This window comes from Aegilops tauschii, chromosome 7 (assembly GCF_002575655.3).
Source record: "Aegilops tauschii subsp. strangulata cultivar AL8/78 chromosome 7, Aet v6.0, whole genome shotgun sequence".
Lineage (NCBI taxonomy): Eukaryota > Viridiplantae > Streptophyta > Magnoliopsida > Poales > Poaceae > Aegilops > Aegilops tauschii.
Genome location: NC_053041.3, coordinates 191,365,212 through 191,437,300, shown reverse-complemented (window position 1 = coordinate 191,437,300; position 72,089 = coordinate 191,365,212).

The following is a 72,089-nucleotide window of genomic DNA, read 5'->3' as shown; positions in this document are numbered from 1 at the left end:
AGGAAGTTCGCATAACCACAGTGGCCCCAAGAATGGAAATGGGAATGGAGCAGGCAGCAACTAGAACCGCTCTAACCCAGCCACACCCGCCAAGAAGGACCAAAGTCACATTACTTGTTTCAAGTGCGGGAAGACTGGACACTATGCCAATGAGTGTCCTGAAGCAAAGAATGGAAATGGCAATGGAAGCTCTGGGAAGAAGCCCAACCCTTTCAATAGGGGACAAGTGAACCACGTTAACGTGGAGGAGGTTGAAGAGCGGCCAGATGCAGTTATAGGTAAGTTTTTGGTTAAGTCATTTACTGCAATCGTTCTTTTTGATACTGGTGCATCGCATTCATACATTTCAAGGGGATTTATGGATAAGTGTAAGTTGCCCACCAAAGTTCTTAGGACACCCATGTTAGTAAGCTCGCCAGGAGCGGAGTATATGGCAAGCCAAGGATGTTTTCAGATGCTAGTGACCATAGGTAGGCATGTTTTCCCCTCAGAATTAATACTTCTTGTAACGCCCACGATGCGGCTATATCTCCCACGTGTCGAGGAACGACTTAGAGGCATAACCGCATTGTGGTTTTGTCGCAAGAAGGGTCATCTTCACACAATCCCATGTAATGAACAAGAATGGGATAAAGAGTTGGCTTACAATCGCCACTTCACACAATACATGAATAAAAAACATACATCATTCAAGATACACACATAGGTCCGACTACGGAACCAAAAGAAAAGAAGACAACCCAACTGCTAGATCCCTGAATACTTATAAACTCCCGAAACTTTCTGGTTATGAAATCTGGTGTTGGGGATACAGGGGATACAAAATATATCACCCAAACTAACAATACCTAGATCCAGCTGTATCCATCCGTCAACACATAACCAAGAAAACTCCGGAAATCGTTTACCTCAACCTTCGAAAAACATCCGTTATACAAGTTATGGCAATACTCCCGAACTCCCGCTCCAGTACTGGGTGGCGTCGAGGTGATCTCACCAACAACTGCATAAAAGAGATTTCGATGTCGGCGAAACTCAGGTATTCCAGAACTGCAACGATAAAATTGTGACGACAACACCTCAGAGCTCAACTCCCCGGGACACTGCCACAACCCCTAAATGACAGGAGGCACCAAGAACAATGTTCTCGTCACAAAACCATCGGAACGATTCCAAGATACCCGCGTGATCCTAATTTTTTTTAGTGAAATTTGAGGAGAGAATAGTCAAAACTTCTACGTCAGGAGACCTCACCAGAGCGACGAAGGGACTGAGGAGTAAAAAGAATCCTACTCTCCGATATATATAATCCTAAGACTCAAAACATTTTTGTTCTAGACTCAACAACGCCAGCGATTCGATCAAGCAGGGGGGCTCCTAAGTCGGGGATGGCTCTGATACCAACTTGTAACGCCCACGATGCGGATATGCCTCTAAGTCGTGCCTCGACACATGGGAGATATAGCCGCATCGTGGGCGTTACACTTCTGGAGTCACAAGGATTGAATGTGATACTAGGAATGGATTGGCTATCGATGTATGGAGGAAACATCGATTGCGCCAGTAAGTCAATTTTGCTCACCACCCCGGAGGGAAAAAGGATCAAGTATGTATCCAGGCATGCGCCGAGGAGGACCCAAGTAAATTATCTCACGGGAGTTGTTCAGGAGGAAGTGCCTGTAGTGAAGGATTACCCGGATGTATTTCCAGAGGAATTACCAGGCATGCCGCCGGACCGAGACATTGAGTTTTTGATAGAGCTGTTGCCAGGCATCGGACCGATATCGAAGAGACCATACCGGATGCCCGCAAATGATCTGGAGGAGATAAAGAAGCAGATTAAAGAGTTATTGGAGAAAGGTTACATTCGACGAAGCTCGTCACCGTGGGGAGCCCCAGTGCTCTTAGTAGAGAAGAAGGATGGATCTTTGAGAATGGTTGTTGATTATCGTGCATTGAATGAAGTGACGATCAAGAACAAGTACCCACTGCCGATGATCAATGATTTGTTTGACCACTGCAAGGAGCTAAAGTATTCTCCAAGATCAATCTGCGATCAGGATACCACCAGCTAAAGATCCGAGAACAGGATATACCTAAGACAACATTCACCACGAGGTATGGGCTATATGAGTATACGGTTATGTCATTTGGATTGACTAACGCCCCTGCCTATTTCATGAGTATGATGAATAAGGTGTTCATGGAGTTCTTGGATATGTTTGTTGTGGTGTTCATTGATGATATCTTGGTGTACTCGAAGAATGAAGAGGAGCACAAGGAGCATTTGCGTTTAGTTCTTGAGAAGCTCAGGGAACACCAGTTGTATGCCAAGTTTAGCAAGTGTGGGTTTTGGTTGAAGGAAGTTGGATTTCTTGGCCATGTTATATCAGGAGAAGGTATAGCAGTGGATCCTACCAAGGTTCAGTCTGCCACTGAGTGGTTGGCACCCACCTCAGTTGGAGAGATCCGCAGTTTTCTTGGACTCGCGGGATATTATCGGAGATTCATTTAGAATTTTTCTAAGATTGCGAAGCCCATGACGGAGTTGTTGAAGAAAGACACTAAGTTTAAGTGGACAGATGAATGTGAGGCAAGTTTTCAGGAGCCGAAGAAACGTTTGGTTACAGCCCCAGTGCTGATTCTGCCGGATATACGCAAGGATTTCCAAGTGTATTGTGATGCTTCTCGCTTAGGACTTGGAGGTGTACTTATGCAAGATGGAAGAGTGGTTTCATATGCCTCACGTCAACTTCGACCGCATGAGTTGAATTATGCCACACATGATTTGGAGTTAGCAGTCGTAGTTCATGCGCTCAAGACCTGGAGACATTTTCTTATTGGAAACCGTTGTGATTTGTACACGGATCACAAGAGTTTGAAGTACATTTTCACTCAGAAGGAGCTGAATCTCAGGCAAAGGAGATGGTTGGAGCTTATAAAGGATTATGACATGAAGTTGCATTATCATCCAGGCAAGGCCAATGTCGTAGCAGACGCTTTGAGCCGGAAGAGTTATGCCAATACCCTCGTAAGCGGGGGATTACCAAAGGAGTTAGCCGAAGATCTCAGGGAGCTACGTTTGGAGATAGTTCCTAGAGGTTTTGTTGCAGCGATGGAGGTTCAGTCAACATTATTGGGAAAGATTCGAGAAGCTCAGAAGGATGATAAGGAGATTGCTGAGATAAAGGAGAAGATGAGCAAAGGAAAAGCCAAAGGTATTCGTGAGAATGAGCACGACACCTTGTGGTTTGAGGACCGTGTTTATGTGCCCAATAATGCAGAGATCAGGAAGTTAATACTTCAGGAAGCTCATGACTCGCCATACTCGATACACCCCGGAAACACCAAGATGTATTTGGATTTGAAGGAGCGTTTCTGGTGGACAGGAAAGAAGAAGGATATTGCCGAGTATGTAGCCGTATGTGATGTATGTCAGAGAGTGAAGGCAGAACATCAGAAGCCAGCAGGATTACTGCAGCCTATGCTGATACCCGAATGGAAGTGGGATAAGCTTGGCATGGATTTTATCACCGGATTACCCAGGACCCGATCGAGATACAATTCTATCTGGGTAGTAGTGGATCATTTGACCAAAGTAGCTCACTTTATCCCAGTGAAAACCACCTATACGAGTGCGAAGTTGGCCAAGATATATATGACCAGGATCGTGTGTCTGCATGGAGTTCCAAGGACCATCATATCAGATAGAGGGACCAAGTTTACTTCGAAGTTTTGGAATCAGCTGCATTAGACTTTGGGTACCAGGCTAGAGTTCAGTACAGCCTTTCATCCGCAGACAGATGGACAGACCGAGAGAGTCAATCAGATTCTGGAGGACATGTTGAGAGCTTGTGCGCTAGATTATGGAGCTAGTAGGCCAGTTTGAAGATGGCACCTTTCGAAGCTTTGTATGGAAGGAGGTGCAAGACACCGTTAATGTGGGATGAAGTTGGAGACCGACAGTTGTTCAGACCAGATTTGATCAAGGAGTCCGAAGAGAAGGTCAAGTTGATTCATGATAGACTGACGGTAGCTCAGTCCAGGCAGAAGAGTTATGCAGACTCAAAATGCAAGGAGGTAGTTTATGAAATCGGAGACAGAGCATATCTTCGAGTGTCACCTCTGCGAGGAGTTAAACACTTTGGAGTTAAGAGAAAGTTAGCCCCGAGATTTGTAGGGCCATACCAAGTTTCAGAACGTATGGGAGAAGTGGCCTACAAGTTGGAGTTACTCGAAGGATTGACAGGAGTTCATGATGTGTTTCACGTTTCCCAGTTGAAGAAGTGCCATGCTGAGATGGCCGATATTCCTCCGAGAGATACAGTGCCCCTAGAAGCAATTCAGTTGGATAGTGATCTAACCTACGAGGAGAAACCTGTCAGGATTCTCGAGTTTGCCAGCCGAGTCACACGCAGCAAGGTTATCAAGTTTTGCAAAGTTCAGTGGAGCCACCATACCGAGGATGAAGCCACCTGGGAACGAGAGGAAGGCCTACGGAAAGACCAACCACACCTATTTTCTCGCCAACCCGAATCTCGAGGGCGAGATTCATCTTAAGGGGGGGGGTAGGTTTTTAACATCCCAAATTTTCAAGTTGGAATGTTATACATAGGTCATCATATGCATATCATATTTTATTTGCATTTTGGTTTTGATCCTAGAAATTCTAAGCAACTCAAGGACCCCCAGAGAGAGTTGGGGATTTCATTCATTTTCATATTTGAATTCTTCTCAAATATTGAAAAGAGGATCATTTTGGTTTTAATAAATTTTCTCTCTGAAATATTTCAATATAAAAATAAAAGAGCGCTGATAAAATGACTTCTCCAAAATAAAAGAAATATTGGAGGAAAAATACTAAAATCAAATAAATAATTTATTTGGATTTTTATTGCTATTTTATTCAAATTAGAAAAATATGCATTTTTCAAAAATTGCATTTTTAGCCCAGAAAAATGTTCACTATGTTCTAAATTTTTTATTTAGACGGTGAAAATTGTTTTTGGCATTTTTAGAATTTTTTATATTTATTTAGGATTTTTCCTTTTGGCCAAATTTATTTAAAAAAAGTTCCTGGACCGAACTGGGCCGAAGGCCCAGCCGGCCCGCTGCGCCGCCGCCTTCCTGAATCGTGGCCGAGGCGGACTCGCCGGAGTCCGGCCGCGCCACGCCGTCCGCGTCGCCCCTCCCACAAGCCGGCCTCGCCCCCTCCTCCTTAAATACCGCTGCCCCCGCCGCCTCCTCCCCCGTCCCACACCGCACCACCACCACCACCACCACCCAGCGCCGCCGTAGCCCGCGTCGTGCCGCTCGCCGCCGCCTGCCCGCGCCGCCCGCCGCTCGCGCTGCACCACCACCACCGCTACCGCGCCGCCGCAGCCGCGGAGCCCCGCCGGAGCCGCCCCGCCGTCCGCCGCCGTTGACCCCGCCGACCCGCCGGTTTTTCCGGTGAACCGGTATAAAACCGCCCTGTTTTTATTAACCCTAGATTGGTTTTTTTAATTTAGATCGGTTCGGTTTTCTCGGTTTTCTTAAGTTAGGTTAATTAACGAACGTTTGTTCGTTAGTTCATTTTAACGACCAAATTCGCCCGTTTGCCTCTGTTAGCGAACGTTCGCGCCGTAGTTTTTTATTTTTTATTTTTTCAGCCAGGGACCTATCAGCGATTATTTTTAAGGCAGATCAGACCTAATCTTCAAACCCTCGCAAATTTTTAACCGTTCGTCCAAATCCAGTGAAACCAACGCCAAAATCTTCATCTCGAGCCCCTCTTTATGGTTAATCAACTTGAACATGGTTTTGACATTTTAAAATTTGGTTTCAAGTAGATTTGAATTCGAAGTTGTTTTGACCGTAGTTTCAGTTCCGTAGCACCGATTTGATTGATTCTTTTTGAAAATCGAAGTTCTTCAGTTAGACTTTCAGATTTGGATCTTCTTATTTGAGTTTTACCTTTGCATCTATGCTTGAGTGCTTATGTATGATATTGATTGTTGCGATAGAATTCCTGGAGTGCGAAGCGTGCTACTACGAGTCTCTAGGTTTTGCGGATCGTCAGCAAGGCAAGTAACACATTGATCATACTCTTTTCATACCCAGTTTTTATGCATTAGTTACAATCCTCAAACACTGCATGATTAGGATGTGATTAACATGTGGGAATTGGGAAGTAGATGATGAGGTGGAACCTATTGCCTTTTTATTATCAAACCCTTGGGAGTTACTTCTACGTTATGCTTATATTGCTTTGCCATGCTCGTAGACGTGGTTTGGTTTGAGTGATCCATGACAGATGTGAGATTGTTAATTAATGGTTAACTTAAGGTGGCTACTTAAATACACATCTGGGTGGATTGGTTGCGGGCACCTGGGGATATACCAGTGTTGTCCTTTGGTTCGCCACCCAGGCTCAAAGGGATCATAAGATTATTCATGCTAGAAACTTCCGTGTGCAGCCACAAGCTATTATGGGCTCTAGCATAGTTGAGTATGTTGCATGACCTCTTTCAGTGGTAGGCTAGCAGATGTAGGGGAAAGTAGGTGTAACTGTCTACCCAGAGTAAAGAGTTAATGCTTCTGAAAGACTGTGTCTCGGTCATCCGTTTCTCAAACACCAAGTAGTGCGAGAAATCCAACGGAGGAGATCGGGTCTTGTGGGGAAAAGTGCGCAAACCTCTGCAGAGTGTACAAACTAATCATGGTTAGCCGTGTCCCCGGTTATGGACATCTTGAGTATCTGGTTCTTGGATTATCATGTTGATCTCATCACTCTAAACTAATTTTTTGGGTTATTAATTATAGTTTAATTGGGATTGAGATGGGGGTACCATTCCCAATGTTTATCAACCACCATCTTAGTTAAATAAAATATATTCCTTTGATGTAGGAAAAAATTGGCTTTTCGCAAAAACATTATAACCATAGAGCCTCCACCAGCCATATATGCATGTAGTGATGGCATTTATTCTGTTCATTGGTCTACTGTGTTATATTGTGAGCATATTCCATGTGCTGACCCGTTTCGGGTTGCAACATATCATGTTGCAGACTTTTCAGACGAAGAGTAAGGTGCGCTAGGTCGTTGTCGTGCACTCAGCTATGCCGTTGGAGTTGATGGACTCAGTTTATCTTCCAAGCCTTCCGCTGTTATCGTATTTAGATGGCCTTAAGCCATATTATTGTAACTAATTTTCTTTTGAGACATTCGATGTAATAAGTGTGTGATTGCACTCTGTTATAAATCCTTCAAGTACTGTGTGTGTCAGCATTACCGATCCAAGGATGACACTTATGCACAGAGATTTGACCGTTTGAGGTTGGATCGCTACACCTATACTTGTGGTTCATCAAGACTCTTTTCTGGCGCCGTTGCCGGGGAGTGAAGCGCCTTTGGTAGGTGGAATTTGGTAAGGAAAAATTTATATAGTGTGCTGAAATTTACTGTCACTTGTTACTATGGAACATAATCCTTTGAGGGGCTTGTTCGGGGTATCTTCACCCCGACCAGTAGAGCGAAGAGTTGCTCCTCAACCTACTGAAAATTTTTACCTTGAAATTCCTTCGGGTATGATAGAGAAACTGCTAGCTAATCCTTTTACAGGAGATGGAACATTGCATCACGATTTGCACCTAATCTATGTGGATGAAGTTTGTGGATTATTTAAGCTTGCTGGTATGCCCAAGGATGTTATCAAGAAGAAGGTCTTCCCTTTATCTTTGAAGGGAAAGGCATTGACATGGTTTATTCTATGTGATGATATGGGATCATGGAACTACAACTGATTGAAACTGGAATTTCATCAGAAGTTTTATCCTATGCATCTTGTTCATCGTGATCGTAATTACATATATAATTTTTTGCCTCGCGAAGGAGAAAGCATCGCTCAAGCTTGGGGGAGGCTTAAGTCAATGTTATATTCATGCCCCAATCATGAGCTCTCAAGAGAAATTATTATTCAAAAATTTTATGCTCGGCTTTCTCTCAATAATCGCTCCATGCTCGATACTCTTGTACTGGTTCTTTTATGATGAAGACTATTGAATTCAAATGGGATTTATTGGAAATAATTAAACGCACCTCTGAAGATTTGGATCTCGACGAAGGTAAGGAGTCAGGTATAACGCCTAAGTTTGATTGTGTTAAATCTTTTATGGATACCGATGTTTTCCGTGAATTTAGCACTAAATATGGACTTGACTCTGAGATAGTAGCTTCTTTCTGTGAATCCTTTGCTACTCATGTTGATCTCCCTAAGGAGAAGTGGTTTAAATATCAACCTCCCATTGAAGTAAAAGTAGTTGAACCTATTAAAGTTGAAGAAAAGACTATCACTTATAATGTTGATCCTATTGTTCCTACCGCTTATATTGAGAAACCACCTTTCCCTGTTAGAATAAAGGATCATGCTAAAGCTTCAACTGTGGTTCGTAAGAGTAATACTAGAAAACCTACACCCCCTGAGCAGATTAAAGTTGAACCTAGTATTGCTATGGTTAAAGATCTCTTAGCCAATAGTATTGATGGGCATGTTATTTATTTCTGTAATGAAGCTGCTAGAATTGCTAGACCCGATACTAACGGTAAACATAGACCTGTTGTTGGCATGCGTGTTATTTCTGTTCAAATAGGAGATCATTGCTATCATGGCTTATGTGATATGGGTGCTAGTGCAAGTGCAATACCTCAATCCTTATACAAAGAAATTATGCATGATATTGCACCTGCTGTGATAGAAGAGATTGATGTTACAATTAAGCTTGCCAATAGAGATACTATTTCACCAGTTGGGATTGTTAGAGATGTTGAAGTCTTGTGTGGGAAGGTTAAATATCCTACTGATTTTCTTGTTCTTTGTTCCCCACAAGATGATTTTTGTCCCATTATATTTGGTAGACCCTTCTTGAATATTGTTAATGCTAAGATAGATTGCAAAAAGTATATTGTTACTGTTGGTTTAGGGGATATGTCTCATGAGTTTAATTTTGCTAAATTTCGTAGACAACCCCATGATAAAGAATTGCCTAGTAAAGATGAAATTATCTGTCTTGCTTCTATTGTCGTGCCTCCTAATGATCCTTTAGAGCAATATTTGCTAGACCATGAAAATGATATGTTTATGAATGAAAGAAGGGAAATAGATGAAGTATTCTTTAAACAAGGACCTATCTTGAAACACAACTTGCCTGTTGAAATTCTAGGGAATCCTCCTCCACCCAAGGGTGATCCTGTGTTTGAACTTAAACCATTACCTGATACTCTTAAATATGCTTATCTTGATGAAAAGAAGATATATCCTGTTATTATTAGTGCTAACCTTTCAGAGCAGGAAGAAGAGAAATTATTGAAAACTCTGAAGAAGCACCGTGCTGCTATTGGATATACTCTTGATGATCTTAAGGGCATTAGTCCCACTCTATGCCAACACAAAATAAAATTGGAGAAAGACGCTAAACCGGTTGTTGATCACCAATGACAGTTAAATCCTAAGATGAAAGAAGTGGTAAGAAAAGAAATACTAAAGCTTCTGGAGGCAGGTATAATTTATCCCGTTGCTAATACTCAGTGGGTAAGTCCTGTCCATTGTGTCCCTAAGAAGGGAGGCATTACTGTTGTTCCTAATGATAAAGATGAATTGATCCCACAAAGAATTGTTACAGGTTATAGAATGGTAATTGATTTTCACAAATTAAATAAAGCTACTAAAAAGGATCATTACCCTTTACCTTTTATTGATCAAATGCTAGAAAGATTATCTAAACATACACATTTTTGCTTTCTAGATGGTTATTCTGGTTTCTCTCAAATACCTGTGTCAAAAGAGGATCAAGAAAAGGCCACTTTTACTTGCCCTTTTGGTACCTTTGCTTATAGACGTATGCCTTTTGGTTTATGCAATGCACCTGCTGCCTTTCAAAGATGTATGACTGCTATATTCTCTGACTTTTGTGAAAAGATTGTGGAGGTTTTCATGGATGATTTCTCCGTTTATGGAACTTCCTTTGATGATTGCTTAAGCAACCTTTACCGAGTTTTGCAGAGATGTGAAGATACTAATCTTGTCTTGAATTGGGAGAAGTGCCACTTGAAGGTTAATGAAGGTATTGTCCTGGGGCATAAAATTTCTGAAAGAGGTATTGAAGTTGATAAAGCTAAAGTTGATGCTATTGAAAAGATGTCGTGTCCTAAGGACATTAAAGGTATAAGAAGTTTCCTTGGTCATGCCGGTTTTTATAGGAGGTTCATTAAAGACTTCTCTAAAATTTCTAGGCCTCTGACTAATCTCTTACAAAAAGATGTTCCTTTTGTCTTTGATGATGATTGTGTAGAAGCATTTGAAATACTTAAGAAAGCCTTGATTTCTGCACCTATTATTCAGCCTCCTGATTGGAATTTACCCTTTGAAATTATGTGTGATGCTAGTGATTATGCTGTAGGTGCTGTTCTAGGACAAAGAGTTGATAAGAAATTAAATGTTATCCAATATGCTAGTAAAACTCTAGACAGTGCCCAGAGAAATTATGCTACTACTAAAAAAAGATTTTTTTAGCAGTTGTATTTGCTTGTGATAAGTTCAGACCTTATATTGTTGATTCTAAAGTAACAGTTCACACTGATCATGCTTCTATTAAATATCTTATGGAAAAGAAAGATGCTAAACCTAGATTTATTAGATGGGTTCTCCTACTACAAGAATTTGATTTGCATATTATTGGTAGAAAGGGACCTGAGAACCCCGTTGCAGACAACTTGTCTAGGTTAGAGAATGTTCTTGATGACCCACTACCTATTGATGATAGCTTTCCTGATGAACAATTAGCTGTCATAAATACTTCTCGTACTGCTCCATGGTATGCTGATTGTGCCAATTACATTGTTGCTAAATTTATACCACCGAGTTTCACATACCAGCAAAAGAAAAAGTTCTTCTATGCTTTAAGACATTACTTCTGGGATGACCCACACCTTTATAAACAAGGAGTAGATGGTGTTATTAGACTTTGTGTACCTGAGCATGACAGGAACAGGCGCAAGTGTCACTCCGAGGCTTATGGAGGACACCACGCTGGAGATAGAACTGCACATAAGGTATTGCAATCCGGTTTTTATTGGCCTACTCTCTTCAAAGATGCCCGTAAGTTTGTCTTGTCTTGTGATGAATGTCAAAGAATTGGTAATATTAGTAGACGTCAAGAAATTCCTATGAACCATTCACTTGTTATTGAACCATTTGATGTTTGGGGCTTTGATTATATGGGACCGTTTCCTTCCTCTAATGGGTATACACATATTTTAGTTGTTGTTGATTATGTTACCAAGTGGGTAGAAGCTATTCCAACTAGTAGTGCTGATCATAACACCTCTATTAAGATGCTTAAGGAAGTTATTTTTCCGAGGTTTGGAGTCCCTAGATATTTAATGACTGATGGTGGTTAACACTTTATTCATGGTGCTTTTCATAAAATGCTTGCTAAGGATGATGTCAACCATAGAATTGCATCTCCATATCACCCGCAGTCTAGTGGTCAAGCAGAACTTAGTAATAGAGAGCTCAAATTAATTTTGCAAAAGACTGTTAATAGATCTAGAAAGAATTGGTCCAAGAAACTTGATGATGCATTATGCTCCTATAGAACTGCATATAAAAACCGTAAGTGTCGGGGATATATCCCGCGGTGTAAACCGGCCGGAGGTATAACCCGGCCGGACTTAACGGTTTGCTTGAGACCCGGCTGAGACTTGACGGTTCACTGGCGACCCGTTTGGAACTGGCGGTTTACGATTCATTGGTAATCCGGCAGGCTGGTCAGAGGAGCGACAAGACCCGGTGGCCCAACGGGCGGTTCATGAAGGCCGGTTCATACTATGGTGGTCCGGTTTACAAGGAAAGGCATAAGGAATATTTACCTTACAAGGAGTTAAGACCTGGACTTGTATCCAGTTTGTATTAGAGATAGACTAGTCCTAATCCTAATAGGAGTCCACATGTAACCCGCCCCTTCAACATATATAAGGAGGGGCAGGGCTCCCCAAAGAGGGATGGGAAACAATCAATAATCTCTAGGGCTAGACACAATTAGAGGAGAGCCGGTTTACAGCGACTCCCTCATGAGCGTAATGAGATCTAGCCTCAAACAGCATGTAGGGTTATTACCGGATGATGTTTACTGGGGCCCGAAGCTGTCTAAATCCTCATCTTGTGTTGCATCTCTCGATTCCGCTCAACCCCTCTCAAGCTACTACATAGATGCGCTGGCCTCGCGACTAAGTCCTGACACTAAGGACATCTGCCGTGACAAATCCACGACAGTTGGCGCCCACCGTGGGGCTCGCGCACGGTGGTGTTGAGTTCTTGAAGGGATCTCATCTAGGGATCGACGAGCTCACGATTTTGTCAGATGAGAAAGAACCGGCAAGCTTGTTATTTTGTGACCAGGAACATGATTAAACTTTGGAGCCGGTAGTACATGGTTTGAGATCGAAAGAAGCTAGGGTTCCGCGTGCGCCATCGCACGTGACCTACTTATCCGCCGGTCCAAGTGAAGTTGATTTCCACCAGAACGGCTGTACAATTCGGCGAAACCGAGACCGGTTCAAAGTGCTTCGTTGTTCGATTGCCGTTTTATACGGGGGAGCCAGTGCACGTACGTGCAATCATCTACTCACGGTCCAATCAAGACCAAATCAAAGGTACCAGACTAGTACTACTTAAACTAGTACTATGCCACGTGAAATCTATCATCAACTGTTCTTTTCGGGAAAAGGGCCAGTACTACTTGAATACTACTACCAGATCAGATGTCTTTTTTCCCTTGATTACTGCATCCATCCGAGTCGGAAGAGATCAAGTGCTGCTACCAGATCATCATCAGGGGAAGGAACACAGTAGCGACCTGATGTGGATCAGTCAAATCCACTACGACTTGGACTCTGCTATCGCTGCTTGCGCAGCGCCTGGCCTCCTGCACCACCCCGTGCCGGCTCCGCATCAACTCGCCAAGCTGCACGTGGTCTGCTGTTGAACCGCCATCTCCATGACCTTGCCTACAAGCTGCCGCCGTCGGCCGACCTCGATCACTGCATCGGGCCGTGCCCGGATTCAAGCTGCCGTTCGCCTGCCGGCGGCGCGTGACACGCCTGCGTTGGTTCTGCCGCACCCCGCATCCTCCTCCGCGGCCTCGTGCCACCACTTCTATTGCGGTCCCCTCCGGCTTACACCGCGTGTGACCCGGCCGCCCGGCGTTTCGTCTGCCTCAGCCGCTGCCTTGAGCTGGCCCTCCCGCCTGAGAAAGATGGGGTAGAAGAAGAGCTGCAGGTTATTTCAGAGAAAAGGGAAGTAGCATATAGGAACTTTTTCCATCCACGTCAATTATGTGTGGACCAAAGGGGATCAGCACAAACGTATGCACTTTTGGGACAAATAATGAATGGAGAATCACCCATCTGCTAAAGGCATCAGTTCCTGGGTCAAAAGTCACAGTCAGGCGTTCCGACAGACACTGCTCAAAGATCATCTGTCGTCTAAATGCATCAGATACGGAGCGCGCCAGCATGATCCTGCACTAGCGTTCGTCCGTGCCACGCTGCCCAGACGGCACGCACAGACCGCTATCCCCATAATCCGGTCTACATCAACTCACCCATCCGCGCAGCTTGCTGCGCCTGCAATTGACTCGCCCGTCCGCACCGGCTTACAACACCGCGACCGGTTCATTCGTCTGCTCCCGCGGCCGACTCGCCCGTGGAGATCATCAACTCCGTGGTGGATAATTTCTGGCCTAACATATCAAGGTGAAATCTGTCCAATCAATTTTTATTGATATATTTTATTCTTTAAAGGAACGAATTACTCCGACTCACGATATTATTTATGCAGGAGCAATTATTCATCACAAAGGCTATGGCCGTGTCATGGATGTATAGCTCGCGCCGCCATCATAATACGCTAGCATCTGACCACACCATCGAGCTCGGTGAATATATCTGCAAGCCGCCATTCTGCAGACCAATTTACATCAACATGATGTGGTTAACTCGCCCGTCCGCACCGGTTTCCAACTCCACGGCCGACTCATCTGTCTGTGCCGCCTCTGATGCTGCGGTCGTATTTTCCGTCCGTCTCTCGTGGCCTGGTCTACATCAACACTCTAGGCCGCACCTGTCTGCATGAGCTGTTTATTGAGTATGAGCAAGTCACAGCTTGGGTAGGCCGGTTTTTCTTTCAACAAAATGGAGGCAAATTATCATATACTATCAACCGTCGTCTGCACTAGGTGGCTCAATGGGCAGGCGCACAAGTCGCCGCCACTACAGTTTGGTTAACTTCAAATCGCCAGTTGGAAGGAACCATTGGCCGAGTTGCTGACACGGCTCATACGAGATCATTTATAACCCGCCGCAGTCACCTCAACCTTCTATGGATTCACATCGTGCTATCAACACCAATGATATACAAGTTATGCCGGTTTATATCACGGTCAAAATATGGAGAATCTCAACAAGTCCTCGAGTCACCTTTGAGACTCGGGGGCTACAATGATATGACTCAGCAAATGTTGCCGGTTTTCAGTGAAGTCAAGAACCCCAGGACGTTGGAGGGAAAGATAACCCGGTCCCGGAGGCTACTACCATATGGATGAAAATTTAAAGGCCGTCAGAAAATTTCCGGTTTAGAAAATATATGACAGTTACAAAAACCCAGCTTAATGAAGAAGGTCCGGGTCATCAGAAAGGATTCCGGTTTAAAATCCGGCTCAAGGGAAGTCAGTCTCACTGAAGCTCTCGAATATCCGGTTTACAATCCGGTGCAAGGAAAATCTGTTCTCCCACAAGGCTCTGAAGCTCTCAAATCCGGTTTAAGAATTTCTGGTTCAGAAAGAATTAATCTCTCGCAAGTTCGAGTTTAAATGCCGTCAGAAAATTTCCGGCTGAAAATAAAGATTCCGGTTTAAAATTCGGTTCAAGTGAAAGATGTCTCCCACAAAGCTTTGAAGCTCTCAATATCCGGTTTAAAAATCCCGGTTCAAGAAGAATTTATCTCTTGCAAAAAGTTCAAGGTTGCGGAAGAGGGCATGTTGCCATGATACGCGGTTCAAACATGGGTATTCCGCCTTATTGGCTTATCATATTATTGATCACTTGGGGGCTTGGTCATGTTTGAACCATAGCTACACCTCTTGGCTGGCTCAAGGCCCCGAAAGAAAGTCACTTGGGGGCTTGGTCATGTTTGAACCATAGCTACACCTCTTGGCTGGCTCAAGGCCACGAAAGAAAGTCACTTGGGGGCTTGGTCATGTTTGAACCATAGCTACACCTCTTGGCTGGCTCAAGGCCACAAAAGAAAGTCACTTGGGGGCTTGGTCATGTTTGAACCATCGCTACACCTCTTGGCTGGCTCAAGGCCATGAAAGAAAAGTCACTTGGGGGCTTGGTTGTATTCAAACCATAGCTACACCACTTGGCTGGCTCAAAAGCCACGACAGTAAGTCACTGGGGGGCTTGGTTGTGTACAAACCATAGCTACACCTTTTGGCTGGCGCAATGCCATTACATGGGGGCCAAAGAGTGTTGTCAAGAACAACTCAAACATAGGCACCCCGGGTTAACCTGCCTTCATTAAGTAAGTCACTCCGCCCAGGTAAGCCTGGTATGACCCGCCAACTTGACAAGTCAATCGCATATGACCCTGAACTTGTCAATGATAGACCGGCGATTGGTTAAAGACGGAGGACCATCTTAAAAGGCTTTGTAAAACGGTTTAACTCAGCGGCTTGGCAGCCCGTGAAAAGCCTCGACTACAAGTTTTTCATATGCTTTTGTTTGCCAAGTTTTTTCTCTTTTGGTGACATTTATAATGTTTTGATAAATCGGTGTTCATTAAACCGGCTTGACTTTCAACTACAAGTTGTCAGTACATGATCAGTTATAATCCGGTGTTTATTAACCCGGCCTGGCTTTCGACTATAAGTCGCTAGTATATATTTGGATTGCGCCATTGGAACCATGCGCTTATAAATCATTGGATTATATTATTCAAATCTTTAATAGCCAACATGGCTGGATTTTTATTATGGTTATCAATAGCCAATATCATGATGGAGGTCTTCAAAGTCGCTTCAGCGCAATGGTTATTATTTTATTAATGGACATGATTTATTTTTACAATGGAGGGAATAGTCCCGAGTCGCTGTAGGTTCACGACCCGGCGCTTGGGGGCTACATTATTCAAATTGAGATTCATCAAATATGCAAGTCCCATGTCACTGCTAGCATGCACCATGGCACTTGGGGGCTAATGCAAAGTCATTTTTACTAGTCTTATTGAAGACCCGACTCATCATATCATAATGAGCCGGCCCTTGGGGGCTACCAATTGCTCCTGTCAACAATTCAAGGTACACAAGTCTTAATCCATTATATTGAAGGGGCCACTACTCAGTTGGTAAAGCACAAAGCTCTTAACCTTGTGGACGTGGGTTCAAGCCCCATGATAGGGGTTACATCATATGATGTTATTTTCAATGAAGTATATATAAAGTCCCAGCTCAATATTATCTTACTGAGCCGGCCCTTGGGGGCTACACGTTGCTGTTCAAATCTACATGATCATATTTATAAAGTCCCTGCTCATTATTGCATAATGACCCGGCCCTTGGGGGCTACGCTGGTTGAAGTTTTTTGAGTATCAAGCAATTTCAAGTCCCATGTTGCTGCAAGCAGGACAACCCGGCACTTGGGGGCTACATATGTGGAATACTCAGTTCTGACTAGTGATTCAGATGAACAACATGGATTTCTTCAAAGTGGTAATATTTATATTGAAGCAAGTCTTAAGTCATCACTTTGTTCTGCTCAAGACTTGGGGGCTACAGGTATTATATTATTATCAGAGAAATATTTTCAAATTATCTATTTTGAGAAAACCAGATTGACCCGGCGTCACCAATCATTATGACCCTGTGTCTGCAACCCGGCATCGTCAATAATCATGAACCGGCGTTGGCAACAATCATGACCCGGAATTATCAGTTTTTATAACCCGGCAATACCGGTAATCATAAACCGGCAAGTTCTACATTTTCAAACCGGCGGATATCAGTTGAATATTTTAAGACCAATATTTTTGTCAAGTCGGCGTATTGAAGGCGGAGTCAAATGGATTCTTAAGGATGATCGGATGCCGGTTTACAAGAATATTTAACCCGGAGTGCAACCTGTCAAATTCGTTCTTGTGTTTATGTTGCAAGATCAGTTTAACATGGATAAATCCAAATTAAACTGGGGCTAATGTCGGGGATATATCCCGCGGTGTAAACCGGCCGGAGGTATAACCCGGCCGGACTTAGCGGTTTGCTTGAGACCCGGCTGAGACTTGACGGTTCACTGGCGACCCGTTTGGAACTAGCGGTTTACGATTCATTGGTAATCCGGCAGGCTGGTCAGAGGAGCGACAAGACCCGGTGGCCCAACGGGCGGTTCATGAAGGCCGGTTCATACTATGGTGGTCCGGTTTACAAGGAAAGGCATAAGGAATATTTACCTTACAAGGAGTTAAGACCTGGACTTGTATCCGGTTTGTATTAGAGATAGACTAGTCCTAATCCTAATAGGAGTCCACATGTAACCCGCCCCTTCAACATATATAAGGAGGGGCAGGGCTCCCCAAAGAGGGACGGGCAACAATCAATAATCTCTAGGGCTAGACACAATTAGAGGAGAGCCGGTTTACGGCGACTCCCTCATGAGCGTAATGAGATCTAGCCTCAAACAGCATGTAGGGTTATTACCGGATGATGTTTCCCGGGGCCCGAAGCTGTCTAAATCCTCGTCTTGTGTTGCATCTCTCGATTCCGCTCAACCCGTCTCAAGCTACTACATAGATGCGCTGGCCTCGCGACTAAGTCCTGACACTAAGGACATCTGCTGTGACAAATCCACGACACTAAGGGTATGTCTCCGTATAAAATGGTTCATGGAAAAGCATGTCACTTACCTCTCGAACTAGAACATAAGGCATATTGGGCCATTAAAGAGCTCAATTATGATTTCAAACTTGCCGGTGAGAAGAGGGTATTTGACATTAGCTCATTTGACGAATGGAGAGCCCAGGCCTATGAGAATGCCAAACTATTCACAGAAAAAGTTAAAAGATGGCATGACAAAAGGATACAAAAGCGTGAGTTTAATGTGGGTGACTATGTTTTGCTATACAACTCTCGTTTAAGGTTTTTTGCAGGAAAACTTCTCTCTAAATGGGAAGGTCCTTACGTTATTGAGGAGGTCTATCGTTCCGGTGCCATAAAAATCAACAACTTTGAAGGCACAAATCCAAAGGTGGTGAACGGTCAAAGAATCAAGCATTATATCTCAGGTAACCCAATAAATGTTGAAACTAATGTTATTGAAACCGTAACCTCGGAGGAGTACATAAGGGACACTTTCCAGAATGTTTCAGACTCCGAAAAGGAATATGTATCTGGTACGGTAAGTAAACCGACTCCAAAACAGTTCTAATAGCAATTTTTCTCCGTTTTGGAATGTTTAATAAAATAGGAAAATAAGTAGTCCGAAGAGGACACGAGGCATCCACGAGCGTGGAGGGCGCGCCCTACCCCCTGGGCGCATCCCCTGCCTCGTGGGCACCTCGTGTTCCCTCCGGACTCCGTTTTCTTGCACGATACTTCTTTTGGTCGGTAAAAATTCATTATATAATCTCCCGAAGGTTTTGACCACCGTACCACGCAAATATCCTCTATGTTTGTTTTGAGTTGTTTCTGTAGCAGGTTTGGAGCAAGATGCCATCTCAGGATTCCGACGGAGAGAGCTATGTCTCACATCTCATTGTTGACCTAAAGACCTATGGGGATCTATCTCCTTGTGGTCGAACTACGGATGATGAGGAGGATGCTCATTTGATGAGGATCAATGATTCAAGTTCAGAGGAGGAAGATGTCCCTCTACCTCAACCTGGGGATATGCACGTGAAGTTCAAGAAGTCTAGTCTTCCTAAGAGGGCTAAATTGTCTAATAACCGATCTATTCCTTCTCGTTTTCGGCAGAAAAGCAAAGGAGATTTATGTGACAAGATCTTGAAGCTGGAATCGGAGGTCGATGATTTAAATGAGGAAATTGCTCTTCTCAATTACAATATGAAGAAGCTGAAGGCACAATTGTCATCGTCAACAACTCCATCATCACCACCTCCGAAGAAGGAGACATAATTACATGGGTATGGGCACTCCCCTTGGCAATTGCCAAGCTTGGGGGAGGTGCCCCGGTATCGTATCACCATCACACTCCTATCTTTACCGTTTTTCTTAGTTCGATCCTTTTGGTAATATCTTTATCTAATAGAATAAAGTTTTAGTATGATCTAGTTTTGAGTTTTGCTTTATGATCCTTCTATGTAATTGAGTCCGTGAGCTATATATATAATAAAGATTAGTTTTGAGTCGAGGGTTTGGTTATCTTGCTATGATATTGAGGGAATAAAAGAAAGAATAAAAGAATTAAAGAGATCATATTGGTCTTATGGAGAGTAATGACTTCACATATAAAAGAGTACGATGAATAAAAGTTGTTGAGAGTTGGCAAACATAGTTTTGGTCATCGTTGCAATTAATAGGAAGTAATAAAGAAAGAGAGGTTTTCACATATAAATATACTATCTTGGACATCTTTTATGATTGTGGGCACTCATTAAAATATGATATGCTAAAAAGTTGATGTTGGACAAGGAACACAACGATGGGTTATGTTTTCTTATATCCGAAATAAAGTATATTGTCATGGATCATCCAACATGTTGAGCTTGCCTTTCCCCCTCATGCTAGCCAAATCCTTTGCACCAAGTAGAGATACTACTTGTGCTTCCATATATCCTTAAACCCAGTTTTTCCATGAGATTCCACCATACCTACCTACTGATTGAGTAAGATCCTTCAAGTAATTTGTCATTGTTGCATGCAATAAAAATTGCTCTCTAAATATGTATGATTTATTAGTGTGGAGAAAATAAGCTTTATACGATCTTGTGATATGGAAGCAATAAAAGCGACGGACTGCATAATAAAGGTCCATATCACAAGTAGCAATATAAAGTGGCGTTCTTTTGCATTAAGATTTTGTGCATCCAACCATAAAAACACATGACAACCTCTGCTTCCCTCTACGAAGGGCCTATCTTTTATTCTTGTCTTCTACCTTATACAAGAGTCATGGTGATCTTCACCTTTCCTTTTTACATTTTATCCTTTGGCAAGCACATTGTGTTGGAAAGATCCTGATATATATATCCAATTGGATGTAAGTTATCATGAACAATTATTGTTGACATTACCCTTGAGGTAAAAAGGTTGGGAGGCAAAACTATAAGCCCCTATCTTTCTATGTGTCCGATTAAAACTCCATAACCATAAGTATTGCGTGAGTGTTAGCAATTGTGAAAGACTAAATGATAGCTGGGTATGTGGACTAGCTGAAAAGCTCTTATATTGACTCTTTTCTATGTTATGATAAATTGCAATTGCTTCAATGACCGAGATCATAGTTTGTTAGCTTTCAATGAACTTTCTGATTCATACTTGACATTGTGAATAGATTGTTACTTTAGCATAAGAAATCATATGACAATATATGTTGCTGTTATAAGAATGATCATGATGCCCTCATGTCCGTATTTAATTTTATTGACACCTCTATCTCTAAACATGTGCATATATTTTTCGTTATCGGCTTCCGCTTAAGGACAAGCGAGGTCTAAGCTTGGGGGAGTTGATACGTCCATTTTGCATCATGCTTTTATATCGATATTTATTACATTATGGGCTGTTATTACACATTATGTCACAATACTTATGCCTATTCTCTCTTATTTTACAAGGTTTACATGAAGAGGGAGAATGCAGGCAGTAGGAATTCTGGGCTAGAAAAGAAGCAAATATTAGAGACCTATTCTGCACAAATCCAAAAGTCCTGAAACTTCACGGAGGCACGTTTTGGAATATATAAAAAATACTGGCGAAAGAATCAACCAGAGGGGGCCCGCACCCTGGCCACGAGGGTGGGGGCGCGCCCTACCCCCCTAGGCGCGCCCCCTATCTCGTGGGCCCCCTGGCAGGCCTCCGGTGCCCATCTTCTGCTATATGAAGTCTTTCGCCCTGGAAAAAATGATAAGGAAGCTTTCAGGACAAAACACCGCCGCCACGAGGCGGAACCTGGCGAAACCAATCTAGGACTCCGGCGGAGCTGTTCTGCCGGGGAAATATCCCTCTGGGAGGGGGAAATCATCACCATCGTCATCACCATCGATCCTCTCATCGGGAGGGGTCAATCTCCATCAACATCTTCACTAGCACCATCTCCTCTCAAACCCCAGTTCATCTCTTGTATCCAATCTTTGTCTCAAAACCTCAGATTGGTACCTGTGGGTTGCTAGTAGTGTTGATTACTCCTTGTAGTTGATGCTAGTTGGTTTATTTGGTGGAAGATCATATGTTCGGATCCTTTATGCATATTAATACCCCTCTGATTATGAACATGAATATGATTTGTGAGTAGTTACATTTGTTCCTGGGGACATGGGAGAAGTCTTGCTATAAGTAGTCATGTGAATTTGGTATTCGTTCAATATTTTGATGAGATGTATGTTGCCTCTCCTCTAGTGGTGTTATGTGAACGTCGACTACACGAAACTTCACCATTGTTTGGGCCTAGAGGAAGGCATTGGGAAGTAATAAGTAGATGATGGGTTGCTAGAGTGACAGAAGCTTAAACCCTAGTTTATGCGTTGCTTCGTAAGGGGCTGATTTGGATCCATATGTTTCATGCTATGGTTAGGTTTACCTTAATACTTCTTTTGTAGTTGCGGATGCTTGCAATAGGGGTTAATCATAAGTAGGATGCTTGTCCAAGGAAGGGCAGTACCCAAGCACCGGTCCACCCACATATCAAATTATCAAAGTAACGAACGCGAATCATATGAGCGTGATGAAAACTAGCTTGACGATAATTCCCATGTGTCCTCGGGAGCGCTTTCCTTCATATAAGAGTTTGTCCAGGCTTGTCCTTTGCTACAAAAAGGATTGAGCCACCTTGCTGCACCTTATTTACTTTTATTACTTGTTACCCGTTACAAATTACCTTATCACAAAACTATCTGTTACCGATAATTTCACTGCTTGCAGAGAGTACCTTACTGAAAACCGCTTGTCCTTTCCTTCTGCTCCTTGTTGGGTTCGACACTCTTATTTATCGAAAGGACTACGATAGATCCCCTATACTTGTGGGTCATCAGTGTCTAGCTTGTATTGCTTCCAATTTGGTTAAATTGCATTAGCTTACTTTACACATTATACGTTTGATAATGACATGTCTTCCTTTTTTTGATACAGACTACATATGTCTATTAACCATGTTCGTACATCAAACTAATGCTCTTTTGTATCCCTCATCAATAAGTTATGATCAGACAGTCACCCTAGTGAGTTACTATGAGACGCGCTACTCGTTTAAAGAGTGCAGTGTCATCCTCCCCACATGATTCTCAAGAAACAACAAGGCTAAATGAACATAGTCAATGTAGCTCTCTAGTTGATGACCGCAATTCCCCCACACCACCATCGCAGGTGCTTGCTCTTACTTGGCAGTGTCATATGTGGTTGCATGTTGCATATGGTGTCTACCCTGTAATGCTTCTAATTAGGGTAAACTGCATCTGCTTAGTTAACACATTATACCTGTGAATATGACATGCCTCCTATTTTTGGTACATATTGCGTCTTTCTATTAACCATGTTCTTACATCAAACTACTTTTCTTGTGTATCCCTCATCAATCACTTCTGACGAGACACCTTCAAGTTGACAGTGTAATATTGGTCGCATCTTGCATATCATTTCAAACATGTATTGCCTCTAATTTGTTGAAGTGCCACTTATAATGAGACACATCTAACTTGGTAGAGTGATTTTGGTTGGATCTTTCATATGGTTCTAGATTGCATTGCTTCCAATTTGTTGAAATGCCTTCTGCTTAGCGTTTTTTGTCATATTCCATCCTCCTACAATGTGGTTGCCATACATACAAGTTGTGTTCGTCAGTATCATGCATCAACGAATTTGGAAGTGTGAATTTCATTCCTTTTTCTTGTGTGTTTACTTGTCAAGGAAAAATCTAAAAGGACGAAGGCACGGAATGATGGTGGTCCTCTCGAGCAACCAAAACAGATGATCTCCGCAGATTCTCCTACTACTCCTACTGCAGTGCAAGTTCCAAATCTCATCTCCCCTACTCCACAACCCCAGGTGCTTGCTCTAACATGGCAGTGTGATATCTGGTTGCATGTTGCATATGGTGCCTAGCTTGTATTGCTCCTAATTTGTTTTATTGCATCTCCTTAGCTTACACATTATACATGTGAATATGACACGCCTTCCTGTTTTTGGTACATACTACATCTGCCTATCACACCATGTTCTTACATCAAACTATTGTTCTTGTGTATCCTGCATCTCTCGCTTATGATGAGACAGTCACGCTTGTGGGTTAGTATGAGACGCGCTACTCTTATAAAGAGTGCAGTTTCATCTTCTCCACATGATTCTCAAGAAACAGCAAGCCTAAATGAAGATATTGAACGTAGCTTTGTACTTGAAGACCGCACTTCCCCTACACCACCATCGCATGTGCTTGCTCTAACTTCGCAGTGTGATATGTGGTTGCATGTTGCATATGATGTCTAGCTTGCAATGCTTCTAATTAGGGTAAATTGCATCCGCTTAGTTTACACATTATACCTGTGAATATGACACGCCTTCCTATTTTTGGTACACACTACATCTATGTGTTAAGCATGTTCTTACATGAAACTACCTCTCTTCTGTATCCTGCGTCAATCACTTACGATGAGACACCTTTATTCGTTGCATATTGCATATTATTTATAGCCTGTTGCTATGTATTGCTTCTAATTTGGTCAAATACATTTGTTAGGCCACCCTTTTAATTTGGCAGAGTGATATTGGTTTCATCTTTCATATGGTTTCTAGCTTGCATTGCTTCTAACTAGTTCAAACACCTTGTGCTTAGTTTACACTTTATACATCATACATGTCAATATGTCATGTCGTCCTGTTTTTCATACATATTCCATCAATGAGTTCTGAAGAGCAAATTTTATTCCTTTTTCTTGTGGGTTTGACTTGACAAGGCAAAATTGAAAAAGAGGAAGGAAAAGAGTAAGGAAGGCGATGATAGTGGTCCTCTGCCGCAACGTAAATGGAGCATCCGTATGGATTCTCCTTGTACTGCTAGTGCATTACAAGTTCCAAGTCTTCGCTCCCCTACTCCACCATCCAAGGTGCTTGATCTAACTTGGCAGCGTGATATCTGGTTGCATGTTGCATATGGTGTCTAGCTTGTATTGCTCCTAATTAGTGTAAACTGCATCTGCTTAGCTTACACATGATACGTGTGAATATGACACGCTTTCCTATTTTTGGTACATACTATATCTGTCTATCACACCATGTTCTTACATGAAACTACTCTTCTTGTGTATCCTGCATCAGTCACATATGATGGGACACCATTAAGTTGGCAGTGTGATATTGGTTTGCGTCTTGAATATGATTTCTAGCATGTAGTGCTTCTAGTTTGATGAACGCCGCCTATGACGAGACAGTTTTAACTTGGCAGAGTGATATTGATTGCACCTTCCATATGGTGTCTAGCTTGCAGTGCTTCTAATTTGTTGAAGTGCCTTCTGCTTAGTTACCACATCATAGGTGTGAATATGTCAAGCCGTCCAATTTTTCGTACATATTACATCCTCGTATCATGACTTTGCCTTTCATCAGAGTAGTGTTCGTCAGTATCATGCATGAATGAGTTCTGAAGAGCGAATTTTATTCCTTTTTCTTGTCGGTTTGACCTCACAATGCAAAATCAATAAAGCGGAAGGAAATTGGTAAGGCATTTGATGATGGTGGTCCTTCCGAGCAACTAAAACGGAGGGTCTCTACAGATTCTACTCCGCCATCCTCCCAACAAGATTCGCAAGACAACGCAAGGCTAGAAAGTCAACGTAGCTGTGTAGATGATGAGCACATCTCCCCTACTCCACCATCATAGGTGCTTGCCCTAACTTGGCACTATTATATGTGGTTGCATGTTGCGTATGATGTCTAGCTTGTATTGTTTCTAACTTTGTTTAATTGCATCTGCTTACTTTACATATAATGCTTGTGAATATGACACATGTTCCTATTTCTAGAACATACTATATCTGATCACACCATGTTCTTACATCAGACTACTGTTCTTGCATATCCCGCATCAGTCACTTATGATAAGGCACCTTTAAGTCTCCACTGTGGTATTGGTTGTGTCTTGCATATGATTTGTAGCATGTATTGCTTCTAATTTGTCGAAACGCCAGACAGTTTGAACTTGGCAGAGTGATATTGGTTGCACCTTTCATATGGTGTCTAGCTTGCAGTGCTTCTAATTTTTTGAAATTCCTTCTGCTTAGTTACCACATCATAGGTGTGAATATGTCACGTCGTCCTGTTTTTCATACATATTCCATCCTCGTATCAAGTGTTTGCCTTTCATCCGAGTAGTGTTCGTCAGTATCATGCATGAATGAGTTCTGAAGAGCGAATTTTATTCCTTTTTCTTATCTGTTTGACTTCACAATGCAAAATCAATACAGCTGAAGGAAACTAGTCTGGCAGTGGATGATGGTGGTCCTTCGGAGCAACTCAAACAGAGGGTCTCTACAGATTCTACTCTGCCATCCTACCAACAAGATTCGCAAGACAACACAAGGCTGGACAGTCAACGTAGTTGTGTAGATGATGAGCACATCTCCCCTATTCCACCATCACAGGTGCTTTCTCTAACTTGACACTATTATATGTGGTTGCATGTTGCGTATGATGTCTAGCTTGTATTGCTTCTAACTTTGTTAAATTGCATATGCTTACTTTACACATAATGCCTGTGAATATGACACCTGTTCCTGTTTCTAGAACATATGTGTAGATGACGAGCACATCTCCCCTACTCCACCATGACAGGTGCTTGCTCTAACTCAGAACTGTTATATGTGGTTGTGTGTTTCGTATGATGTCTAGTTTGTATTGCTTCTGATTTTGTTGAATTGCATCTGCGTAGCTTACAACTTATACCTGCAATGATCACTTACCCATAAGACACATTTAACTTGGGAGTGTGATGTAGGTTGCATCTTGCATTGTCTTCTAGCTTGTACTGCTTCTAATTTCTTGAAATGGCACTTACGATGAGACACTTTTTACCTGATAGAGTGATATTGGTTGCATGTTCATATGGTGCCTAGCTTTCATTTCTTCTAATTTGGCTGAAATGCCTTCTGCTTACTATTTTTCATACATACTACATCCTCCTATCGTACGTCTAAATATGCAATGATGTCTTTTTTTTGTATATATTTCATCCTCCTATCCTGTGCTTGCCTTACATCAAAGTAGTGTTCGTCTGTATCACGCATCAACCAGTTATGCAGAGATAATTTGATTCATCTTCTTTTGGTTTTGACTTCATAAGGCAATATCAGAAAATAGGAAGGAAAAGAGTAAGTTAGGGGATGTTGGTGGTCCTTCGGACTGACGCAAACAGAGACTCTCCAGATTTGCCACTCCTACTGCTAATGAAGTTGAAGTCCCAAGTCTACATGATGAGTTCATCTCCCGTACTCCACCATCGCAGGTGCTTGCTCTAAGTTGACAGTGTGATAATTAGTTTCATGTTGCATATGTTGTCTAGCTTGTATTTCTTCTATTTTGATTAATTGCACCTGCTGAGTTTATACGTTATACATGTGTTGGAAATATGCCCTAGAGGCAATAATAAATGGTTATTATTATATTTCTTTGTTCATGATAATCGTCTATTGTTCATGCTATAATTGTATTGTCCGGAAATCGTAATACATGTGTGAATACATAGACTACAACGTGTCCCTAGTAAGCCTCTAGTTGACTAGCTCGTTGATCAACAGATAGTCATGGTTTCATGACTATGGACATTGGATGTCATTGATAACGGGATCACATCATTAGGAGAATGATGTGATGGACGAGACCCAATCCTAAGCATAGCATAAAAGATCGTGTAGTTTCGTTTGCTAGAGCTTTTCCAATGTCAAGTATCTTTTCCTTAGACCATGAGATCGTGCAACTCCCGGATACCGTAGGAGTGCTTTGGGTGTGCCAAACGTCACAACGTAACTGGGTGACTATAAAGGTGCACTACGGGTATCTCCGAAAGTGTCTGTTGGGTTGGCACGGATCAAGACTGGGATTTGTCACTCCGTGTGACGGAGAGGTATCTCTGGGCCCACTCGGTAATGCATCATCATAATGAGCTCTATGTGACTAAGGCGTTAGTCACGGGATCATGCATTACGGTACGAGTAACGAGACTTGCCGGTAATGAGATTGAACAAGGTATTGGGATACCGACGATCGAATCTCGGGCAAGTAACATACCGATTGACAAAGGGAATTGTATACGGGATTGATTGAATCCTCGACACCGTGGTTCATCCGATGAGATCATCGTGGAACATGTGGGAGCCAACATGGGTATCCAGATCCCGCTGTTGGTTATTGACCGGAGAGGCGTCTCGGTCATGTCTGCATGTCTCCCGAACCCGTAGGGTCTACACACTTAAGGTTCAGTGATGCTAGGGTTGTAGAGATATGTGTATGCGGAAACCCGAAAGTTGTTCGGAGTCCCGGATGAGATCCCGGACATCACGAGAGGTTCCGGAATGGTCCGTAGGTGAAGAATTATATATAGGAAGTCAAGTTTCGGCCACCGGGAAAGTTTCGGGGGTTACTGGTATTGTACCGGGACCACCGGAAGGGTCCCGGGGGTCCACCGGGTGGGGCCACCTATCCCGGAGGGCCCCATGGGCTGAAAGTGGAAGGGAACCAGCCCCTAGTGGGCTGGGCACCCCCCCATGGGCCTCCCCCCATGCGCCTAGGGTTGGGAACCCTAGGGTGGGGGGACTTCCCCCTTGCCTTTGGGGGCAAGGCAACCCCTTCCCCCCCTTTGGCCGCCGCCCCCCCCTTGAGATCCCATCTCTAGGGCCGGCGCCCCCCAGGGGGCCTATATAAAGGGGGGAGGGAGGGCAGCAACCTACAGCCTTGGGCGCCTCCCTCCTCCCCTGCAACACCTCTCTCTCTCTCGCAGAAGCTCGGCGAAGCCCTGCCGGAGACCCGCTACATCCACCACCACGCCGTCGTGCTGCTGGATCTCCATCAACCTCTCCTTCCCCCTTGCTGGATCAAGAAGGAGGAGACGTCGCTGCACCGTACGTGTGTTGAACGCGGAGGTGCCGTCCGTTCGGCACTCGGTCATCGGTGATTTGGATCACGGCGAGTACGACTCCGTCATCCACATTCATTGGAACGCTTCCGCTCGCGATCTACAAGGGTATGTAGATGCACTCCTTTCCCCTTGTTGCTAGTAGACTCCATAGATGCATCTTGGTGAGCGTAGGAAAATTTTAAATTATGCTACGATTCCCAACAGTGGCATCATGAGCCAGGCCTATGCGTAGTTACTATGCATGAGTAGAACACAAAGAAGTTGTGGGCGTTGAGTTTGCCAATTCTTCTTGCCGCTACTAGTCTTTTCTTGTTTCGGCGGCATTGTAGGATGAAGCGGCCCGGACCGACCTTACACGTACGCTTAGGTGAGACAGGTTCCACCGACTGACATGCACTAGTTGCATAAGGTGGCTAGCGGGTGTCTGTCTCTCCTACTTTAGTCGGAACGGATTCGATGAAAAGGGTCCTTATGAAGGGTAAATAGAAATTGGCAAATCACGTTGTGGTCATACGTAGGTAAGAAACATTCTTGCTAGAAACCTACAAACCACGTAAAAAAACTTGCAACAACAATTAGAGGACGTCTAACTTGTTTTTGCAGCAAGTGATATATGTGATATGATATGGCCAGAAGATGTGATGAATGATATATGGGATGTATGAGATTGATCATATTCTTGTAATAGGAATCACGACTTGCATGTCGATGAGTATGACAACCGGCAGGAGCCATAGGAGTTGTCTTTATTATTTTGCATGACCTGCGTGTCATTGAATAACGCCATGTAAATTACTTTACTTTGTTGCTAAACGCGTTAGCCATAGAAGTAGAAGTAATCGTTGGCGTGACGACTTCATGAAGACACAATGATGGAGATCATGGTGTCATGCCGGTGACGAAGATGATCATGGTGCCCCGAAGATGGAGATCAAAGGAGCATAATGATATTGGCCATATCATGTCACTATTTGATTGCATGTGATGTTTATCATGTTTTTGCATCTTATTTGCTTAGAACGACGGTAGTAAGTAAGATGATCCCTTATAATAATTTCAAGAAAGTGTTCACCCTAACTGTGCACCGTTGCGAAGGTTCGTTGTTTCGAAGCACCACGTGATGATCGGGTGTGATAGATTCTAACGTTCGAATACAACGGGTGTTGACGAGCCTAGGATGTACAGACATGGCCTCGGAACACACGCAATACACTTAGGTTGACTTGACGAGCCTAGCATGTACAGACATGGCCTCGGAACACGGAGGACCGAAAGGTCAAGCATGAGTCGTATAGAAGATACGATCAACATGGAGATGTTCACCGATCTTGACTAGTCCGTCTCACGTGATGATCGGACACGGCCTAGTTAACTCGGATCATGTTTCACTTAGATGACGAGAGGGATGTCTATCTGATTGGGAGTTCATTAAATAATTTGATTATATGAACTTAATTATCATGAACTTAGTCTAAAATCTTTACACTATGTCTTGTAGATCAAATGGCCCACGTTGTCCTCAACTTCAACGCGTTCCTAGAGAAAACCAAGCTGAAAGATGATGGCAGCAACTATACGGACTGGGTCCGGAACCTGAGGATCATCCTCATAGTAGCCAAGAAAGATTATGTCCTAGAAGCACCGCTAGGTGAAGCACCAATCCCAGAAAACCAAGACGTTATGAACGCTTGGCAGCAGCGTGCTGATGATTACTCCCTCGTTCAGTGCGGCATGCTTTACAGCTTAGAACCGGGTCTCCAAAAGCGTTTTGAGAAACATGGAGCATATGAGATGTTCGAGGAGCTGAAATTGGTTTTCCAAGCTCATGCCCGGGTCGAGAGATATGATGTCTCCGACAAGTTCTTCAGCTGTAAAATGGAGGAGAACAGTTCTGTTAGTGAGCACATACTTAGAATGTCTGGGTTGCACAACCGCTTGACTCAGCTGGGAGTTAATCTCCCGGATGACGCGGTCATTGACAGAATCCTCCAGTCGCTTCCACCAAGCTACAAGAGCTTTGTGATGAACTACAATATGCAGGGGATGGAAAAGACCATTCCTGAGGTATATTCAATGCTGAAATCAGCGGAAGGGGAGATCAGAAAAGAACATCAAGTGTTGATGGTGAATAAAACCACTAAGTTCAAGAAGGGCAAGGGTAAGAAGAACTTCAAGAAGGACGGCAAGGGAGTTGCCGCCCGGTAAACCAGTTACCGGGAAGAAGCCAAGAAATGGACCCAAGCCCGAGACTGAGTGCTTTTATTGCAAGGGAAGTGGTCACTGGAAGCGGAACTGCCCCAAATACTTAGCGGACAAGAAGAAGGCCGGCAACACCAAAGGTATATGTGATATACATGTAATTGATGTGTACCTTACCAGTACTCGTAGTAGCTCCTGGGTATTTGATACCGGTGCGGTTGCTCATATTTGTAACTCAAAACAGGAACTACGGAATAAACGGAGACTGGCGAAGGACGAGGTGACGATGCGCGTCGGGAATGGTTCCAAGGTCGATGTGATCGCCGTCGGCATGCTACCTCTGCATCTACCCACGGGATTAGTTTTAAACCTCAATAATTGTTATTTAGTGCCAGCTTTGAGCATGAACATTGTATCTGGATCTCGTTTAATTCGAGATGGCTACTCATTTAAATCCGAGAATAATGGTTGTTCTATTTATTTGAGAGATATGTTTTATGGTCATGCCCCGCTGGTCAATGGTTTATTTTTGATGAAACTCGAACGTGATGTTACACATGTTCATAGTGTGAATACCAAAAGATGTAAAGTTGATAACGATAGTCCCACATACTTGTGGCACTGCCGCCTTGGTCACATCGGTTTCAAGCGCATGAAGAAGCTCCATACAGATGGACTTTTGGAGTCTCTTGATTACGAATCATTTGACACGTGCGAACCATGCCTCATGGGTAAGATGACCAAGACTCCGTTCTCCGGAACAATGGAGCGAGCAACCAACTTATTGGAAATCATACATACCAATGTGTGTGGTCCAATGAGTGTTGAGGCTCGCGGAGGATATCGTTATGTTCTCACTCTCACTGATGATTTAAGTAGATATGGGTATGTCTACCTAATGAAACACAAGTCTGAAACCTTTGAAAAGTTCAAGGAATTTCAGAGTGAAGTTGAGAATCAACGTGACAGGAAAATAAAATTCTTACGATCAGATCGTGGTGGAGAATATTTGAGTCACGAATTTGGTACACACTTAAGGAAATGTGGAATAGTTTCACAACTCACGCCGCCTGGAACACCTCAGAGAAATGGTGTGTCCGAACGTCGTAATCGCACTCTATTGGATATGGTGCGATCTATGATGTCTCTTACCGATTTACCGCTCTCATTTTGGGGCTATGCTTTAGAGACTGCCGCATTCACTTTAAATAGGGCTCCGTCTAAATCCGTTGAGACGACACCGTATGAATTATGGTTTGGGAAGAAACCTAAGCTGTCGTTTCTAAAAGTTTGGGGATGCGATGCTTATGTCAAGAAACTTCAACCTGAAAAGCTCGAACCCAAATCGGAAAATGCGTCTTCATAGGATACCCTAAGGAAACTATTGGGTATACCTTCTACCTCAGATCCGAAGGCAAGATCTTCGTTGCCAAGAACGGGTCCTTTCTGGAGAAGGAGTTTCTCTCGAAAGAATTGAGTGGGAGGAAAGTGGAACTTGATGAGGTGATAGTCACCCCTTCCGAACCGGAAAGTAGCGCAGCGCGGGAAAATGTTCCTGTGGTGCCTACACCGACTGGGGAGGAAGTTAATGATGATGATCATGAAGCTTCGGATCAAGTTACTGAACTTCGTAGGTCCACAAGGACACGTTCCGCACCAGAGTGGTACGGCAACCCTGTCCTGGAAATCATGTTGATAGACAACGGTGAACCTTCGAACTATGAAGAAGCGATGGCGGGCCCGGATTCCGACAAATGGCTAGAAGCCATGAAATCCGAGATAGAATCCATGTATGAAAACAAAGTATGGACTTTGACTGACTTGCCCGATGAGCGGCGAGCCATAGAAAACAAATGGATCTTTAAGAAGAAGACGGACGCAGATGGTAATGTAACCATCTACAAAGCTCAACTTGTCGCTAAGGGTTATCGACAAGTTCAAGGGGTTGACTACGATGAGACTTTCTCACCCGTAGAGAAGCTGAAGTCCGTCCGAATCATGTTAGCAATTGCCGCATACTATGATTATGAGATATGGCAGATGGACGTCAAAACGGCATTCCTTAATGGCTTCCTTAAGGAAGAGTTGTATATGATGCAGCCGGAAGGTTTTGTCGATCCTAAGAATGCTAACAAAGTATGCAAGCTCCAGCGCTCAATCTATGGGCTGGTGCAAGCATCTCGGAGTTGGAACATTCGCTTTGATGAGATGATCAAAGCGTTTGGGTTTACACAGACTTATGGAGAAGCCTGTGTTTAGAAGAAAGTGAGTGGGAGCTCTGTAGCATTTCTCATATTATATGTGGATGACATACTATTGATGGGAAATGATATAGAATTCTTGGAAAGTATAAAGGCCTATTTGAATAAGTGTTTTTCAATGAAGGACCTTGGAGAAGCTGCTTATATATTAGGCATCAAGATCTATAGAGATAGATCAAGATGCCTCATTGGTCTTTCACAGAGTACATACCTTGACAAGATATTGAAGAAGTTCAATATGGATCAGTCCAAGAAGGGGTTCTTGCCTGTATTGCAAGGTGTGCAATTGAGCACGGCTCAATGCCCGACCACGGCAGAAGATATAGAAAAGATGAGTGTCATCCCCTATGCCTCGGCCATAGGGTCTATTATGTATGCCATGCTGTGTACCAGACCTGATGTAAACCTTGCCGTAAGTTTGGTAGGAAGATACCAAAGTAATCCCGGCATGGAACACTGGACAGCGGTCAAGAATATCCTGAAGTACCTGAAAAGGACTAAGGATATGTTTCTCGTTTATGGAGGTGACGAAGAGCTCGTCGTAAAGGGTTACGTCGACGCTAGCTTCGACACAGATCTGGATGACTCGAAGTCACAAAACGGATACATGTATATTTTGAATGGAGAAGCAGTAAGCTGGTGCAGTTGCAAGCAAAGCGTCGTGGCAGGATCTACATGTGAAGCGGAGTACATGGCAGCCTCGGAGGCAGCACAGGAAGCAGTCTGGATGAAGGAGTTCATTACCGACCTAGGGGTGATTCCCAATGCGTCGGGCCCGATGACTCTCTTCTGTGACAACACTGGAGCCATTGCCCTTGCGAAGGAGCCCAGGTTTCACAGGAAGACCAGGCATATCAAGCGTCGCTTCAACTCCATTCGTGAAAGTGTTCAAAATGGAGACATAGATATTTGTAAAGTACATACGGACCTGAATGTAGCAGATCCGTTGACTAAACCTCTCCCTAGGGCAAAACATGATCAACACCAGGACGCAATGGGTGTTCGATTCATCACAATGTAACTAGATTATTGACTCCAGTGCAAGTGGGAGACTGTTGGAAATATGCCCTAGAGGCAATAATAAATGGTTATTATTATATTTCTTTGTTCATGATAATCGTCTATTGTTCATGCTATAATTGTATTGTCCGGAAATCACATGTGTGAATACATAGACTACAACGTGTCCCTAGTAAGCCTCTAGTTGACTAGCTCGTTGATCAACAGATAGTCATGGTTTCCTGACTATGGACATTGGATGTCATTGATAACGGGATCACATCATTAGGAGAATGATGTGATGGACGAGACCCAATCCTAAGCATAGCATAAAAGATCGTGTAGTTTCGTTTGCTAGAGCTTTTCCAATGTCAAGTATCTTTTCCTTAGACCATGAGATCGTGCAACTCCCGGATACCGTAGGAGTGCTTTGGGTGTGCCAAACGTCACAATGTAACTGGGTGACTATAAAGGTGCACTACGGGTATCTCCGAAAGTGTCTGTTGGGTTGGCACGGATCGAGACTGGGATTTGTCACTCCGTGTGACGGAGAGGTATCTCTAGGCCCACTCGGTAATGCATCATCATAATGAGCTCTATGTGACTAAGGCGTTAGTCACGGGATCATGCATTACGGTACGAGTAAAGAGACTTGCCGGTAATGAGATTGAACAAGGTATTGGGATACCGACGATCCAATCTCGGGCAAGTAACATACCAATTGACAAAGGGAATTGTATAAGGGATTGATTGAATCCTCGACACCGTGGTTCATCCGATGAGATCATCATGGAACATGTGGGAGCCAACATGGGTATCCAGATCCCGCTGTTGGTTATTGACCGGAGAGGCGTCTCGGTCATGTCTGCATGTCTCCCGAACCCGTAGGGTCTACACACTTAAGGTTCGGTGACGCTAGGGTTGTAGAGATATGTGTATGCGGAAACCCAAAAGTTGTTCGGAGTCCCGAATGAGATCCCGGACGTCATGAGAGGTTCCGGAATGGTCCGGAGGTGAAGAATTATATATAGGAAGTCAAGTTTCGGCCACCGGGAAAGTTTCGGGGGTTACCGGTATTGTACCGGGACCACCAGAAGGGTCCCGGGGGTCCACCGGGTGGGGCCACCTATCCCGGAGGGCCCCATGGGCTGAAAGTGGAAGGGAACCAGCCCCTAGTGGGCTGGGCGCCCCCCATGGGCCTCCCCCCATGCGCCTAGTGTTGGGAACCCTAGGGTGGGGGGACTTCCCCCTTGCCTTGGGGGGCAAGGCAACCCCTTCCCCCCCTTTGGCCGCCGCCCCCCCAGGGGGCCTATATAAAGGGGGGAGGGAGGGAAGAAACCTACAGCCTTGGGCGCCTCCCTCCTCCCCTGCAACACCTCCGCCGGAGACCCGCTACATCCACCACCACGCCGTCGTGCTGCTGGATCTCCATCAACCTCTCCTTCCCCCTTGCTGGATGAAGAAGGAGGAGACGTCGCTGCACCGTATGTGTGTTGAACGCGGAGGTGCCGTCCGTTCGGCACTCGGTCATCGGTGATTTGGATCACGGCGAGTACGACTCCGTCATCCACGTTCATTGGAACGCTTCCGCTCGCGATCTACAAGGGTATGTAGATGCACTCCTTTCCCCTCGTTGCTAGTAGACTCCATAGATGCATCTTGGTGAGCGTAGGAAAATTTTAAATTATGCTATGATTCCCAACAACATGTGCATATTACATGCCTTTCTGTATCTAGAATACACTGCATCTATCAATCATACCATGTTCTTACATCAAAGTACTGTTGTTGTGTATCCCGCATCAGTCACTCATGATAGGACGCTTTTAACATGGCAGTTTGATAGTGGTTGCATCTTGCATTGTTTTCTATGTTGTACTGTTTCTAATTTTTTGAAATGCCACTTATGACAAGACACTTTTAACTAGGCAGAGTGATATTGGTTGCATCTTTCATATGGTGTCTAGCTTGCATTACTTCTATTTTCTTGAAAATCCTTCTGCTTAGTTTACACATCGTAGCTATGAATATGTCACGCCGTCCTATTTTTCTTACATATTCCATCCTCATACGGTTGTCTTACATCAAAGTATTGCTTGTCTGTATCATGCATTGATGAGTTCTGAAGAGCGATTTTATTCTTTTCTGTTGTGGGTACGGCTTGACATGGCAAAGTCAAAAAAGAGCAAGGAAAAGAATATAGTAGGGAATGGTGTTACTCGTCAGGTGAAATGGAAAAGGATTTACCCTCGAGATTCTGCTGGTACTTATAGTATAGTAGAAGGTCCAAGTCCACCGGCTAAATCTACAAACACAGTATCACCTGATCCACCAGTTGCATCATCCGCTTCAACTGTACCAGCATCTCAACGAGTTACTCGTTCGTTTGCTCCGAAACTGGCCAGTTCCCAAGCTTCCTTCACACCTAACACTACTTCTGAAGCACTGCTGGCATAACCTGACTTGGCAAGATCAGATGAACCTCATGAGCATCAAGACCAAGATGGTACCTGACCGAGTCAAGTTGAAGTTGCATGCTCCTTTATATGTACTCTCACAGTTTGATGTGCACTAACACTTTCCATATTCGTTGTTGAACTAGCACCATGGCGCAAGCGGAAACAGACATCAGGGATAACGCTTGATAGATTAACAAAATCTAAAGGAGGAAGAATGGAGATCCATTTTGAGGCAGGTTTAAAAAGGCCACGTGATGCTACAGAGTCAGCCAAGTTAGTATCAGAGGCAGCCATTGCCGTTAGGTGTCATGCATGTATCCTCCCAACATGGATCCAATACAGGAATGAGAAAGACAATACCCAGTTTAACACCTTCCTTGACCATTCATCCGTAAGTAATGTTATTCATCGCAATTTGTAATATTGTCTTGCTCTTTGCCTGATACGTCTCCAACGTATCTACTTTTTGTCACACTTTTCCTCTGTTTTGGAGTCTAATTTAAATGATTTGAATGAAACTAACCCCGGACTTACGCTGTTTTCAGCAGAACTACCATGGTGTTGTTTTTGTGCAGAAATAAAAGTTCTTGGAATGGAACGAAACGTCACTAGGAATTTTTATATAATAAATGAGATTTTTGGAGCCAAGACCTATCGGAGAGGGGCCCCTAGGTGGGCACAACCTACCAGGGCGCGCCCCCCTCTCCTGGCGCGCCCAGGTGGGTACCACCTGGTGGCCCCACAGACCTCAACCCTGACACTATAAATTCCTATTTTCAGAGAGAAAAATCTGGGAGAAAGAATTATCGCGATCCATGAGACAGAGCCGCCGCCAAGCCCTGTTCTTCCTCGGGAGGGCAGATCTGGAGTCCGTTTGGGGCTCCGGAGAGGGGGATCTTCGTTCTTCGTCATCACCAACCCTTCTCCATCACCAATTCCATGATGCTCCCCACCGGGAGTGAGTAATTCCTTCATAGGCTCGCTGGTCGGTGAGGAGTTGGATGAGATTCCTCATGTAATCAAGTTAGTTTTGTTAGGGCCTGATCCCTAGTATCCACTATGTTCTTAGATTGATGTTGCTATGACTTTGCTATGCTTAATGCTTGTCACTTTGGGCCCGAGTGCCATGAACTTAGATCTGAACCGTTTATGAATTCATCATTATATCCATGTTATAGATCTGATATTGCAAGTTATAGTCACCTACTACGTGTTATGATCTGACAACCCCGGAGTGACAACAACCGGGCCCACTCTCGGTGATGACTGTAGTTTGAGGAGTTCATGTATTCACTATGTGTTAACGCTTTTCTCCGGTTCTCTATTAAAAGGAGGCCTTAATATCCTTAGTTTCCAATATGGACCCCGCTGCCACAGGAGGGTAGGACAAAAGATGTCATGCAAGTTCTTTTAATAAAGCATGTATGACTATTTACGGAATACATGCCTACATTTTATCGATGAACTGGAGCTAGTGCCGTATCGCCCTAGGTTATATCTGTCACATGGTGAATATCATCCAACAAGTCACCGATCCAATGCCTATGAACATTTCCATATTGTTTCTGCTAAGTTACTACTGCTATCATCACTGTTACACTTGCTACAAAATTACTGCTATCACTGTTACTGTTACTATTGCTGCCATCACTATTATATAAACTATCAAACTACTTTGCTACTGATCACTTTGCTGCAGATAATTAATCTCCAGGTGTCATTGAATTGACAACTCAACTGCTAATACCTTCAAATATTCTTTGGCTCCCCTTGTGTCGAATCTATAAATTTGGGTTGAAGACTTTACCCTCGAAAATGGTTGCGATCCCCTATACTTGTGGGTCATCAAGACCTTTTTCTGGCGCCGTTGCCGGGGAGCATAGCTATATTTGTTTAGTCACTTGGGATTATTGTCATATTATCACTATGAAGAATCTAAAGGATCCTAAGACTAAGATATTTCCCTCAAGTACGAGGGGAGGTAAGAAACCGCCATCCAGTTCTACTTTAGATTCACCTTCTGTTATGAGTAAACTTGCAACACCACCACATGCTATCAATTGTGATATGTCGCAAGTTATTGATGATGCTACTTCTACTATGAATGATCCTTATGATGATGCTAGTGCCTTGCTTGATAATGATGATGTGCCACTTGGTGAATTTCTTGATGAACAAATTGCTAGAGTAATACAACATGATGTTGTTGAATCTGATGATGAGCTTGAAACTAAAACTCCTGAAACACCTGCTAGAACTAGCCTTCCTAGATATGAATTTCCTAAGGTACCGGAACGTTATGTTATGAGTGAAGAAACAACTAGAGATATTCTTGCTTGCAATGATAGAGATGATCTAGAGAAATTACTACACAAGTATAAAGAAAAATCTCTGAATGCTAGAATAAAATGTGATCCTAAGTTTGCTACTTCACCTATCTTTATTGATGATAAGAATTATGAATTCTCTGTCGGCGCAGAGTTGATAACTTTGGTTGAATCTGATCATTTCCATGGTTATGAAACTGAAACTGTTGTGGCACATCTTACTAAGTTGAATGATATAGCCACCCTTTTTACTCATGACGAGAAAACTCGCTACTACTTTATTCTCAAATTATTTCCTTTCTCATTAAAGGGTGATGCTAAAGCTTGATACAATACTCTTGCTCCTGGTTGTGTGCGTAGTCCCCAGGATATGATTTATTACTTCTCTAAAAAATATTTTCCTGCTCATAAGAAACAAGCTGCCTTACAGGAAATATTTAACTTTGTTCAAACTAAAGAAGAGAGTCTCCCACAAGCATGGGGGAGGCTTTGCCAGTTACTTAATGCTTTGCCTGATCATCCTCTTAAGAAAAATGAAATACTTGATATCTTCTATAATGGACTAACCGATGCTTCTAGGGACTTCCTAGATAGTTGTGCTGGTTGTGTTTTCAGGGAACGGACTGTTGGACAAGCTGAAGAATTATTGAATAACATATTGAAAAATTATGATGATTGGACTATTATTGAACCACCACCTAAACCCACTCCGAAGAAGAGGGGTATGTTATATCTCAGTCCTGAGGATATGCAAGAGGCAAAGAAATCTATTAAGAAAAAAGGTATTGAAGCTGAGGATATTAAAAATTTACCTCCTATAGAAGAAATACAAGGGCTTAATACACCACCATTGCCTAAGGTGGTAGAGGTAAATTCTCTTATGAAGTTCAATGATAATGATAATCCTCACAATATGCATCCTAGTCAATGCCTTTATGAGTTTGAAAACTACATTAGAAAACAAGATCGCTTCAATGCAAATGTTATGAAACAATTGAAATATAATTCTGATATGATTGCTCGCTTGAGTGACTTGTTATTTAGAATTTCAAATGATGTTAGAGGTGTTGGAGAACATGCTTATATGGATCAAACTCAGTTAGAACAAGTTGCTAAATCACAAAGAGAATTTCTTGATGAAATGAATCATAATATGCATGACTTTGCTGTTAGAGTAGCAACTAGAGGAGGTAAAATGACTCAGGAACCACTTTATCCTGAGGGACACCCTAAAATAATTGAACAAGATTCACAAAGAATAACACTGATGCACCTAGTCCTTCTAAAAATAATAATAAGAAGAAAAATGATAGGACTTTGCATACTTCTAGTGAACCTGAAATAGAAAAACCTCCTGATAATGATAATGAAACTTCTATCTCAGATGCTGAAACTCAGTCTGGTAATGAACACTCACCTACTGATAATGAAAAAGATAATGATGAGGTTCATGAAGACTCTCAACCAAACAATGAAAAAGAACCAGACAATGATGTTGAGATAGAACCACCTGTTGATCTTGATAACCCACAACCTAAAAATAAAAGATATGACAAAAGAGACTTTGTTTCTAGAAAACACGGTAAAGAAAGAGAACCGTGGGTTCAAAAACCTAGGCCTTTCCACCCAAGTCAACTAAAAAGAAAGATGATGAAGAATTTGAACGCTTTGCTGAAATGCTGAGGCGAGTCTTTTTGCGTACTCACTTGACTGATATCCTTAAAATGCCTCCTTATGCAAAGTATATGAAAGACATCATCACAAATAAGAGAAAAATACCGGAAGCTGAAATCTCCACTATGCTTGCTAATTACACTTTTAAAGATGGAGTACCTAAAAAACTTGGAGATCCGGGAATACCAACTATACCTTGCTCTATCAAAAAGAATTATGTGAAAACTGCTTTGTGTGATTTAGGAGCTGGTGTTAGTGTTATGCCTTTCTCTTTATATAAAAGACTTGACTTGAATAAACTCACACCTACTGAGATATCTTTCCAAATGGCTGACAAATCAACTGCCATACCTATCGGTATCTGTGAGGATGTGCCCGTTGTTGTTGCTAATGTTACTATTTTGACTGACTTTGTTATACTTGAGATGCCCGAGGATGACAACATGTTGATTATCCTTCGTAGACCCTTCTTGAATACTGCACGGGCTGTTATTGATTGCAGTAAAAGCAAGGTCACTTTTCATATTAATGGCAATGAGCATACGGTGCACTTTTCGAAGAAACAATTCCAAGTGAATGGTATTAATGTTATTGAGAAATCTCCGACAATCACTATTGGAAGTTTTCAAATACCTCTACCTACTGTCAAAAAGAAATATGAAATACTTATAGCTGGGGAAATGCATATCCCCATTGAGGTAACTTAGTGATTTACGAAACTTCTTCGGTTTCATGCTAATGAAAAGTGGTTATTAATAAGACATGATCAACCTTATTAATGGATCATTTTTGAACGGTATGAAGTTGATGAATTTAGTAAGCACTACCTTCTGTCCCTACCTTTTGTTATCTATTTTTATTAGTTAAATAAAATAAAATGCCATGTTTTGTCTGTTTTCTGAATTTCCAGTGCAATAAAAAAATGACCCAAAAATAAAAGTTCTTAGAATGTCCTGAAAATTTTACACGATTTTTTCTGAATATTTCCGAATTTCAAATGCAAATAATACCAGAGGGAGGTGCACCAGGTGGGCACAACCCACCTGGGCGCGCCAGGACCCCCAGGCACGCCGTGGTGGGTTGTGGTCCCCACGTGGGCCCCCTCACTTACCTCTTCATCCCACATCATCACTTACCTCCAGAAAAAAATCCCCATTGCTCTCTCTCCCGTGTTCTTGATCTCAAACCCACGGATTTTGATCTCTTTGCTCGATGCTCCATTTCCGAAACTGTTTCGGGCGATTGTTGCTTGGTATGTGACTCCACCATTTGTCCAATTGGTTTTTGTTTTAGTGATTTATATTTTGAATACTTAGTTACTCTTGGTGCTGCTGTAGATGTGCTTGCATGTTGGATTCTTAGTGTTCTAAGTAGTTTGAATGCTTGCTATGGCTTCTATGCATCCCTATGAGTAGTTGCTATCAATTTTATAAAGTTTTGTTGAAAAAAATTTGTCACCCCAAAATTTTTATTTTCAGAAAATTGTACGTGGACATGATGAACCTATTTGGAAGGAGTTCTTCGAGGAGACGATCCTTTGGGGCCTCTTCTAGTGACACTTCTGCTCATCGTTCTTATGTTGAACCAAGTGAAAGTTCCACATGAGATGCCGCCACCAAAACATGCTTATGGCCTTGCGATGAGTATATGGTGCATGTGGGCATTAAGGAGGAATTTGAGCAATATGTTCACAATGCCGGTCTCGGTCCCTACCTTTCAGATAAGTGTGAACAACGCCAACTTCTCACTGAATCATTTGTTGAAGGATTTAAATATTTTCCACGTGAGTCTAGGGTGTCGTTTATGCTTTATGATAATCCATTTACTATTCCACTAGAGAATTTTTCTTACCATTGCAAAGTTCCATTTTGGGGTTCGCTTGATGAGCCATCAACCGTTGAGTTTGAGTCTTTCTTGACTAGCCTTTGTTACGGTGAAAATAGGGGAGTGAGACAAGGAAGAATAAAGAGCATTCACTTTCCCACAATTCAGTACTTTGCATTATTTAACGGGAAATGCATAGTAGGCAAGCAAGACTGTAGCATACTTTGTGCGACAGACTTGAGCCTCATTCACACAGCTCTCACTGGTGAAAGGAATTATAACCTTGGAGCGATTGTTGCATGTAGACTTCGGCATAATGGTAACAGTGGCTGGTTCTATGGTGGAATTTACGCCACGCGTTTAGCACGAGGGCTCGGCGTTTCACCTTTGCCCTTTGATCCTATTCTACCCACGCAGTATTTAGATTTTGACACCTTAAAAGAGCATAAGAATCTCAAGGGAAAGGTTGATAACTTCACTTATAATCTTTTGTTTAACCAAACATCTGTTGTGGACACATATTTGCATGCGTCTGCTCTTTTTGACTATAACAGCAAGGGAAGATATTTTGTTCTTGAGAGCGAGGCCCAAGCTCATAACGCGGCAGTGGTGGCGGCACGGTGTGCTGAGGCATCCGCACCGACAGCCTCTGTGAGCTACCATGCCGACTACTACCCTCCAGGTTACTGACCGATCACCAACTTAGGCAAAAAGCCTAAGCTTGGGGGAGTACGTGTTTCTCACCGACTTTACATCCATGTACACTTATTCCATTTGTCGGTGTCCACACTTTTTCATTGTATCATCCATGCTTAGATTTATTTTCTTGCTTTCTTCGTGTGTGTGTTTTGAAAAACTTTAGAAAAACAAAAAAAATTAGTTGTAGTTAATTTACTTTCTATGCATGCTTAGTAATAGTACTAAAAAGAAAATCCAAAAAGATTTCCTTGTTCTTCTTTGCTTGTTGGGAGCTTTCCCATGTAAATAGTTTTTCTCATTTTTGCTGTTCTCTTTTAATTGCTTGTTCAAGAAAACCAAAAACTCCAAAAATATTTCAATGTGTTTCTCTGAATTTCTTTCCTTTTTATTCGAGTTGTACCAAGGAGAAGACCACGATGAAAATGTTAAGTAGCTCTCATATGAATAACTGTTGAACTAATAAAGAGCCCATTTTACCTTGTCTTCTCCTGTTGAATAAAATGTCTTGCAGATTCCAGCTTAGTCCACGGCACTCTTCCACTATTATTATTTTTATATCGTTCGGTCGTGCAAGTGAAAGGCAATAATGACGATATTCGATGAACTGGTCGTGGCAGAGAGAAACTGGTATGAACTCGACTTATTCTGTCTGTGTAAATATGTTTAACCTAGTATCCATGCTTCAGCCCATTATGATTAAACATGTTTGCAATGACAGTTAGAGATTATAATTTCTCATGCCATGCATAACTAGCTGGGAGTTAATAATGATTTATCTTGAATATGAACATTGAGTTAAGATGATTGTGATGTAGTATGATGATATGGTATCCTCCTCTGAATGTTCGAGTGGCTTGACTTGGCACATGTTCATACATGTAGTTGAATCAAAACCAACATAGCCTCTATGATATTTATGTTCATGGTGTTCATATCCTACTCATTCTAGTGTCCAATTTTACTTATGCATAATGCATGGTTATGATCGTTGTTGCTCTCTAGTTGTCCGCTTCTCAATCTAAATTGCTAGCCTTCGCCTGTACTAAGTGGGAATTCTGCTTGTACATCAAAAACCTTGAACCCAAGTTATTCCAAATGAGTCCACCATACCTACCTATATGCGGTATTACCCTGCCGTCCTAAGTAAATTTGCATGTGCCACCTCTAAAAACTTCTAAAAATATTATCCGTTTTGTGTGCATGGATTGTTCATGGAACGACAGGAGGTGGTCGGTATCTTCCATGCTAAGTGGGTTATTCTCATGTTGAGTGTTTATTCACTCGCCATCGCACGAGAAAATGGCGGTAATAGGGATGCCCAGTCCCAAACTGCAAACATGAAAAAGAGTTCATCTCTGTATTAATAAAACAAAAACTCCCAATGGAGTCAAAACCTTTACTTTTATTGCTTGGGAACCGCCACTAGCGTGCTTAGCATGGAAGATGTTGATAACTCATGGTCGTGAAGTGAATAAGAAGGGTGCATGTCCCAAAATAATCATTTATCTCTGTTTTAAAAATCGAGCTCTAGCACCTCTCCAAATCAGTGCTTCCCTCTGCGAAGGGACTATCTATTTACTTTTATGTTGTGTCGCCACCTTCTAAAAACAAGCGCCAGAAACTGAGCAGAGCACAGCTGTCATGATTTATGCATTGTGTGTAGCTAATGTTGGGTGCATCATGACTGGTTCTTTTCTACCATGAATTACAATGTTTAGTCGCTGCTTGAACTTTGGAGGTGCTCTGCATTTATGTTTTGCGGTCTCAGAAAGGGCTAGCGAGATACCACTATTGTCATATTATATCATGATTGTTTTGACAACGTGTTGTCGTTTTAGATATCTTATTATTGCTTGCTAACTGATTATGTCATTGATATGAGTCATTAAAATCTTTAAGAGTTATTGTCGACATGGTTAGTTATAATGCTGGCTGATAACCTGGGTGTTGTTTAAGCTTATTTATGCAAACGAGAGCAAAAGTGTTCGTAAAAGTTTTTCTTTCTCACTTTCAGTTTATCAACTAAATTGCTTGAGGACAAGCAAAGGTTTAGGCTTGGGGAAGTTGATACGTCTCCAACGTATCTACTTTTTCTCATGCTTTTCCTCTTGTTTTGGACTCTAATTTGCATGATTTGAATGAAACTAACCCCGGACTAACGCTGTTTTCAGCAGAACTACCATGGTGTTATTTTTGTGCAGAAATAAAAGTTCTCGGAATGGAACGAAACTTCACGAGGAATTTTTATATAATAAATGAGAATTTCCGGAGCCAAGACCTACTGGAGAGGGGCCCCTGGGTGGGTACAACCCACCAGGGCGCGCCCAGGTGGGTTGTACCCACCTGGTGGCCCCACAGACCTCAACCCTGACACTATATTTAATTCCTAGTTTCAAAGAAAAAATTCAGGGAGAAAGAATTATCGCGATCCACGAGACGGAGCCGCCGCCAAGCCCTGTTCTTCCTCGGGAGGGCAGATCTGGAGTCCGTTTGGGGCTCCAGAGAGGGAGATCTTCGTTCTTCGTCATCACCAACCCTTCTCCAACGCCAATTCCATGATGCTCCCCACCGGGAGTGAGTAATTCCTTCGTAGGCTCGCTGGTCGGTGAGGAGTTGGATGAGATTCATCATGTAATCGAGTTAGTTTTGTTAGGGCCAGATCCATAGTATCCACTATGTTCTTAGATTGATGTTGCTATGACTTTGCTATGCTTAATGCTTGTCACTTTGGGCCTGGGTGCCATGAACTTAGATCTGAATCGTTTATGAATTCATCATTATATCCATGTTATAGATCTGATCTTGCAAGTTATAGTCACCTACTACATGTTATGATCCGACAACCCCGGAGTGACAACAATCGGGCCCACTCCCGGTGATGACCGTAGTTTGAGGAGTTCATGTATTCACTATGTGTTAATGCTTTGTTCCGGTTCTCTATTTAAAGTAGGCCTTAAAATCCTTAGTTTCCAATATGGACCCCGCTACAACGGGAGGGTAGGACAAAAGATGTCATGCAAGTTCTTTTAATAAAGCACGTATGACTATTTACGAAATACATGCCTACATTTTATCGATGAACTGGAGCAGTGCCGTATCGCCCAAGGTTATAACTGTCACATGATAAATATCATCCAACAAGTCACTGATCCAATGCCTACGAACTTTTCCATATTGTTTCTGCTAAGTTACTACTGCTATCATCACTGTTACACTTGCTACAAAATTACTGCTATCACTATTACTGTTACTATTGTTGTTGTCACTACTATCAAAACTATCAAACTACTTTGCTACTGTTCACTTTGCTGCAGATAATTAATCTCCAGGTGTGGTTGACTTGACAACTCAGCTGCGAATACCTTCAAATATACTTTGGCTCCCCTTGTGTCAAATCTATAAATTTGGGTTGAATACTCTACTCTCGAAAACGGTTGCGATCCCCTATACTTGTGGGTTATCAGTGCCATACTTTCTAGCTTCCTCCTAATAAGACTCACATTCTTTTTTCAACAGATAAGGTTCAAGTTGGATCTGAAAGATGATGCAACTAAACAAGCATGCACTCATGTTTTTTAGTCTGCTCTGCGACAGTATCGGTACCACCTTAGAAAATCTCACTTTGAAGGCAAGGCTAACAATGAAATCGCCCAAACATCTCAAGTGGAATATATTACAGATGAAGACTGGACAGCCCTTGTTAAACACTGGTCTGATCCAAAGTATCAGGTAGGGTATATGTATTTGATCAGACCACATATTGAACTTGTATTTATGTATGTGCCTTACAAGTGTATCTTCTTCTAGGCTAACTGTTTGAAGAACAAGACCAACCGTTCTAAAATGAAATTCCAATAGACAACAGGATCTCGTAGCTATATTGCACACGGCGAGGCTCTTGTAAATAGCTGCTAGTTCCTTCTTTTTCTGTGCCATATTATCGTATCTATATTGACTTGTTCCAAATACAGAGGAAAACCCATGCGGACCAAAAAGAACCTGAACCGAATGCAGTGCAAATCTTCAAGGATTGCCACACCAGCAAGATGAAGGGCATGAGCACACTAGTTCAGGCCGCTGTTGTAAGTCCTTACTCCTCCTGCCTTTGAACTGATTGGTACTGTTATGTGTTCATTTAACTACTTCGTTTGCAGCCAATGTCAATTACTCTGTTCACTTTTATACACAGTTGTCTTAACGTATCATTTCACCTTACATGGTTTAAAAGAGATGAAGGATTTTGGTCTTGATCTGTAATCTAGTTGTGATGTTCACGTGCGCACACAATGATACAATATATAGCCTATTTGTTTTATATCTGTTTGCCCATAATATGAATGATGTCATACTAAGTTCATCCTACTTTAAACCATGTCTCTTTATCCTTAGATGTCAACGAATGTGAGGAAATAGACAATACAGTAGGCATGCTACATGGACATATGTTTCGAAAGTGATTTTATTATGTAGTTGGCACTACAATACATGCTAATGTATTACAGTAGTTCACCAAAATAAGTTATGTATAAACGTGAAACCTACTTTGTTTGTTTTTGTCTCATTAGTAACTTATCTGGTACACTAATCTACAAGTTCAAACTTTCAGCAAGCTATGGAACAAATGATTGAACAGCCACAACCACCTGAAGGTGACGAGGCTACCACAGGCACAATGTCACCTCTTGCTGCAGTGCGTCAGTATCTCTCCACTAACAGTGCAAAAAGCACCTTCCTGCGTAATTCTGGGTTGGTTGTCAAGGTAACCTCGTCCAAATCGCCTACTGAACAAAATCTTCCGGCTAGACAGAGTGATATATCTGTGCTCCAGACAACAGTCCAATCCCTAATGGAAGTTGTGTCGAAAACAAGAATAGTGGTTGACAAATGTTGTGAAGATATGAATGGTTTTGAAACCAGACTATCAGACATTTGCTTCGTTGTTCAAGAGAAATGGCGGAAAAAAGGGGAAGACCCTGCTGCTTCATCAGATTCTACAGCCTGAAACATTAGCACTCAGGTCAAATGATCTGTGCTTCTATACATCTGATGGTGCTCTTATCTGCAAGGACTGTAAACTTTATGCCAATAGGCCTTTTGTTGTATGGTTGGAATTTATTTTGTTGTGATACAACATTTATGATGCTGCCAAAGGCTGCAGTAATTACGATGCTATTTTTGTGTAGTGTAGGTTTATCTTAGTAATGTATTCGGCCGAAAGCCTCGTAGGAGCCCAACGTGCCAACATTCATCGGGCCCATTCCAATTGGGCTAAAAACGATTCTGGGGCAAAATTTGCATGTAGCCCACTAAAAATATCCGGGCCTAAACCAGCATAAGCTTTCATATTTTTCTGTTAGGCCTGTGCCCATAGTGGTCCTTTAACAGGCCTAAACACAATTTGGGCCCTCAGTAATAATAGGCCATTTACAGGTGCAAATATCTCGAGCCCATAAAAAACATGGGCCTTTAATAGGCCGAAAGTAAGATTGGGCCCTGATTGTGCCAAATAACCCACTGGTCATAGCAGGCCAAAATGGTGGCCCATTTACAATGCAGATCGTCCACAAGCCGAAATTCAGACGGGCCGTAAATGTGCCGACCTACTACACGGGCCTTTAATAGGCTAGAAGTTCGGTCGGGCTTGATTAGTGTCATTTTTATATGGGCTGTTAGTAGGCCCGATGTGGCGTTGGGCCACATATGGCCCATGGATTTCATCGGACGTTAACAGGCCGAAAGTCACGACAGGCTGAAAGTGGCCCAAATCTATAGTGGGCCTCTAACAGGCCGAATGTCAGACATGGCCGAAAATGACCCATATCCTTCATGGTCGTTTATGGGCCGAAATTTTCAATTGCCTATAAATGGGCCCAAATGAAGCAGGACCTTTAACAGGCCGGAAACACACCAGGCCATAATTCGGCCCAAATGCTTAGCGGACTATTAACGGGCCAGAAGTGACTATGGGCTGCGTTGATGACAAGTTTACGACGGGCCGATTTGACATTAGCCATACGGGCCTTAACTGAGAATGTTGGGCCTTTAGGTGGGACGACCCATTATTGTCTGCAAAATCTTGTGGGCCTTTAGCTGGGCCGGCCCATTATGGTCCGCTAAATCTTGCGAGCCTTTAGTTGGGCCAGCCCATTTAATCTTTATGGGCCACTTTTGGGCCGGTCCACGTGTCAACATATCATAGGCGCATCTCGCCCATTGGATGAGTGACACCTGTGCCAACGCGGAGCTGACACGTGGTTCCATCAGCCAATGAGAATTTTACACGTGGAAAATTGGCATTGGTCGTGGCTGTTAGCGGGTTATCAGATCCAAAACCGGACCCGATAGCTTAACGGCGACCTATTATGGTGGATGCCACGTGTCGGTCACCCTTGACGAAAGCACTTCTATGACGCGCGATTTATCGTCATGGAAGTGGACACTTCCGTGATGATAATTTTGGTAATGTCATGGAACACTTCTATGACAGGACATGTATGACTATCTTGATTCGGTCATAAAATCGTCATGGATGTACATGCATGATAGAAAACATGACCTACTGTGACAAACACGTATCATCACAGATGTGTATTTTTTATAGTGATGAGGAGGAATGGTTGAACAAGGAGGAGGACGACAACGACAGCAATGACGATGACGACAGCGACAGCGATGAAAAGCCAACCGATAGCGGCAAGAAGCGTCCTCGCCAAGACAATGTCGCAGGGCCATCCAATAACAACAACAAGAAGAAGAAGGACTAAATTAAGTAGACTGTACATATCTCTGTTTCCGTTCGCTCATATTAATTTGTTATCTCTATTTATCCTGTCAATCTCATTGCAAACGGTTAGTAATTAGTATTCGATAGAGATCTTCTACATTATCGCCCACAGGTTGGTTTGTTGAACTGTGTGCCTTGATGAGCACACAATTCACAAAAAAAGTCCGTATGGGCTGTCTATAATGATCGCACACAATTCTGATTACCGACCTGTGTGCCGAGTATCACACACATCTTGTTACGCCGAATCGTTTGTGTTCACCTCGATCATCGCAAACAGTTCATCGAGCGAACTATATGATGTATATCGCACACACATTGATATGGCTGCCCGTTTCTGTTGTTCTGTCTAATCGCAAATAGTTTATGGATCAACCGTATACCCTGCATCGCACACGTAACTAAAATCTGAACTGTGTTTGATGCATCCTCCATCGCAAAAGGTTTGCACCTTTTTTACGGTTATTTTACACCACCATTTGCGATTATTGCATCACACACAGTTTCGTCGAAGGGTCTCTGATCGTAGTGTCGCGTTAGCAGCATCCTGCAGTAGTGGTGACTCGAAATTTCAGAATTAAAAACAGTTCGGACTGCACCAAAATATGCAAAATTTCGTTGTATTTTTTAACCATGGCCAGAATATGGGCTGTAATGCTACAAAAAGAATATGGGCTCAAAAAAATCCTTAAGAACTAGCAAATGGGCTGTAAAGTATTATAAAGTATGGGAACAGAGGTGTAAGTGGAGAGGCTGACTGTAGGGGCCCACATGGTCCATGGTCGCACGCAAACATGTGCCTCCTTATTACGCGAACAAAAATGATTGCACCTCCTGATAGCTGGGACCCACCAACTACATTTTCACATGTAAGGAAGTGCATCCTTATTACACGGGGAAATGTTTCCTCCACCTGACAGCTGAGACCCACTAGCTACATCTTCGCACGCAAGGAAGTGCCTCCTTATTACGCGCAAGAAAAATGATTCCTCTCACTGCTAGCTGGGACCCACCAGATTTGGTGGATGACTTGTGGGCCTACTAAGTTGACATGTACGCAGGGCTTTGTCAACTTAGGCAACAACTGCTTCTAGCAGCAATGATGGTTGGATTAACATCCAACGGCTACACTGCTTCTTCAACCTCTAATCTTGTTGCTCCAGCCACCCAAACCAGCACTGGCGGGACCACCTGCTCCTGCCTCCCATTGCCGGTTGTGCTGCCACCGCTGGCCATGCCACCCCTCTACTCACCCACACCTCCTCTTATTCTTCGGTGACGGCAGCCTCACACAACAGCCGAACTAGTCAACCCTCCTACTCCCCTCCGCGTGGGCATCCACTGCCTCGTCTTCCCCGGCTCTGCGTAGTTCCCTTCCTAGCCTCGCCGTTGCCCACCACCTTGGTGCTCTCGGTGTGGCGAGGTCAACGTGGTCAATGAATGACAGCCATCAGAAGACAACTATACGCAGTGACGCTGACAACTGGACCCACTAGCTACATCTTCGAACGCAAGGAAGTGCCTCCATATTACGCGCAAAAAAATGATTCCTCCCCCTGGCAGCTGGGACCCACCAGCTATATCTTCGCACGCAAAGAAGTGCCTCCTTATCCTTCATGACAGTTGGGACCCACCCGGTCAAAGTGTACATAGCGTTGCCTGTCTGGTCGCAAAAGTGTATGTACATACTGGTCGATCGGTGTCTCTGCAAGGATAGACCATGGCCGAGCAAGCAGCGGCATGTTCATAGTATAGTCCAGCCCCTACATAATAAGCGACACAGTCCCATCTAAATGGAGTAAATGTATGTACATCCACACTACAAAGACTACAGGCACGTACGTACATACCGCCGGGGTCTCCAACGCTACTTGCACATACGTACGTCCAGGGCTCATGTACATGGATAGGCAACGGACGGCAACAATGGCCTCCTATTCATCAGCAGCCAATCGGCTGGGTCGGGACAGAGGAAACAGTGTTGTGTTCACCGGGAGCCAAGCGACTCGGTCGGAACGCGCCCTATTTTGACGAAACAACCAAAATGGGGTCTGGCATACCGCAAAACGGATGAAACGACCTTTTGTTTGACCGCGTATGGTCGAAACAGGGTCATGTTCATCGAAAGGGGTCCGGCGTACCGCAAAACGAAGGAAATAGACTTCTGTTCGAGCACTTATGGTCAAAACAAGGTCTTGTTCATCGGGAGAGGTCTGGCGTACCGCAAAACGAAGGAAACGGACTTCTGTTCGAGCGCCTACGGTCGAACTAGGGTCTCGTTCATTGGGAGAGGTGTGGCATACTGCAAAATGGGACTCCATGGGCTACTGCTCATCCACCGTCTACGGCCTCACTCCAGCCTCCACAAACTACTGTTCATCCACCGTCGACTTCCTTCAGCCTCCACCTGCTACTGTTCATCCAGCCTCCACGGGGTCCTGTTCATCCACCCCCAATCGGCAGGGGTGTGGCGGCCTCCTCGGGGTCCTGTACATCCAGCGGCAACGGCCTACAACCATGGGTCCTGTTCATCCAACACCCACCAAGAACTATTCATCCACATCCAAGTAACTGGCTCGACTCACCATGTCTCGAATCATTCTATGTATCATGCACACGGTAGCAACAGTCACTGTTCATCGAGAGGCAACCCAACATCGGTTGGCTACGTCTCGCACGGGGGTTCAATCGGCTTCAGTACGTAGTAGCAGCTAGCGATTGATCGCTCGGGTTCAGTTAGCAGCAACTGCCAAGGAATCACTCGGGTGGTTCACTTTGCAGCGAAGGAATCGCTCGGGTTCAGTTAACAGCCAAGGGATCGATCACTCGGGTTCAGTAACGTAGCTAGCACAATCGCTCGGGTTCAGTAAGCGAATGCCTCGCTCGGGTTTAGTGAGCCAACGCCTCGCACACACGCGCGTACGAGAAAAACACGCAAACCACAGTGCATCACTCGGCCTCGACCACCCATCGTAACCGAGAACTCCCTGATATTTTCCTCGCCCTTGCTTCTACCATGATTTTTTCTGTCATGGATGGCCCAAAGAATGTCATGCAGGTGCGTCTCTAGCCCACCCAGGAAGAAAAGCCCAATTTTTGTCATGATTTTTTGTCATAGAAGTAGGAGCCCACCACATCTATCATGATACGTTTTTATCACAATTATCGTCATCAAAGTGTCATAAGCATGACAAAAAATTCGTTCGGGCCAATGTCACGGATTTATCTTTTTTGTAGTGCTGACAAGCATTAAGCATAGCAAAGTCATAGCTACATCAATCTTAGAACATAATGGATACTAGGGACCAAGCCCTAACAAATTGACTTGATTACATGACAAATCTCATCCAACCCCATCACCGTTGAGCAAGCCTACGAAGGAATTACTCACTTCCGATGGTGAGCATCATGAAATTGGTGATGAAGAAGGGTTGGTGATGATGATGGCGATGGATCCCCCTCTCTGGAGCCCCGAATGGACTTCAGATCAGGCCTCCCGATAAACAACAGGAGGTGCGTCTCTAGGAACATCACTTGCAAGCAATGGAGCGGGGTGGCTGAAGATCTGCCTGCTTGTTGTCACTATCAATCTCCATGCGTGAAGTTAGTTGCTTTTGAATCTGTGGACAGTGGGAGGATTTTTCTTGCATGTGTAGAGAAGGTTAGCTCACTTTCGTTGTTACAAATCATTTGTTAGATGTGATTCACACACTGTTACTGTGCTATGTTATTCTGGATGTGATTAAGACACTGTCACATTTTCTACCTATTATATAAAAATGTTGCCATCTCATCAACGGTGCCCTGAGAAAATTATTTGGCGCCGCTTCAGCAGTTTGTGCAGCCAACTTTGCTCCACACATTCGAGCAGCCAAGTAGTAAAATACTAATACTTTGTGGCACCAAGGAGCTGGGCATCACAGCAACTAGGTGCTGCGGAGTCCGACTCCCTGAATTTTTCCTCCAGCATCAGCTCGACAGTGCAGGGCACCGGTGCAAAATGTAGCAACTGTTGTTTTGACACCGGTTTTGGCCTACATAGTGGAGGGCCTTAGTGCTATTCGTTGATGTGCTATTGCAGTTATATTTAGCTTTCTCATAAAATGTTCAATTTGTTATTTATTGTACATGACTAAGAACTTGTAGCATTGTTGCAGTTAATTATAACTTGTGATGTTCCTGAATTTGGTTGTTGTCTCAATAGCAATGAATTTACTTGCAAAGTGATATTTTTGAGAAGATATGTCATAATTAACATGTTTCTTCAGTTTTTCAAAGTATGTATGTGGTGATTTTGTATGTTGCTAGAAACCCAATTTCCCTACAATTGTAACTGAGCTAGTTTTAAATATTATAGGATGAACAGAAGTGTTCTTACCTGGAGTGGTTTGATTAAGAGTGGCCACAGTCTTTGAAGATGTGCCTAGCAAAGCTCTGGAGCATCTATGAGGAAGATAACAAAGATAGGCTTAGAGAAATGTTGTCAACGCTGAAGAATATTTCAAATTAGACTCTGCTAAGATGGTGTTTGCGAAGGAGGATGCACGTTCCCAGTTGGTTAGTGCAAAACAGGTTCTTACTGAACTGAAAGCAGAGGTGGAGAAGACGAATTTGGCTGATCATGCATCAGTTGATTAGGGAAATGAATATATTGTTCTAATATTGTGCTAAACATACTTTGTGCTTATGAAGGTGAACTAGCTATATGTTGTACTGTGTTGTTGTCGATGTAGAAAAGTAGGGGCTCTCCTTTTTTACCCCTTTACTTGTGCATGGGTAGTCAGACCCGCGCTCACAGCCACACTAAGAAGGGAAGAGGAGAGAAGCCAAAGGCACAAGATGGAAAAGCAACGCCAAGACCATAGACACAAAGAAAGAAGAGGGTGAGGCGGATTCCCCCGGCAAGAGCCTTGCCGGGGCGGCCTCTGCAGCCCCGGCAAGAGCCTTGCCGAGGCAACTTGCCCAACACCAGCGGAGCGCACCACCCTTGATCCCAAGGTTCCCAACACAATCAACCACGTTGGAACCAAGGCTTGGGAGGCACCTCCATGGTGGCATGCTGTAGCGACCCGACCTCAAACGGTCAAGTCTCTGTGCTTCAGTGTCATCCCTGGATCGGTAATGTTGACACACACAGTACTCGAAAGATTTATAACAGAGTAGCAATCCCACACTTATTACATCCAATGTCCCAAAAGAGAACTTATTACAATAAATATGGCTTAAGGCCATCTAACACGATAACAGCGGAAGGCTTGGAAGATAAAGTGAGTCCATCAACTCCAACGGCATAGCTGAGTGCATGACAATGACCTATCACACCTTTACTCGTCGTCTGAAAAGTCTGCAACATAATACGTTGCAGCCGAAAATGGGTCAGCACATGGAATATGCTGGCAATATAACACAGTAGAGCAATGAATAGATAATGCTATCACTATATGCATATATGGCTGGTGGAGGCTCTAAGGTTATATGGTTTTTGCGAAAAGCCAATTTTTTCCTACAACAAAGGAATAAATTTTTATTTAACTATCATGGTAGTTGAAACATCATTGAGAAGGTCCTCCAACTCAATCCCAATTAAAGGTAATTATCAACCCAAAAAATTAAATTATAGTGATGAGATACAATAGGATAATCAAAGTACTAGATACTCAAGACGTCCATAACCGGGGACACGGCTAACCATGATTAGTTTGTACACTCTGCAGAGGTTTGCGCACTTTTCCCCACAAGACTCGATCACCTCCATCGTATTTCTCGCACTACATGGTGTTTGAGAAACGGATGACCGAGACACAGTCTTTCAGAAGCATTAACTCTTTACTCTGGGTGGACAGTTACACCTACTTTCCCTCTACATCTGCTAGCCCACCACTGAAAGAGGTCATGCAACATACTCAACTATGCCAGAGCCCATAATGGCTTGTGGCTGCACACGGAAGTTTCTAGCATGAAAAATCTTATGATCCCTTTGAGCCTGGGTGGCGGACCGTAGGATGATCACATGGGTACTCCGGGATATCCTAGGACGACACTGGATTCTCCAGGTGCCCAAACAAGCAATCCACCCAGATGTGTATTAAAGTTTCCATGTTAAGTTGAACCATTAATTAACAATCTCACAACTGTCATGGATACACTCAACCCAATCCACGTCTACGAGCATAGCATAGCAATATAAGCATAACGTAGAAGTAACTCCCAAGGGTTTGATAACAAAAAACAGGTAATAGGTTCTACCTCATCATCTACTTCCCAAACCCACAAGTTAAGAGATCCTAATCATGCAATGTGTGAGAGTTGTAACTAATGCATAAAAACTGGGTAATAAGGGGTATGATCAATGTGTTACTTGCCTTGCTGACGATCCGCAAAACCTAGTGACTCGTAGTAGCACGCTTGGCACTCCAGGAATTCTATCGCAAACAAACAATAACATACATAAGCAATCAAGCAAAGGTGCACGGGTAAAAATCAAACAAGAAGATCTAACCAGAAAGTTCAACTTAAGAACTCCGGTTTGCAAAAAGAATCAAATCAAACGGAGCAACGAAACTCAAACGGCGAAAGAAACAAGATCCGATTACTAATCTGGACTAAAGTCAAATTTTACAGTATCAAAATCTTGTTCAAGTTGGGTAAACAGAAAGAGGGCTTCGAGACGAAGATCTAGGCGCTTGAATCGCCTGATTCCGATAAACGAGCGAGAAGATAAACTAAAACGAAAATCGGATCAGAAATCGCGATCGAAAATAATCGCGAAAAACCCGAGAAAAAATATAAACTGATGAACAGGCTAACGAACGAACGTTCGCTGTCTGTGACTAACAAGCGAAAGCCGTTCGTTAAAACGAACGTACGGACGAACGTCCGCTATTTAACCGAACCGAAAAAAACCAATCTAAATCGATCAAAATAAAAAAACCGAAACTAGGGTTTATAAAAAAACTGATCGGTTTCTAACGAAAAACCGGTAGCGGCTACCTCAGGTCCGGTAGGGTCCGGCGACTCCAGCGGCGGCGCAGCTTGTGGCGGGGCGGCGAGGCGAGGCGGCGGCGACAGCGGCGAGCAACGGCGAGCGGCGGCGACAGCGGCGAGCAACGGCGAGCGGCGGCGGCGGCTACGAGGTGGCGGCGGCACGGCTCTGCTAGGGTTTCGGCGGGGCGGCGCTGGTGGGCTGCGGGGCTCGGGCACGCGGGCTTTAAATCCCCAGGCCGGGCGAGTCCTAGTCGGGTACGGCCCGGCTAGGTCGGTTTGATTTTTTTAAAATAATTCTGACGCGCAGAAAAAGAATACTAATCGGACTCCAAAAATCCGGAAATAAATTTTCCCCGTCCTCTAAAATTATGCCGGACAAGGTGAACATTTATTTGGGCCTAAAATTCAATTTTGAAAAATGCGTATTTTTCCTATGCAAATAAAATAGCAATAAAATCCCAAAAAATATATTTATTTGTTTTTAATATTTTTCCTCCAATATTTCATTTATTTTGGAGAAGTCATATTATCTCCTCTCATATATTTTAATTTGAAATATTTTCGGAGAGAAAAATAATAAAACAAATGATCCTCGTTTCGATATTTGATAAAATTCAAACATGAAAACGGTGAAATCCCCAACTCTCTCCGAGGGTCCTTGAGTTGCTTAGGATTTCGAGGATCACGAAACGAAATGCAATAAAATATGATATGCATGAATGACCTATGTATAACATTTCAAATTGAAAATTTGGGATGTTACAAACCACCCCTCTTAAGATGAATCTCGCCCTCGAGATTCGGGTTGGCTAGAAAATAGGTGCGGGTGGTCTTTGCATAGATCATCCTCTCGTTCCCAGGTGGCTTCATCTTCCGTATGGTGGCTCCACTAAACTTTGCAAAACTTGATAACCTTGCTACGAGTAACTCGGCTGGCAAACTCTAGAATCTTGGCAGGCTTCTCCTCATATGTCAAATCACTGTCCAACTGAATTGCTTCCAGAGGCACTGTATCTCTCAGCGGGATATCGGCCATCTCTGCATGGCACTTCTTCAACTGGGAAACGTGAAACACATCATGTACTCCCAACAGTCCTTCGGGTAACTCCAACTTGTAGGCAACCTCTCCCATACGTTCCAAAACACGGCACGGTCCCACAAATCTCGGGGCTAACTTTCCCTTAACTCCAAAACGCTTAACTCCTCGAAGAGGTGACCCTCGCAGATATGCTCTGTCTCCGATTTCATAGACTACCTCCTTGCATTTCGAATCTGCATAACTCTTCTGTCGGGACTGAGCTACCTTCAGTCTATCCCGAATCAGCTTAACCTTCTCTTCAGATTCCTTAATCAAATCTGGTCCAAACAACTGGCGGTCTCCAACTTCATCCCACATCAACGGTGTTCGGCATCTTCTTCCATACAGGGCTTCGAAAGGTGCCATCTTCAAACTGGCCTGGTAGCTGTTGTTGTACGAGAACTCTGCGTAGGGCAAGTTGTCATCCCAACTAGATCTGTAATCTAGCGCACAAGCTCTCAACATGTCCTCCAAAATCTGATTGACTCTCTCGGTCTGTCCATCTGTCTGCGGGTGAAAAGTTGTACAGAACTCTAGCCTAGTTCCCAAAGTCTGGTGCAATTGGTGCCAAAACTTTGAAGTAAACTATGTTCCTCTATCTGATACGATGGTCCTCGGGACTCCATGCAGACATACGATCCTGGTCATGTATATCTTGGCCAACTTCACACTTGTATAGGTGGTTTTCACTGGGATAAAGTGGGCTACTTTGGTCAAGCGATCCACTACTACCCAGATAGAATCATATCCCGATCGGGTCCTGGGCAATCCAGTGATGAAATCCATGCCAAGCTTATCCCACTTCCATTCGGGTATCGGCATAGGCTGCAGTAATCCTGCTGGCTTCTGATGTTCTGCCTTCACTCTATGACATACATCACATACGGCTACATACTCGGCAATATCCTTCTTCATACCAGTCCACCAGAAACGCTCCTTCAAATCCAAATACATCTTGGTGTTTCCAGGGTGTATCGAGTATGGCGAATCATGAGCTTCCTGTAGTATCAACTTCCTGATCTCTGCGTTATTGGGCACATATATACGGTCCTCAAACCATAAGGTGTCGTGCTCATCCTGACAAAAACCTTTGGCTTTTCCTTCGCCCATCTTCTCCTTTATCTCGTTAATCTCCTTGTCATCCTTCTGAAATTCTCGAATTTTTCCCAACAATGTAAACTGAACTTCCATTGCTGCAACATAACCTCCAGGAACAATCTCCAAACGTAGCTCCCTGAGATCCTCGGGTAACTCCTTTGGCATCCCTCCGCTTACGAGGGTGTTAACATAACTCTTACGGCTCAAAGCGTCTGCTACGACATTGGCCTTGCCGGGATGATAGTGCAGCTTCATGTCGTAATCCTTTATGAGCTCAAACCATCTCCTCTGCCTAAGGTTCAGCTCCTTCTGTGTGAAGATGTACTTCAATCTCTTGTGATCCGTGTACACATCGCAACGGTTTCCAATAAGAAAGTGTCTCCGGGTCTTGAGCGCATGCACCACAGCTGCTAACTCCAAATCATGCGTGGCATAATTCAACTTGTGCGGTTTCAGTTGTCGTGAGGCATACAAAACAACTCTCCCATCTTGCATAAGTACTCCTCCAAGTCCTAAGCGAGAGGCGTCGCATTACACTTGGAAATCCTTGCATATATCCGGCAGAATCAGCACTGGGGCTGTAGTCAAACGTTTCTTCAACTCCTGGAAACTTGCTTCACATTCATGAGTCCAATGGAACTTAGTGTCCTTCTTCAACAATGCCATCATAGGCTTCGCAATCTTCGAAAAATTCTCAATAAATCTCCGATAATATTCCGCGAGTCCAAGAAAACTGCGGATCTCTCCGACTGAGGTGGGTGCCAACCACTCAGTGACTAACTGAACCTTGCTGGGATCCACTGCTATACCTTCTCCAAATATAACATGTCCAAGAAATCCAACTTCCTTCAACCAAAACTCACATTTGCTGAACTTGGCATACAACTGGTGTTCCCTGAGCTTCTCGAGAACCAAACGCAAATGCTCCTTATGTTCCTCTTCATTCTTTGAGTATACCAAGATATCATCAATGAACACCACAACAAACTTATCCACGAACTCCATGAACACTTTGTTCATCATACTCATGAAATAGGCAGGGGCGTTAATCAATCCAAATGACATAACCGTATACTCATACAGCCCATACCTTGTGGTGAAAGCTGTTTTAGGTATATCCTTCTCCCGGATCTTCAGTTGGTGATATCCTGATCGCAGATCAATATTCAAAAACACATTAGCTCCTTGCAACTAGTCAAACAAATCATTGATCAGCGGTAGTGGATACTTATTCTTAATTGTTACTTCATTCAAAGCACGATAATCAACAACCATCCTTAATGATCCATCCTTCTTCTCAACCAAGAGCACTTGGGCTCCCCATGGTGATGAACTTCTTCGAATGTAACCTTTCGCCAATAACTCCTTGATATGTTTCTTAATATCCTCCTGATCGTTTGCGGGCATCCGGTATGGTCTCTTCGATATAGGCCCGGTGCCTCACAACAACTCTATCAAAAACTCGATATCTCGATCTAGTGGCATGCCTGGTAACTCCTCCGGAAATACATCCGGGTAATTCTTCCGTGAGAGAATTTACTTGGGTCCTCCTTGGCGCATGCCTGGATACATACTTGATCCTTTTTCCCTCCGGGGTAGTGAGCAAAATTGACTTACTCACGCAATCGATGTTTCCTCCGTACATCGATAGCCAATCCATTCCTAGTATCACATCCAAACCTTGTGACTCCAAAATTATCAGGTCTGAAGGGAAAACATGGCTTCCAATAGTCAATGGCATCTGAAAGCATCCTTGACTTGCCATATATTCAGCTCCTGGCGAACTTACTAACATTGGTGTCCTAAGTACCTTAGTGGGCAACTTATACTTATCCATGAATCCCCTTGATATGTATGAATGTGATGCACCAGTATCGAAAAGAACAATTGTAGTAGAAGACTTAACCAAAAACTTACCAATAACCGCATCAGGCTGCTCCTCAACTTCCTCCACGTTCACGTGGTTCACTTGTCCCCTATTGAAAGGGTTGGGCTTCTTCCCAGCGCTTCCATTGCCATTGCTATTCTTTGCTTCAGGGCACTCAGTGGCATAGTGTCCAGTCTTCCCGCACTTGAAACAAGTAATGTGACTTAGGTCCTTCTTAGCGGGTGTGGCTGGGTTAGAGCGGTTCTGATTGCTGCCTGCTCCATTCCAGTTTCCATTCTTGGGGCCATTGTGGTTGTGGGAACTCCCTCCATTGTGGTTGTGGCCTCCATGGTTATGGACAAGTCCTCCCAAGTTCGGGGTGAAACGAGGCTGCTGCTGAGCTCCAGAATTGTACTTTCCTTGTCCATACTTCCTCTTGCGGCTCTCAATCTGCTGCTGCTTCCCTTCAATCATAAGGGCCTTGTCTACCAACTCCTGGTAGTTGTTGAATGTTGCCACCATCAACTGCATGCTCATCTCATCATCTAGCCCTTCCATAAACTTCTCCTGCTTCGCGGCATCTGTGGCCACATCATCAGGGGCATAACGAGATAGCTTACTAAACTCATCTACGTACTGAGCCACAGTACGATTTCCCTGGCGTAAGTTGCGAAACTCACGCTTCTTCATGCTCATAGCTCCAGTTGAGACATGGGTTGTGCGGAATGCTTGCTGAAACTGATCCCAAGTGACATTGGCTATGGGAAAAGTGGCTGTGTAATTCTCCCACCATGACGTTACTGGTCTGTCCAATTGGTGTGCGGCAAAACGCATCTTCTCTGCATCTATGCAACCAGCGGTGGTCAACTCCCTTCCAATTCTGCGCAGCTAGTCATCCGCAACAATTGGCTTAGTGCTACTTGAAAACACCGGCGGCTGTAACCTCAGAAAACGGGCTAAGTTGTCAACTAGAGGAGGGTTGTTGTTGTTGTTGTTGTTGTTGTTGTTCTTGTTGTTCTTGTTGTTGCCTTGGTTCTGGACTAGTATCTGCATCTGGGCATTCTGTTGCTGGATCAACTGGGTAATCTCCCGTGGGAAAACAAATCCGGTGTCACGTCTCGGAGGCATCTGATGGGTTTAGAGGGAAGAGATTAGAATAGAAAAGAGGTCTAGTGAGAAAACACTACCCATATGCACATGAGACAAACACAATCAAATCACTCAACCAATCAAGCAAGGCATAAAAACGGTCTAGAACTATCGTTAAAGTGCTCGGACTACTACTATATACATGGGGGAATAGTATTAATCATATGGTGGTCTACTAGAAATTTTGATCGATGGAAGACTCCATGATGTCTGCTCCAGCTTCGTCTTCAAATTCATCATCACTATCGTCGGGGTCGGAGTCGGTGTCGTCGATGATGATGTAGTTCTCCGGGCAAGTGGAATCGTCATCTTCTCCTCCTGGCGCGGGGTCTCCCATGAATACTCCGATCTTCATTATCAGGTCGTCGTTCTTCTCCAATAGGGTCGTGATTTCCTCCTCATATCCATCGCATGTAGACTTAAGTTCCTCCTCTAACTCGGTGATCCTTGTCATTGCCTTCTTCAAATCTATCATGCCTGCACACATCTGGTTCTGCTGGCGTCGAATGTGTCGGATGTGGGGTTCCGGCAAACCCTTAAGGTTCGAACACTGGGGTGCGCGCGAAGTCTTTCCCTCCTACCGATCTATGCCCTAGCTCTCTAAGATCTCGCAGACGAACTCGACGAACTCGCAACACAGAAAGACACGAGGTTTATACTGGTTCGGGCCACCGTTGTGGTGTAATACCCTACTCCAGTGTGGTGGTGGTGGATTGCCTCTTGGGCTGATGATGAACAGTACAAGGGAAGAACAGCCTACTGAGGTTGAGGTGTTCTTGTGCTGGCTAACTTGTGTGGGTGAGAGCTGGTGAATTGCTCGATGCCCCTACTGTGATGGCTTGCTCTACTTATATAGGCCCTGGTCCTCTTCCCAAATATTGAGCGGGAAGGCAGCCAACAACGGCGGGCGAATTTGAAGGGGGACAGCTAGTACAAGCTATCCTGACAAAAGCGGTCATCGCCTGCGAAAAGCTCTGGTGGTGACGCCGTCCTGGGCTCCACGATGACCTTTGTCTTGCCGTCCTTCTGGTCTTGGTCTTGTTGCACCAATATACCAACCTTTTCCTGATGCCTCGGTACTCCTTGCCTGCGCTGGCCTCCTTAGCACCAAAGAGGAAATAAGGACGCTGCGCGCGCTGGCGCCCGCCTGGTGCCGTGCGTCACGGCTCACGTCACGAGAGCCTCATGAGGTTTTTCCCCGCCTTGATATCTCTGCTCCTCGTGAGCCTGCCTGATTAGGCCACTCCGGAGGAGGTCTTGTGTCGTCCGCCTCGCGAGGCTTGGTCCCTCGCGAGGGTCTTGGATGCCTTGTTGATGAAGATGGGCCATACGGCCTGCTTGCTTAGCCACGCCGTGGGCCGCAGGCAGGCAAGTCTGGGGACCCCCGTTCCCAGAACACCGACAGTAGCCCCCGGGCCCAAGGTGCGCTCGGGCTTGGCTTCGCGGCGAAGCCAAGGGTCAAGTTCGGAGCACCGCGGGCCCTAAAAGCCTGCGGCCTTGGTTGACGCGTGGCAGTTGATTGGACGTGGGCGTCTCCGCTTCCCCACGCTGCCTCGGCAACTACACGACTTGAAAAGTCCCTGCGACATGCAAGGAAAACCATCATTACCTGCGATCGTGGGAGACGCCGGTTGGCCTTCTCTTGCTATAAATGGGGAGTGGGGCGGAGCCCCGGTTGCCCATCTCTTCCTTGCTTGCTCCTTCCTCCTCGCTCCATCGCTTGCAGCGACACCCATGGCACCACGAAGGAAGTTCTCCGCTGCCGAGAAGGGGAAGGCCCCTCGCGAGGGACCCGGCTCCCCGGCGCCCAAGCGCGGCCATGGCCGCCCGCGCAAGCATGCCGCGACCCCCGCCGTGGCCCATCGTCGAGACGGCACCACGGCACGCGGAGTGGGTCATCCCAGCCATGGCGGTCCAGTAGATGAGGGGAGGCGTGCTATGGTGGCGCGGCCTCCTCGTCCGCGCTTCCACACAGCGAAGGTGTCGCCGGAGTTTGTCGTCTGGTCGGAGAACCCGGCCGGCAACTGGCTCCAACTTCTGCGCTTCTTTGCCGGCGAACTGCCAGCCTCTGGTCCAGGCGGAATCTGGCTGCAGGCGGATGGCTGCTGCAGCAAGGCCTCCTGGGTTGCGGTCCAGACATAGCCCTGGCCCGCGGCTGGCAGACATTCGCCCGCGCGCGCTGCCTGGACAGGCGGTGTACCCTCCACTTAAGGTACGATGGTGGATCGACCCTCTACGTGAGGGTGTTTGGGGAAGATGGTCGCCGGGCCGGGTGCTGCCCCGAGGCGAACGACGGTGAGGAGGTGCTCGGCCTTGGGGACGGTCACGACGAGGGCGAGGGTGAGCTCGCCCTCGGCGGTGACCGTGTCTCGTCCAGCTATGATGGCTCTTCCTCCGGTGACAGCTCTAGCAGTGGCCGCTACGACTAGCCGCCGCGCCCGTTTTGAAGGCGGCAGTGGGTCGTCTCTTCACCGCACCTCCGTGAAGCATGAGGAGGGATCCGGCTAGGCTCGGGGTAGTGCTAGGGGCCTGTCTTCGCGGATCGCTGCACGCTACTTTTGTTTTACTCTTTTCCTGCATCAAGAACAAAGCCAGTATGGGCCCAGGGGGCGTGTATCGAACTATGGTTCCTCGGTTATAACACTATGTGTGTTGTTCCCGTGTTGTGTCGTTATTTTGCGCAAAGATAACTTAACCTGGTATACTCAGGACGCCCTCTTCCTCGCGAGGCATTTATTTCCTCGCATCCACCTTGCCTTGGTGGCCTGCATCCACCCAGGAACTGCGAAAAACTCGTTAGCAAGTGTGTTAAAAGATTTGCCGTTCATCCTAGCCCTGACCCGGCGCTTTGTGTCGCGGTACCGGAGGGGCACGGACTAGGAGAGGTGCGCCAGCTTTTGGGCTCGAACGAGGGTGGCTCGCGAGAAGGTAGAAAGGAGAAAAAATGCTCGCGAGGGCACCTGCCTAGCCCCCTCGTGAGGCATGCGAGAGAGAGAACACAAGCAAATTCGAGCCGGAAAAAATGCAGTAAGAGGCGAAGGAACCAAATCAGCAAGGAACGCCAAAGGCAAACTTTGATTAAGGAAAAGCGAGCCAACTACGGAAAGCAAATGAAAAGCCGCGTCCGGCACCTAATCTAGTCTTCAAGTCTTCTCACCAGTGCAGAGCTAAGTGTTGTCCACTAGGCGTGGGAGGGAGCCCCAGGGCCTGAGGCCGGCGCTCCAGAGACTCCGGGGCGTGTAGAGCCCCACTCATTATTACGTGAGAGTGTCACGGGCGGCGATTCTTCACAGGCACCGGGCCTTCTTCACAGGCTCTGGGCCTTTCTTCTCAGGCTCTGGGCCTTCCTTCTGAGGCTCTGGGCCTTGCTTCATGGGTAGAACTTCCGGAGGTGCTGGCTGTTCCAGGCGTTCTGGATGGGATGAAGGCACTGAGGGCCTGGTGAGGTGACGTGCGCGGGGCGTGCCGCGAGCCAGAGCTCGACCGCTCAGGTTTGTCGACGTGATAGGGACGGACCCATGCACCAGCGCCGTGCCTGTGTGGAGGCCCCGGGGGAGGCGATGATCGGGCAGGTTAAGCATGGAGAGCGGATCAGCTTAGGTAAATGCAGGAAGATACATGCCACCGGGTCCGGCCCGAGCGGCTTGGGGATGATGCAGCCCGAGGGGCGCCCCCAACAAGGTAAGCTAAAGACATAAGCAAAAGGGATACATGCCACAGGGACGGACCCACGTGGCCTGGGAATAATGCAGCCCGAGGGGCGCTCCCAGCTTAAATGAGCTTGGAAGATGTCACCTGGTTCTGTAGACGAAGTAGACTTGGTGCAGCTGAAGGCATGCGTTGAAGAAATGACTCCTCATGAGCCACCGGAGCCCTAAGCCTCGGGAGGCTCTGGGGGCTCGGGAGGTTCCCTGAAGACCGTCTCCATCTCCTCCAAGACGGCGTGGTACCTGGCCTCCTGAGCCGCCAGGATACGCCGGAGATCGCGTTGATGGGCTGACGCCACGCTCGGCAAGCCGAAGGGCATGCGAACGTAGCTGTGTGGTGGGCCCTCGTAGCGGCCCACACGCGATGGCCAGAAGCGCTCCTGAGATGTGGCCTTGTTGAGTCCGGGGACGTCGATGCAGACGTGCAGCTCAGCATCCTCGCCTAGATGGGGAGCTGCGCCTCGTGAGCGGCTGTCGCCGCGCATGGCTCTTGCTTCTTGCAGTTCCTGAGTGGTCCTGGTGATGAACTCCTGAGTGGTGGGCACTCCTTGGCCTATGCTCTCCTGAGGGTCGCGTGCCGCGGAGCACGCTTCCAAGTGGTGCCCAAGCGCCTCCCTCGTGAGGTTGGCAAGGTCTGAGGTCCTCCAGAAGAGAGCCCCCGAGCCCTACCCGAGGAGGGCGCCGGGCTCGCCTTCCTATGCGATGGAGGGAGGCGCCCCTGGAGCGGGCGCTGATCCTGACGAGGCTCCTGCCGCGATGCCATCCTCCTGAGGTCCTGCAAGGCGCGGTTGCATCTTCTTGGGGATGGTCTCCGGAGGGCCTTCATTTCTGCTGTCGGGGTCGTCGATTGCTGCAGCTTGGAAGGCGCGCTCAAGGGAGCACACCGCATCTCTCTCTTCACATGGGACCGTGATGATTCCTCCGCTTCCTGGCATCTTGAGAACGTTGTAGCCGTGCTGAGTGACTGCCATGAATTTCGCCAGGGCTGGATACCCGAGGATGGCATTGTACGGCAGGCGGATGTGCGCGACGTCGAAGTCGATGAGCTCGGTGCGGTAGTTCTTGCGCTCTCCGAAGGTGACAGGCAGGCGGACCTGCCCTATCGGTGTGGTGGAACCGCCGGTCACTCCTGAGAAAGGTTTGGTGGGCAGGAGCTGTTCATATGGCACTTGGAGGTTGTCGAACGTGTCGACGGACAGGACATTGAGCCCTGCTCCACCGTCGATGAGGGTCTTGGTGACCTGCACATTACAGATGACTGGGGAACACAGCATTGGGTGGGTGCCAGCGGTGGCTGCGCACTTGAGCTGATCCGCCGAGTTGAAAGTGATGGCACATTGGGACCACCTGAGCGGGCGCGCGACCTCGAGCTTGGGGAGCACCGCGTTCACCTCGTGAGCGAACTATTTGAAGATGTGTTGAGAGGCTGGGGCCTGTGCGCCGCCCAAGATGCAGGCGATTGCACGCAGCTCCTGGAAGCCCCTAGCCCCCTCGTCCTGGTGGTGATCGTCGTTCCTTCTTGGTGGCGGCAGCGGGGGAAGACCGGTGTTGCCTTGGGGGCGATCCTCACGAGGCGGGTCCCTCCAGGCTCCCTCGCGAGGTTGGTCCTGCCAGCGGTCCTCACGAGGTCGGTCGCGCCACTCCTGGCGCGGGCCACGGTCGTCCCAGCGTCCGCCTCCACGTCCTCCTCCGCGGCCGTAGCCACGGTCGTTGCGCTCGGGGCGTCGACCGTAGCGTCCTTCCCGTATGGCTCCGAGCTCTTGGCAGTCGCTGGTGTTGTGGGTGTTCAGGTTGTGGATGGCGCAGAATGGTCGACCATTCTTGGATGACTCGGGCTGATCTCTGCCCCGCTTGGTGTCGGGCTCCGCTGCGAGCACAGCTGCCTCCTTGCGCTTCACGTCCTTGGCCTTGGCCTTCTTCTCCTCCGCTCCTGCGGCTGGCAGCTCGAGGAGAGAAAGGCGCCCCTCCTCAGGTCTTGCGCACTTGGTCGCCAGGTTGAACAGCTCCTGAGATGTGCAGAGCTCCTTGTGGATGGCGAGCTCTTCCTTCATCTTGACGTCGCGGACACTGTCAAAGAATGGGGAGATGATGGCCTCGTCCGTGACCTTGGGGATCTTGAGGCGAGTGTTGTTGAAGCGCTGGATGTACTTTTGGAGGGTCTCTCCTGGTTGCGGCTTGATGCGGCATAGATCACCCGCGGCCGACGGTCGGTCGCGAGTGCCCTGGAAGTTGGCGACGAAGCAGTCGCACATCTCGTCCCAGGAGGAGATCGAGCCGTGCTGCAGGTTCAGGAGCCAGGAGCGGGCTCCATCCTTGAGAGCCATGGGAAACCAGTTCGCCATGACTTTTTCGTCGCCGTTGGCCGCCTCGATGCTCAGCTCATAGAGCTGCAGGAACTCCGCGGGGTCGGCAGTGCCATCGTAGCGAGGAGGCAGGTCCGGCTTGAACTTGCCTGGCCAGGCGACGCTACGCAGCTCGGGGGTGAAGGCGCGGCAGCCGGCTGTGGTTGCCGGGGCCCGCTTCGGAGGTGGAGCTTGGTCTTGGCAGGGTCCGCGCTGCGCCGCTGCGGGTGGCGCGCGGTCTTGACGAGGTGGCACAGGGAGCGCAGGTGCAGCTTCTTGCGGCCGCGGGATTTCTTGGCAGCTTCTCTCTTTGCACGCGGGTGCCGGGCACGGCGGATCACGCCGCGCGCCTTGGTGCCAAGGTGCCGTCTTGGGGCTGAGGTGGTGGAGGCATGCCATGAGCCCCGTCGCCTGTGGCTGGTTGAGGGGGAGGCAGAGAGTGGGACGGCGCCGGAGAGCCCCCTGCGGCGCGGACGAGCTCGGCGACGCGGTCGAGCCACTGCTCATAGAGGTCGTCGACGGGGCGGTAGCGCAGGAGCTCGTTTGCCGCGAGGAGCGCGGCCCGTGCCTCCATGGGAGCGCGGTGCGCATGAGACGAAGAGGCGGCAGGGGTCAGTGATGGAGTAGCAGTGCGGCCGTCCTGCCGCACCGAAGGATGCGCCGAGGACGCCTGCTGCTCGTTCCCCGCCGGGCCGGTGGCAGCGTTGGTGGCGGGAGACGGAGAGCCACGAGGTGGCCCGCCAACGGGAGCGTCTGAGCGACGCGGGCGGTGAGGGCAGCCCGACGCTCACCTCGAGCACGGCGAGCGTCCGCCATGGAGACGACGGAGTGATGGAGCGACGAACTAATGGAAGGGAAGCCTCTACTGTGGTGGCTAGCTCTACTTATATAGGCCCTGGTCCTCTTCCCAAATATTGATCGGGAAGGGAGCCAACAACGGCGGGCGAATTTGAAGGGGGACAACTAGTACAAGCTATCCTGACAAAAGCGGTCTTCGCCTGCGAAAAGCTCTGGTAGTGACGCCGTCCTGGGCTCCACGATGACCTTTGTCTTGCCGTCCTCCCGGTCTTGGTCTTGTTGCACCAATATAGCAACCTTTGCCTGATGCCTCAGTACTCCTCGCCTGCGCTGGCCTCCTTAGCACCAAAGAGGAAATAAGGACGCTGCGCGCGCTAGCGCCCGCCTAGCGCCCGCCTGGTGCCGTGCGTCACGGCTCACGTCACGAGAGCCTCGTGAGGTTTTGCCCCGCCTTGATATCTCCGCTCCTCGTGAACCTGCCTGGCTAGGCCACTCCGGAGGAGGTCTTGTGTCGTCCGCCTCGCGAGGCTTGGACCCTCGCGAGGGTCTTGGATGCCTTGTTGATGAAGATGGGCCGTACGGCCTGCTTGCTTAGCCACGCCGTGGGCCGCAGGTAGGCAAGTCTGGGCACCCCCGTTCCCAGAACGCCGACAGAATGTGCTGGTTTAACTCCTGGATGAATGCTGCAATGGACCTGTCCTTCCTGGTGCTAACTATCTCCCATTGCTCATCTCGGCGCCCACAAATCTAGTAGATAGTATCCTTGAGATCCTTGTGGTAAACTTCGCCAATGCGTCCCATGGCAATGTGGGTTGCCATGCTCTTTCCCAGACTCCAGGTTGGGGCATCAAAGGAAAACTCTATGGGCTCCGTGACTGGCGTGATTGTCCTTCCTGGAACTTGAACTTGAATCATCCAGCGCTCCTCTTCTGGTAAAGTGGCATTGTAGGTCCCAGTGAAGCTCGGTATTCCATTGTTTAGGTATCTAGTGACTTCCTTCAAGTGTCGTCCAAAGGGGGTGTCTTCATCCGGTTGTGCAAACTTGTTCCTCGAATCCGCCATCCTAAAGAGTAGAAAATGGAGAGGAGTCAGACATGAGTAGAGAAGACTGACCTATGGCTTTTCTTAGTGGTCATGTCCTACATTCAGCGTGTGCTCTGATACCATCTTGTAGCGACCCGACCTCAAACGGTCAAGTCTTTGTGCTTCAGTGTCATCCCTGGATCGGTAATGCTGACACACACAGTACTCGAAGGATTTATAACAGAGTAGCAATCACACTCTCTGGGCAACGGCTCGGCGCGGCGGCGGCAGCTACGAGGCGGCGGCGCGGCTCTGCTAGGGTTTCGGCGGGGCGGTGCTAGTGGGCTGCGGGGCTCGGGCGCACGGGCTTTGAAGCCCCAGGCCGGGCGAGTCCTAGTCGGGTACGGCCCGGCTAGGTCGGTTTGATTTTTTTAATAATTCTGACGCAGAAAAAGAATACTAAACGGAATCCAAAAATCCCGAAATAAATGTTCCCCGTCCTCTAGAAATATGCCGGACAAGGTGAACATTTATTTGGGCCTAAAATGTAATTTTGAAAAACGCGTATTTTTCCTATGCAAATAAAATAACAATAAAATCCAAAGAAATATATTTATTTGTTTTTAATATTTTTCCTCCAATATTTCAATTATTTTGAGAAGTCATATTATCTCCTCTCATATATTTTAATTTGAAATGTTTTTGGAGAGAAAAATAATAAAACAAATGACCCTCGTTTCGATATTTGATAAAATTCAAACATGAAAACGGTGAAATCCCCAACTCTCTCCGAGGGTCCTTGAGTTGCTTAGGATTTCGAGGATCGCAAAACGAAATGCAATAAAATATGATATGCATGAATGACCTGTGTATAACATTCCAAATTGAAAATTTGGGATGTTACACATGTAGATCTTTGTGAAGATCATAAACACACAAGATCAGATGAGGACCAGAAGACGACGATCCTCGGCAAGATCCTTGCCGAGGAAATCCACGATACCCCCGGCAAGATCCCTGCCGGGGACGATCGCGATGCCGCGGCAAGACCCTTGCCGGGGACGCTTGTGAGGCCACAGCCAGGCCCACATCTGCCAAGCCTCCACGGCCGTTCCCATACAGTTGCCAGCCCAACCAACTGTGCAGGCACCTGCGTGGCGACGTGCGGCTTCCAGGCCAACTCAGCAAGCACCTGCGTGGTGGCATGCAGATCTTCGTGAAGACCCTACCACTACGCCATCTCAGCAGCCTGCCAGCCTACATGGCGCTGCATGCCTCGTTGGCCCGGACGCGTGTCGAAGCAAGATGGAGCGGCGACGGACGGGACGGGCCTCGTTACCGCCCCCGATAAAGTAACAGGACACCTAAGGAGCGCATTTAATGCGCCTTGTCCCGTAATGACGGGCGATAAGCTTGTACACTGTATGCCTTTCCACCTCCTGTGTGCCACTGTGGCGACCCCTTTTGTCTATAAAAGGAGGCCCGAGGCGTATAGGAGGGGGAGTCGGATCTTTTGGACTATGCACGCACCTTAGTTAGTTCGAGAGCTCAAGAACACTCAGATATATACACCATAGCAGGACTAGGGTATTACGCATCCTTGCGGCCCGAATCTGGGTAAACGATCCTTGTGCTGACCGCTAGACCTGCTCTTTGCACAACCTCGCGCCCGCCAACCGTAGAAGGGATCCCAGTGATTCCATAGGTGTCGTTCCCACCGACATCTTTGGCGCGCCAGGTAGGGGTGGCTGATAACCCACAAGTATAGGGGGTCGCAACAATTTTCGAGCGTAGAGTATTCAACCCAAATTTATTGATTCGACACAAGGGGAGCCAAAGAATATTCTCAAGTATTAGCAGTTGAGTTGTCAATTCAACCACACCTTGATAACTTAGTATCTGCAGCAAAGTATTTAGTAGCAAAGTAGTATGGAAGTAATAGTAACGGTAGCAAAAGTAATATGTTTGGGTTTTGTAGTGATTGTAACAGTAGCAACGGAAAAGTAAATAAGCGAAGAACAATATGTGAAAAGCTCGTAGGCATTGGATCGGTGATGGAGAATTATGCCAGATGCGGTTCATCATGTAACAATCATAACATAGGGTGACACAGAACTAGCTCCAAGTCATCAATGTAATGTAGGCATGTATTCCAAATATAGTCATACGTGCTTATGGAAAAGAACTTGCATGACATCTTTTGTCCTACCCTCCCGTGGCAGCGGGGTCCTAGCGGAAACTAAGGGATATTAAGGCCTCCTTTTAATAGAGTACCGGACCAAAGCATTAACACATAGTGAATACATGAACTCCTCAAACTATGGTCATCACCGGGAGTGGTCCCGATTATTGTCACTTCGGGGTTGCCGGATCATAACACATAGTAGGTGACTATAGACTTGCAAGATAGGATCAAGAACTCACATATATTCATGA